Genomic DNA, 72,089 nt, shown 5'->3' on the forward strand with positions numbered 1-72,089 from the left:
AAACGTAACAGGAATAAACTTCCCGTTGACGTTTTTCCTGTTAAGGTAAATTCACTGTAACGTTTCATCAAGAAGGAACAGGATTTAGTTTGTATTAAGGAATTTGAAAGATAGAGTGAAAAGCTTTAGTATCTGGTTAATGAATATGAACATTACACAACAATTGTTTGTCTATGTTCAATGCTTGATGAATTGTGGAACGAATATCACCTTATGTAATATACGCCCAAATGGGTTTAACCGGCAGTACTTTTAAATAATTTCGATTATGATGTATGAAAGGAAACCAATGTTTATGTAAAATATTTTTTTTAGCACGAAAATTTTTGAAAACTTTACCTGCCCATTGATCACACAAACATCTCTTTAGATATACAGCAAAGCGGAGCGTCTCATCCTAATCACAGCAGTTTAATCTATGCATCACTTTGATGCCGGAAAATAAAACTAATTTTGCCTTTTAAGTTGTAATTAGCTTTTGATCGGAAGGGTTACCTTACCTTAACGTTCTGGTGATGTGTGGAAACTATTCATAAACTGTAATGAGGTCATCCGTTAGACTATTGCACACACAATTGTTTATTCTATAAACTTTGAAAAATAAAAAATTAAATATAAATAAACGGGGTAAAAATCGCTTTTCGCTTTTTGTTTTGAATTCAAACAATCATCCTTTTTTCATTTATTGATCAATTTTGGTAAGTAACAAAATAATTTAATTGCGGAAGAATTTCTTTTTACCAACTTTTAAAAATGACTGACGGGACTAACCACACCCCGGTCTTTTGGCTAATCACGTGATTTCTCTATTCCAAGTGTTCATAACGATCTGCCGCTTGTCTTCAGGTTAGCTGTGGATATCGGAGCAAATATTTACTGTGATCAATATACATGTATCATCATTGCATAGAGAATCCTGTTTTTAATGGTCCCCACCTCATGGCTAAAAATATTTGTGAATATAAAATTCAATTCTGATGGCTACACTAAAATCAATTTATACAAGGATTAAAGCGAGAAAGGTGAAAAAAGCGAACAGTAAATTGCAATTTAAAAAAAAAAATCGCCTTTGGTTTTAAAATACACGTATTTACGAAACAGACGCCATTGGCCTGGATTTCCGAGAAAACAAAACCAACCAACTAACAAACAAACAGACAAAAACAAAACCTTAAATCGAAACTTTGACTTAAGTCTGCGAGATTTTACTCCAATTTTGGCTGCTCAAATCAAAGAAAACTCAAACTAAAGTTTGAGAATTTTTCGTGAAATCCAAGCCTGGTCTTCAATGTGAATTATAAGTTTGATTTTAACATGCTAATACCTTACAGAGAAATTAAATTGATAATTACAAAGAACGTCCAAGTAAGAGTATCAATAAAGGAGATGATTTTCGTAAAATCATCACAGGTGTGGCCCACAGTCTCTCCAATATAATAGATGCCCACTGATTGTAGATCAAACATGTCCAGTATTCTAGCTCACATGTGCCATACAATGATTTTATAATCAAACCTTTCCGTCATCTTTGACTGTCGTCGTCTTTAACATTTTTCTACCTCTATTCCAGAACGAATAGACCAAATTCAACCAAATTTAACACACAGTATCCTTGTATGTATGTGTAGAGAACTCCAGCTTGTTCCAACGAAGGACCATGCTCTTTTCTTATGGGGAAGTAACTGGGTAACATTGAAAAAAAGGGGTGTGTGTGTTTAAACAAGTTTCCTTTCAAGAGACAATAAACCAGAAGAGGTAAAAGTTGTTTTAGAAATATTTCTTATATAGTATCGATTCCCCCCCCCCCCCCCCAAATATTGTCCTATACTATATAGGAAAGGTGACTCAGGCGAGCTTTTTGGACAATGAGTTTCTTTAAATTCAATCCTCCACTAGAATGAATTATATCATCATGTAACCTAGTAAAAGAAATATGCATCCTCTTTAGTCATTATTCTTTAATAAAACAACTTTAAATAAATAAAAAATGAAATACTTAAGTAAGTATTCAAAACGTTTGAGGTTTTTATCGCTGAAATATTTCATTAGTGTGGACGTCTCTCGTCCTTGAATTTTTTGAACGAGGAATTTCAAAACAGTGATATACACAGCGGTCTATCTTCTTTAATCTATACCTGACGTAGTAAATTATTAATAATTATGACTAGCTGTCTATTTTGAATGCACTTTTATCGAAATGATTTATTAAAAGTGAGAACAGAAGTGATTAATTTGTATTGGACGCGGTTTCTTATTTGGTTTTTAAATTTAGAAATTTGACAAAGTTATCACATTTGTATTCAATCTGCTTACTTGGAATTGTAAATAATAGAATTTCCGTATTATTCAACATATGTATAGAAATTAATAAAACAGCAATACAATTATAGAAATGAAGAATTTATTCAATCCACTCCAAAAAGTATTTTCAATAAATTACACAAGCAGTTCGCCTGGGGATTGAATCTGCAGAAGAATCTTCTACCTAAGAATTAAGTTTAATCAATAATATTTATATTTCCAATGTGTTACCTTTGACATCTTTACCTGTTGAAATGATAGCCATTTTCTCGTGAATGTTAAACAATGTGCGTATGAATCTTGATAAAAATATTACGACTAGTTTAACGGCTGGGGAGTCCGTTAGAAATGAAAGTAAAATTTAAAGATGAAATTGAAAATACATGCCGGCATGAACAGCGAATTTTCCCGCCAGCATACGTTTCATGAAGCATGTCCTCATACATTTCCAAGCATGAAATTTATTTTTGAATTGAATCCCCATTTCCCCCATGAAATTTACACTACACTATGGTGCAGTATTGTGAAGAAATTTACACTACACTATGGTGCAGTATTGTGAAGAAATTTACACTACACTATGGTGCAGTATTGTGAAGAAATTTACACTACACTATGGTGCAGTATTGTGAGGAAATTTACACTACACTATGGTGCAGTATTGTGAGGAAATTTACACTACACTATGGTGCAGTATTGTGAAGAAATTTACACTACACTATGGTGCAGTATTGTGAAGAAATTTACACTACACTATGGTGCAGTATTGTGAAGAAATTTACACTACACTATGGTGCAGTATTGTGAGGAAATTTACACTACATTATGGTGCAGTATTGTGAAGAAATTTACACTACACTATGGTGCAGTATTGTGAAGAAATTTACACTACACTATGGTGCAGTATTGTGAAGAAATTTACACTACACTATGGTGCAGTATTGTGACCAGGAAACAGGATCACAGTTAGATGTCATACACTCCGCCGGAGAATATAGGACACATCAAAGACCAAAATTTCATTTTGATCTATAAAAAAATACTAATAATAAATCTTCGTACATAATTTTTATGAACGATTTATTACCGTTAGTGCACAGTGTAATGTAGATTTTGTATCCATCTCCAATCACAGTTTTTTAATACGATAGTGTGATGGAATATCTGAATATGATAAAGAAACTATATTTGTCATGGATCTAAGTAAGACCCCGCAGTTGTCTCTTTAAATAGTTTTGAAGCGAAGTTAACTTTGATTTGATAAAAGGTGAGTACATTCTGATATCAATATAAAGTTATGAATGTATGACCTTTCACAGACTATGGAAAGTCTGTTGAAAAAAATTATGTCATTGTACATCGTACATTTCCAAAAATAAAAAGTTACTTCTTGAAAAAAATCTTATTTTCACTATAATGTAAACATTGTATCTTATCTTTACTATAATGTAAACATTGTATCTTATCTTTACTATCATGTAAACATTGTATCTTGTCTTTACTATAATTCAAACATTGCATCTTATCTTTATTATAATGTAAACATTGTATCTTATCTTTACTATAATGTAAACATGGTTTTATCTTTACTATAATGTAAACATTGTACCTTATCTTTACTATAATGTAAACATTGTATCTTATCTTTACTATCATGTAAACATTGTATCTTATCTTTACTATAATGTAAACATGGTTTTATCTTTACTATAATGTAAACATTGTATCTTATCTTTACTATCATGTAAACATTGTATCTTATCTTTACTATCATGTAAACATTGTATCTTATCATTACTATAATGTAAACATTGTTTTATCTTAACTATCATGTAAACATTGTATTTTATCTTTACTATAATTTAAACATTGTATCTTATCTTTACTATCATGTAAACATTGTATCTTATCTTTACTATAATGTAAACATGGTTTTATCTTTACTATCATGTAAACATTGTATCTTATCTTTACTATAATGTAAACATTGTATCTTATCTTTACTATAATGTAAACATTGTATCTTATCTTTACTATCATGTAAACATTGTATTTTATCTTTACTATCATGTAAACATTGTATTGTATCTTATCTTTACTATAATGTAAACATTGTACCTTATCTTTACTATAATGTAAACATTGTACCTTATCTTTACTATAATGTAAACATTGTATCTTATCTTTACTATAATGTAAACATTGTATCTTATCTTTACTATCATGTAAACATTGTATTTTATCTTTACTATCATGTAAACATTGTATTGTATCTTATCTTTACTATCATGTAAACATTGTACCTTATCTTTACTATAATGTAAACATTGTACCTTATCTTTACTATCATGTAAACATTGTATCTTATCTTTACTATCATGTAAACATTGTATTTTATCTTTACTATCATGTAAACATTGTATTGTATCTTATCTTTACTATCATGTAAACATTGTACCTTATCTTTACTATAATGTAAACATTGTACCTTATCTTTACTATCATGTAAACATTGTATCTTATCTTTACTATCATGTAAACATTGTATCTTATCTTTACTATCATGTAAACATTGTATCTTATCTTTACTATAATGTAAACATTGTATTTTATCTTTACTATAATGTAAACATTGTATCTTATCTTTACTATAATGTAAACATTGTACCTTATCTTTACTATAATGTAAACATTGTACCTTATCTTTACTATCATGTAAACATTGTATCTTATCTTTACTATCATGTAAACATTGTATCTTATCTTTACTATAATGTAAACATTGTATTTTATCTTTATTATAATGTAAACATTGTATCTTATCTTTACTATAATGTAAACATTGTTTTATCTTAACTATAATGTAAACATTGACGTAAACGCCGTCCGTCTGTCTGTCTGGACCTAGTAGGCAAATACGAAAAGAACTGTAAGCTCCAGAATCTTACAACTTGGTACATTTCTTCACCATGATGATGCCTATTGTTTCTCGAGGTCGAAGTTGGAAAACCTTGTAGGCAGGAAACAGACCAAACCATAAGGTCCGGGATCTTACAATTTGGGACATTTAATCACAATGATGAGAGAAAGATGTCTCTGGCTTCTCAAGGTCAAAGTCGTAGTGTAACTTTTAAAATAAGAAAACTTTGTAAGCAGACATCTTCGCTAGCCAAGGGTTTACGATCCGCTCTGCTTCTCTACAAACCCTTGGCAGATTTAGTGCGATTTTCGTAACCTCAACTTTCAGCATATGATTGGACACAGGGAGAGTCCAGTGCTCAATCAGAGAACGTGTTACGTTAGATCACGTGCAAACAGAGGAAACTGTCACTCGGCCGTGTATCAAATACATATTCAAACCAATGATGTCACGTGCGCAGTTCAGACCCATATCTGCGTAAAGAAGTGCATTTTATTTACTACTGCACCGTACAATAAGTTTAATATCAAACATCTCTTGTAATTCGTTGTTTTATGTTCTATCTATCCCAGATTTAAACAGTTGCGTCAGAGCTATTTTTCTCAATTTGGAATTCACCATACACGCCTGGGGTTATTTTTAGACGTAGACTCAACGACTACATGTATTTCATGGGTTCACCACATGTTTATTTTCTAAATAATATTCTCACTGATTTCTTTTTCAAGTATGCAATTAAGAGATGGTTAAATTTATTATTGATATTTTGAATGATTTGCATACCACAATGTGTTATTCTCTGAGCGCAGTCATTTCTAAACAACCATTCTTTCACCAGAGGGCGCATTACGCAAGCTTCACATAGTGCGAGGAGCGCACGGAACTCTGGGTAGAGAATGCTAAACAACGAGCGCAGCCATTTCTAAACAACTTTTAAACAGTAGTTGAAACACATTTTCATTGGATAAGCATGATGTAATTCAAACAGGGTTGTTTTCTCCATCCGGTAGAGGGCGCCACTCAAATCTACGAAAATCGCATTAAATCTTAGAGAAGCGAGTGGATCGTAAACCTTGGCTAGCGAAGATGGTAAGCAGAATACAGACCGAATTATTGGGGCTAGAACCGTCAAACTTGGTATAAATACTCCTTGTGTCAATTGGAGGATGTCTATTGTTCTTCAAGGTCAGAGGTCAAGGTCATAGTATCGCTTAGTAGAAAAACCTTTTAGGCAGGATACAGATCCGTTGGAGTTAGGACTGTCAAACGTGGTGCACATATATATCATGCAAAGTGGAGGATGCCTATTGCTTCTCAAGGTCAAGGTATCACTTGGTATGAAAAACCTTGTTTTTGTTGTAGATACAGATATTGTCCTAAAATTTAATCACAAGCTTCCTCTCGGACGGTCTGCCGCGGTGGCCGAGAGGTTAGAGCGATCGCCCCGCATGCGGAAGGCCTGGGGTTCGAAATCCGGCCGCGACAGACCTAAGTCATTTAAACAGGTAGTGACAGTTCCATCACCAAACGCTCGGCATCAGGTGTGAATGTCACGGGTCTTCGGAGATGACCTTAAAAACGGATGTCCCGTGTCACAGTAGGTGTGGCACGCTAAAGAACCTACACTGCTCAATGGCCGTAAGCGCCGAGCATAGGCCTAAATTTGAAGCCCCTCACCGGTCTTGGTAACGTCTCGATATGAGTGAAAAATTCTCGAGCGAGACTTTAAGCAAGATCCAATCAATCAATCCTCTCGGAGGAATATAAGCTCAGGTTGCATTTCAGCTGGGTTGGTGCTCCATGATTTACTTTAGGGGTAAAACGTAGGTAAAACAGTTTTTCAGATTTTTTCCATTATGAATACCGATATTTCCCTGAAATTTTGCCACAATCTCCCTCGTAGAGATATGCGTATTCAGTTAACATTTCAACTTGATTGGTGCACCATGACCTACTTTAGGGCTAAAAGTACGTCAAATAGTTTTCTGGATTTTTCCCTCATCATGGATACAGATATTGCACTGAAGGTCTAGTTAACGGGCGTACGTTGCACCGTTTACGATACTCTTATTAAAAGTAAATGATATGTATACCTTGAACCTCTTCACACCGGTATATTGAATGGGGCGTGTTAGTACACCGGCATATTGAATGGGGCGTGTTAGCACACCGGTATATTGAATGGGGCGTGTTAGCACACCGGCATATTGAATGGGGCGTGTTAGCACACCGGCATATTGAATGGGGCGTGTTAGCACACCGGTATATTGAATGGGGCGTGTTAGCACACCGGTATATTGAATGGGGCGTGTTAGCACACCGGCATATTGAATGGGACGTGTTAGTACACCGGTATATTGAATGGGACGTGTTAGTACACCGGTATATTGAATGGGGCGAGTTAGCTCTTCATGGACGCGCATCATTCTACCTGCCGGTGTGAAGCGGCTTAAGATATATTGTCTGATACACTGGTACTTTAAATCATAAGTCGTAATGTTGACTGCATTTTGTTTTCTTTTTTTATCTAACATTCATCACTTTCGAGTTTTCTATTGTAACACCAAATTCAATAACATTGAATTATGACGGCCCAGTTTGCTAGTATTTCAAATATACCTGCGCAAATCTAAAATTAACTTTCGGTTTGAAAATGCTAAAAACGTTAAAGAAGAAAGAGAATATGCATATATTTACCTGTCAACTAAGTTTCATTTTTGAAAATACATGAGAGTATGAACTGCAACGCTTCGAACACGTTTCATGAAAAGTATGCCGGTGTAACGTTAAATCGTGACCCCGTTGTAAACCGACCACAAGGAATATTTTTAACGGATGTTGATCAATTTTCAACTTTGAAAATTAACCCAGACCGTTCGTTAACTACCCTCCCAAGCGTGAAAGTTTGACCCTTGTTAAGAATGACCCTAGGGGATCATTTCAGGTGGGCCAAGCTTCAACACTGAAAAATGACCCTAAATGTAAAGAAAAAAACACACCGTTATATGTACAGTCCACAGGCGTGTATCTGCTTGTACGCAAGTACGCTACTGAGAGAGAGAGAGAGAGAGAGAGAGAGAGAGAGAGAGAGATTTTGAATTTTGTCATCAAAATATTTGTGCCTCAAAAATAACTTCATCATATAGTCCCGGTTTATAATTCTAATCAGCACTCTGTCCATTCAATGAAATTTAAAGTCCTTTTTGATTCATATCATCAACATCATGTCGAATATCACGGCCACAGACAGAGGCGGATCCAGGAATTGCGGTTGGGGGGGGGCGAAACCCTGGTGGAGGCCCAAGGGGCAAAGCCTCCGGAAGTTCCTGGATTTTATGGGGCAAGAAATATGTCTCCTATGCAGTCATTTCTACTATTTTCCGTCATTCTTGATAAGGTGAAATTTTTGATATGACGCAAATTTTAAGGGTTTTTGGGAAAAAATGTTAAGTTTTTTCAATAAAAGTAATTCAATAGATAAAAAGATTTTGTCATTTATTTTCCGAAAGAGGAAGAAATTATTGCATCTTCTATCGTTTACATTTTTCTAAACATGAGACCTCGATTTACCTCGAAAATTTTAATGGGGGGGGGGGGGGCGCCGGCTGCGTCCCCTCCTTAAATCCGCCACTGACAGACCCCTTGTCATACTTAGCGTACACTTCATTTTCTTTCTGGCTACGCACCTGGTCCATATCTCGGACAAATGGTGGGGTCATATTTCAAAATTGAAAAATAACCCCAAACATATAAAATATTTTCTGTACAGTCCATATTTCAGTCAAGTGGTGGGGTAATATTTGAATATTGAAATATAACCCTAAATATACACAAAGTTTCTTTGCAATCCATATTTCAGTCAGGTGGTGGAGGGTCATATTTCGATATTGATTGATTGTGTATTGTTTAACTCTCGAGAATTTTTCACTCATACAGAGAAGTCGTCATTGCCGGTGAAGGGCTGCAAAATTTAGGCCTATGCTCGGCGCTTACGGCCTTTGGGCAGGGCTAGCTTTATCGCACCACACTTGCTGTGACACGGGGCTTCGGTTTTTGCGATCTCTGTACAACCCATATCTCAATTACGTGATGGGGTCTTATTTAAAGAATGGAAAATGACCCCAAATATATAAAATGGTTTTGTACAATCCAAGGCTCCGTTCAAGATCGTAGCGGCTACGTAGGGCTCGGTAGCGCTACGATCTTGAACGATGTGCTAGGCTAGCTTTACGTAGGGATAACAAGCGTTAATTCATGCAGTGCGTTCAACATGCCTAGTTATTATATACATTCAATTTCATCTCTTCTTTTTTCTTTAAAAGTTTGCGGTCAAATATCACACGATAAATGCCCGGAACATTCCGGCCCGAAACATTACGTCACAATCAATACACAAGCTGGAATTACGCCGTTAATTAATTTTTCGTGTTTTTCATCCTTTACTCAAACCAATAAAGAAATTGTTAAAAATAAAATTGTTGTTAGTTTCTAAATGAAATTGAAAGTATATAATAAAAAAGGTTATAGACTTTGTATGGGAAAATATGACGACCTCGTTTTTTGTCTACGCGCCAAAAAAACTCGGTCGTCATATTTTCCCATACAAAGTCTATAACCTATAAATACCTAGCCTAGCAGCTACGATCTTGAACGCAGCCCTGATCTCAGTCAGGTAGATGGAAAGGGGGGGGGGTCACATTTCAACATAGAAAATTGACTCTAAATGTACAAAGCGCTTTCTGTACTGTCCATATCTCGGTTATATCAACATTAAAAATTACCTTAAGTATACAAGATGTTTCTTTACATCATGTATGTAACATTTAAGTAGCCGTTAAAAATGACCCCGTTACTGATCAAAATTTAACGATCACTTTTCAACGACCGTTTTTTATTATAATTTAACGTTAAATTTATCTGGGCCCAATTTTAACGTTAAGAAATAATCTCTGAGGTCGTTTTTCAACCGGGTCACTATCTAATGTTACACCACCGTGAACCGTAGCAATTTATTCCATGCATTTTAAAGAATGAAATTCATTTTTTATATTTACATTCTATTTCATTCCACCCATTAAAATAGACGTACATGTACTATATGTATTAAGATTCGCATTCGCATTGTTACCAACTGTAACGCATTCATGAGGAAATGGCTATCTCATTACGATATGAAAAGATATAGAGAGCAAAAACATTGAAATGATATTGATGAATAATATGTAAAATAGGATACTGCAAAACACTCATCAGCGATTTGATATCTACATGGTTCTTTAGGAAATATGCCTGTATTTAGGGGCGGATCCAGGAATTGCTGTTACGGGGAGCGCCACTTTATGAAGCAGGGGGTCTGGTAGCTGCAATAATGTAGCCTATCCAATTTTTTTTTTATTCTGACGTTTTCGGGATAGGGCTACAATTCCATAGGATCTCCGTAATGGTGCAAAATAATTTTATGAATAACCGATAATAAACTCTGTGTATTAGTCCCAGATGTTGTTTACACCAAAAGGAGTACCAACTTTGTGCTTGGGCATGTCTAATAAAGGTATTTTTCATTAAATATAATGTATAGCATGCAAAATTCTTCGTCTGCTCCGCCATGCTTGTTATCGCGAGATCTCGTAGGTGGATCTAATGAAAAACCTAAACATTGACAATCAGCACGAAAATGTAGTTACTTGAGCCACTTCGACAAAGAAAGGAAAATCATATTGTTGCAGAAAGAATTTACACTCTGCTGTTCGGTTTTTAACTCGATATTAAATTCAAACCTTTTCAATACCGACGAAATAGCTTTCACCTCCATACTTGTCCATTGATGTAAATACTACCTTATATGGTATATGCAAATGACTTGACAATCGGAAGTTGAAACTTCAGTACATCAAACATGGCGCACAAATATGAATCGAGAAATTGGAATTCATCGAAATTGTTGAAAACGGTAGAATAGAGCCTCATAAATCTAAAGTTGCAGGTTGTAAATTTATATATTGACTAAGAAACATAGAATATCATTTTATTTACGTAAAGAAAGTCAGGAAATGTTTAGAATGAGCGCAAATGTTGCGGGAGTGAATCACTCCTACATTTGCACCATTACGGAGATCCTAAGGAGTTGTAGCCCTCTCCCTAAAAAAAAAAAACAAACATCAGAGAGGGCTACATTATTGCAGCTAGGGGTCTGGTAGCGGCCTTGAGGCCCCCAGTGGATCCAGGGCGAAGCCCTGGTGGGGGTCCAGGGGGTGAAACCCCGGAAGCTCCTGGATTTTACAGGGCCTGAAATGTGTCTCCGATCCTATTTAGTCATTTGTACTATATTCTATCATTTTTAATAAGGTGAAATTAATAAAATGACGCACATTTTAAGGGCTTTGGGAAAAAATGAAGTTCTCCCAATAAATTAATTCAAGAAATCCAAAAAAATTCGTCATTTATTTCTCCGGGAGTGGAAGAAATTATTGCTTCTTTTATCGTTTAGTACATTTTTCAAACAAGATAGATGTACCACGATTTACCTTAAATTTGAAAATTTTAGGGGGGGGGGGGGGGGGCTGATGCGCTCCCCCTTAAATCCGCCACTGGTATTTGCAATTGAGCTAGAATAAATACTTTGTATGAGGAGGAGAGGGTTGTCGTGAACCTAACTGATTAGCACCGGTTTCACAATTTCGGATGTTTTTGACAGCTGTGAACCTAGCTGATGACAGCACCGGTTTCACAATTTCGGATGTCTTTGACAGCCGTTAATTATGAAATCTATCGAAATAATTTTTCTGACAATTTTGAGTGCAAGAATTCACCATCACATAAAGGGTTTATTTTCTAGCAAAAGTATTGGTTGTTTAGAAGATATAAAGTTAACTTTTTACGAAATAAATCGCATACTCGACCTTAATTTTGTCATCTCAATAGAATGAAGGGCGTCGAATAAGAATAATTACATTGTTCCTATGTTTTATTACCAGAATAATTACATGAGAAACATACAGCATTATTGTCAATTCATGCGGATTGTTATCAACACATTCGGTTAGTGACGTTTGGAGTGGGGCGTTTTATAAACTTTTGCCCGATCTCTATGCATCAAAATTTGCACTAAAAATGTTCAAGCCAAATTAATTAACTTCTGGACATACATTGCTTAGTCAAGTAAAGATATGCGTAGATGTAGACTTGTATTTGCAAAAAATGTCATGAATATACAAGGCAAGCTCCTTTTCTTGTGATCGATGAAATGGCTAATCTAGTAATGATAAAAATTCATATCAGGATTGAAAATTATTCTGTTTCATTGTGTGTCCTTCATGAAATGCAGCTCTCTGCAACGTTTTCCTTTTCAAGAAACTAACCCACACAGAATTGATATAAACACATGAATGCATGAAACGTGTGTCTCTAATTCAGTGCATATATATATATATATATATATATATATATATATATAAAAGCACGAAAACCCAACAACACCCTACTTTCTTAAAGTGTCGGATCTGAGAAGATTCAAAAAGCACTGGAAAGGCCACGACACTGTTGGTTATTTAAAACTCAAATTTTCGACGCAACCCGCGTCTTTATCAAGAGATATATAATAGAACCAAAATCTCTATTTTGATGATGAGATCTAAAAATTTGCAATGGCATTCAAAACTATCATAATAGCATGTTTTTACAAGGAAATAAATTTTTGTGATTTAGAACTAATATTACCTTAATATTTAAGACAAATAATGGGAAATTGTATCGGATATATCCTCTGTTCCAGAATGTTATAGAACCGAGTCTTTCATTAAAGCTGAGTTTAGCGGTGTTCAAGACTGGCTTTAAGTCTTTCTAGATACTCGGTTTAAACCCGAATTTGATATGGCCATACTGAATTCTATTCATTTCCGGAGACACGCATTACAAAATGAAATGATTACTCGTTGTTTAGGTCATGAATTGAAATAATTACGACGAAAATTGACTGTGATAATTGTGAAAAAGAATTCGCAGAAAATAATCATAAATCAAATTTTGAAGTTAGAAAAATAACTTGGCCGATGATGCATGTCGTTACTACTTACAGGAAGTATTGCATGATGGCAGATGTTTGAGGATTTTTGAATACATGTCTAGTCCCAACAGTAAATCATATTTTCATTGCATCAGTAATTTGCTTAGAACAAATGAGGCCATTGCCCAAGCACTTCCATAGATCATAGATGTCAAAGGTCATAATGAATTACAAACAGTTCCAAAGTATTAATAGTGTTGAACATTTATTGCTTTAAAAATATTTTAAAATTATGATAAATTATATTCAAGGCATTATATCAAATATTCTTCCCACCTTGTTGGTGTTTTTTACAGAACAAAGTGTGTATCATTTATATTCATCGAATCTTCTCTTCTGTTTATAACGTTTATTTTTAAAACTTGACCTAAAGTAAAGTTTCCTCTCAATTCTACGAAGGCCAATGCCCAGACTTGAAGCACATAAATAACTGTGTATGGAGTTGATGATAACAACCTTTAATTAGAAAGCGTAGAAATATATACTCTATATTATCATAGTTCACAGAACCAAATAAACTACATACTTTTTAACCCTCTTTCAGACAGTTCTGGACGTTTCTTTGACGTACGTGTATATTGATACGTTGATGGGTTATAATATTGATTTAAACTATGTATAATATCTAATTATGATTTATTTATACAATGTATATTCATTTATGTATATTGCATAAAGAAAATCATATGCTAAATGCAGGTTATTGAAATATATTGATGTAGTTTTGGTATTGTAATATCATTATCACCCAGAACACACAATTTTCTTGCTTAAATCACTAATAGGGAGAGAGCATATTGAATTTATCAAAACTTCTGTCAAATTCCATTGCAACAAAATTTATAATTTCAAATAAAAATCGAGGAATTATATAAACTAGTACTTTTTGAAACAGACTATATCTTGTGGCAGAAGTTACCAGGCTGAAAATGTCAAAATCGGCACAATTTTTCTTTTCTTCATAATTTCTCCCCCGTTTTTCTGCAGAGGTAAACGATGAACAACTTTCAAAAATGATATTTGAAAGGTTCATTGCAAAATTTTAGCAAGTCCAGTATTTAGTATTAGAAATGACATTAAAGAGCGTCTTTTAAAACACACGGTCTTGCATGTACAACCATTCTCATGTTTTCTTTTGTTTCTTAAATCACGATATAAAACTAAGCAAATCTTAGATTCGTCAAATTCTGAATATCGTGATAAAGAAAAGTTCCAAAATTATCAGTCATTTTGTATAGATTTTTATCGTGCTCATTTTTAAGTGCCAATATGTCTCATTCATATCAAAAGAGTGAAAATCTGTATTTACTTTATTTAGGTGTAGAAGATGTCTACAAATAGTAAACGGGGGTGTGATAATGATATGCAAATTGAGCGATAAGTCCTCCCTTCAAATTGTTACACCCTGAATTAAAAAGCGCACCCCCATCTTTTACTGCGAATATAGCTACTTATCAGTATTCTGGATGCAGCAGCATAGAATTTTTAAAGCAGATTTCTGTATTAATTTTCATCACCTTTCATTATCTACCACTGTGTATACATGGCGTGAGGAATATTTTCATTTCGAGGTTATGTAGTATTTTGAGGTATCAATTCTACCAAATGTCGCTTTTCATATATTTTTTTCTATCGACGGAAAGTCGTGTCTGCAGAGTGTCAGGTCGACCATCCATCAGGGAAAATGGCATGCACCGACTTTGTAGTGTTAAAATGTTCGCCTTCTCTTCAGCGAGACAGAGCTGACACAGTTGTTACGGTCCAAGATCTGTAATATTGAAAACAAATGGAGCAGCTTTACAAACTTTTAATATAGAGAAAACACACCAACGTCAGATATATTGTAGAACAACATATGCCAGAAGAGGTGTAAATCAAACGTGCATTCTAAATATTCCAAAGAACGTTTAGTAAATTTGAAATCATCAAACTTATCCCAAATAAACAGCATCAAAACGCATGACTTTTCACTCTACACGACCATTCTTCTCACGAAAAAAATATTTAAAACCAGGCCTTTCACATTCATTGACAGCTGCTTCTTCAGACAAAACTGGAACACTGAAATATTCATTTCTTGTGAACAGTCATCCAAAATTTTTGCTAAACACCATCTTGATTCTACGCACAAGTATTCTGAAGTTGATATCAAAAAGATGATGGAGTTCACCATTGACAATATCTACGTGGTGTTTGGTGATCATGTCTTCCAACCGCGTGTTGGACTTCCCATGGGCACGATTGTGCTCCTTTATTAGCTGATTTTTAAAAATATTCTTTTGAATTTAATCAGAAGCTACTACATATGTACATGAACAGAAAAAATCAACCTCTTGGCCTTCAACTCGACGTTTAGATATATCGAAGACATTTCATCTCTAAACAATATTCATTTTCATTCATATGTAGATTCGATATATTCCAATGAATTCAAAATAAAAATCAGCATAGAATCTTCCACATTTGCTTCATACTTTAGATATTTTATTAAACACAGACATTAACGGCAAACTAACAACTCAACTTTATGCTAAACGACATTACTTCAGCTTTTCCACCGTCAATTCCCCCGATGTATGCAACAGTATTCCTTTATTCCATAATTATATGTAGATGTACCTGTATGTGATGTATTTGTCTCGCAACTGATTCGATACGCGAGATCATGGTCTGCCTATGATGAATTTTAAAATCTAGACACATAACTGACAAATAAGTTGATGTTACAGGGGTTTCAATAGTCTCGTTTGAAGGCAACATTTCGCAAATTCTATGATCGTTACAATGACCTTATTTGCGAATACAACCTGTCATTGGGTCAAATGCAGTTTGACGTGTTTCAAACGAATTGTAGAACGTTCTTTCCATACTGAATTTGACTAGGGATTACTCAGTTTATCTGATTAAGATATGGAGCTCACAGCGGGTGTGACCGGTGAACAGGGGATGCTTACTCCTCCTAGGCACCTGATCCCACCTCTGATGTGTCCAGGGGTCCGTGTTTGCACTATTTTTAATTTTGTATTCTTTATGAGATTGATGATTGTTCGTTATTTTTGCATTTTCATGAAAGAACGCAAACATCAAGAAAATATTTTTTCTGTAGCTGAAACAAATCGATGTTTTGATTGCGGCTTTACGCTGTTTTGGCAATATTTCAGCCATTTTACGGCGGGTCGGTGTTTTGAAATGAAATTAGGTAGGGATATTACAATTTTAGAATATGTAAAAATAGTGCTCAAAGGAAGACGAACTTTATAGATATGATACACAGGGTGAAAACTTGGTCTAGAAATTTATTGGATTTTTACTTAACCGGAGCTTTAAGGTATCCTTTACCTCAAAAAGAATAAGTAATTTAGAATTTTAAACCAATACTCATCAGAACACCTGTCCAATCCGTTAAGTTTCGTTGTTTTTATTCTCCAAATTTTGTTTATATTCTCCATATTTTAGAAAAACTCTGAGAAAAAGATTTAGGTAACAGATCAGAGATGTACCGAATATTTGTATTCAGAGGATGGTCCAGATACAAGGCTTAGCTGCCTATATGCATTCAAATTGTGCATATTATATAGGAAATGATATGTCCCACATGATTTTCCAATTTACTGTACGATTTCATCAAAATTCTGAGGGAAATTCATTTCATCTGTAGCAATGAAGCAATTACCCAAGCGCTTCTAGTCAAAGGTATCAAAGATGAGCTGTGATAGTTTCCAAGAATCATGCCCCCTTCATCTTGTCTAAGGTTTCGTCGTTTTTATCATTTACCCTTCTACATGATTCCCTGCCGAACTTTGACAACTGAGACAATGTGCAAACCATAAACGAACATTCCAACTACTTACCTGTATATAGCCTACTATCCGCCATTCATCTCTGGTAATCTATTCCTTATGTCGGTCCTTCGGATGAGATCGCAAAACCCCTGGTCCCGTGTCACAGCAGGTGTACGATAAAGAACCCTCCCTGCTCACAGGCCATGCCGAGCATAGGCCTAAATTTGCAGCCCTTCACCGGCAATGGTGAAGTCTCCATATGAGTGAAATATTCTCGAGAGGGACGTAATATTCAATCAATCAATCATTCCACATGTCGATTGTGGCTTTCTGTTTCATATCACAGACATTTGATCTCTGACTCTCCTGATTTAACTCTGGGGACTTGAATATTACATATCGTGTTAATTATGAAACTCCCCTCTGACAAATTATCGTCTTTAAAACCATTTAAGATCATATCCGAAAGACATGTGACTCGCACTTTTAATGCCGAGCGTTTGGCAAAGAAGCGGGCTCAAACCCGCGACCACCCAACACGAATGGAACGCTTTCACCACTGAGACACCGCAACTGGTCAGATGAAATAGTGGTATGAATTATATACGTATACAGTAATTAACAACATGTGCAAAAACTACAGTTATATGTAAGTCACTTATATCGAACTATCTGTTGTATTGAATTTAAAAAGTAATCCCCAGTACCATTATCAATATACGAGTGGTTTAATATTGGTTATATTGAACTTTGGATACAATGAACAACAATCCAGGCATGTCACATTAATTTCAGTGTATCTGAGGTAGACTGTAGTTTCAAAATGGATTTTAAAAAAATCCAATGGTACATGTATATCTAATTCTAAATGACTATGCTAATAAATTAAAAATCAATATTCACTAAGTCCAGCAGCATTGACCCAGATTTGAGACCGGGAATGTAGCATAGAGTTCCTCATTGACAATATCTTCGTGGTATTTGGTGATCAGGTCTTCCAACAGTCTGTTGGAATCCCCATGGGCACGAATTGTGTTCCTTTGTTAGCTGACCTGTGTTTATATTGTTATGAAACAGAATTTATTCAAAAACTTTTACGTGAGAAGAAAAATCTCTTGCTGTGGCCTTCAATTCGACATTTAAGTATATCGACGACGTATTATTGATTAACAATAATGATTTTCATTCATATGCCCATTCGATATATCCCAGTGAACTCGAAATAAAAGACACCACAGAGTCGTCAATATCTGCTTCATACTTAGATATTTTATTGAAAGAAAATGTCAACGGCAAACTAACAACTCAACTTCATGACAAACGGGATGATCTCAGCTTCTCCATCGTCAACTTCCCTTATCTATGTAGCAATATTCCATCATCACCTGCATATGGGTTTATATCTATGAACTGATTCGATACGCAAGAGCTTGTTCTGTGTATGGTCAGTTTTTAAATCGAAGTAGGCTACTGACTAGCTGCAATAATGTAGCCCTATCCGCCTTTTTTTATTCTGACGTTTTCGGGATAGGGCTACAATTCCATGGGATCTCCGTAATGGTGCAAAATAATTTTATGAATAACCGATAATAAGCTCCGTGAATTAGTCCCAAATGTTTTTTATACCAAAAGGAGTACCAACTTTGTGCTGGGGCATGTCTAATAAATGTGTTTAATTAAACATCATGTACAGAATGCAAAATTCTTCGTCTGCTCCGCCATGCTTGTTATCGCGAGATCTCGTAGATGGATCTACTGAAAAACCTAAACATTGACAATCTGTTCGAAAATGTGGTTACTCGAGCCATTTCGACAAAGAAAGGAAAATCATATGGTTGCAGAAAGAATTTACACTCTGTTGTTCGTTTTTTAACTTCATATTAAATCTAAACCTTTTTAATACCGACGAAATAGTTTCGCCTCCGTACTTGTCCATTGATGTAAACACTACCTTATATGGCATATGCAAATAACTTGACAATCGGTAGTTGAAACTTCAGTGCATCAAACATGACGCACAAATATGAATCGAGAAATTGGAATATAACGAAAGTGTTGAAAACGGTAGAATAGAGCCTCACCAATTGTAAGTTGCAGGTTGTAAATTTATATATTGACTAAGAAACATAGAATATCATTTTATTTACGTAAAGAAAGTCAGGAAATGTTTAGAATGATTGAAAATGTTGCGGGAGTGAATCACTCCCGTATTTGCACCATTACGGAGATCCTAAGGAGTTGTAGCCCCCCCCCCCCCCCAAAAAAAAATCGGAGAGGACTACATTATTGCAGCTAGCTACTGACATACAAGTTGATGGTGCAGGGATTACAACAGTCTCGTCTAAAGTCAGCATTTCACAAATTCTATGGTCTGACGTGTTGCAGAATGCCAAAGCTTGTAAGGGAATTTTAATCCTAACCATTGTCTTGCCTATCATGCTCTGTTTACTAATTTTGATGCTAGTTAACCTTATGAAAGGTGAAGATAACGAACAGTGATTACTCTCATAAGCAATACAAAATAGAGAGATGGGGAAACAGGGACCACTGGACAAACCAGAGGTGGGATCAGGTGCCTAGGAGGAGTAAACATCCCCTGTCGACCGGTCACACCCGCCATGAGCCCTATATCCTGACCAGGTAAATGGAGTTATCCGTAGTCAAAATCAGTGTGCCAAGAACGATCTAACAATCGGTATGAAACACGTCAGACAGCATTGAACCCAATGATAGGTTGTATTGACGAACTAGATCGTTATAACAACCATAGAATTATAACGATGTTTTAAGTTTACCAATAAAATAATGTAAGCAAATGGCGTAGGGCAAACGGATATTGACGGAAGTTTGCAGCTGAGACAATTTGTAAATGAGAATCTTCAAGTTATTAACGAAGTTACCTATGATAACCTCTTTTTATGACACGTCCTAAATCAGTTTCGGTACGATTAACCGGACAGACCAATTATGTATAATTAGGGTTCCTGATCCCTGGTCATTGGCATTGTTATCGGGGTACATATAAAGGCAATTTGACTTTTTGCACCTGAAAACGGGTGACGAGATATATATATATATATATATATATATATATCCAAGGGTACGAACAACAGTGACTTTTCAAATTTTCTGGACGACCTGTTTCTTCTTCAGGACGATAGAATATTTACATAGAAAAGTAAATAGATAAGTAAGGAAACTAAAACTACAACTAAACTACAAAAGCTTATAACAAAGAAAACGTCTACATATTAAAAGTATCGAGTGTAATATGTGGCCATAAATAAGTTTGTTCCCATTGAGCGTCAAGACTAAACTGAACTCTCATAGTTCATAGCGTTCATTCTATGCCTGTGCTGTTCATCTTTAAAGCTCTGGGATATTGGACAAATGAAAGGCGAAGATAACGAACAGTGATCAGTCTCATAACTCCTATAGGCAATACAAAATAGAGAGTTGGGTAAACACGGATCCCTGGACACACCAGAGGTGGGATTAGGTGTTTAGGAGGAGTAAGCATCCCCTGTCGACCGGTCACACGCGCCGTGAGCCCAATATCTTGATCAGGTAAACGGAGTTACCCGTTGTTGGCATGTATCCCAATACGCTATACATGTTTGTTTCGGTGTTCTGACTTGGATCTGTATCTCATATCTTTCATTCATATCAAAAAGCATGAAACAACATAAATACCGCATTTAGTAATGTTCAAACTGGTATATTGAAATATAAAATGCAACATACATGCATACATTCAACAACATCTAAAGATTATTCCAATCATAGTTCGGAGGGGATTTTATGAACATTTAAATAATCAAATCATTCTTTTGATTTTGGCCCACTTATAGAGAAAAGGTTGCCTTCAAATTCGTCTCATATCAAGGTTCTAATACATCAAACGGTGACAATGGGAACCAAATCTATTCAAACAAAAAATTATTATATGTGCATTTGATTGATAGTCGTAGTTTAGATTAATATGCTGTTATTTTACCAGCATAGAATGGTAACCTGCAGCTGTCTATAAGAGTTTCTTTCTCATTATTTACAGAATATTCATTCTTTGTCTGGAGTCTAATCAAGGTCAATAAAAGTTAAACAAATATCAAATCGATTGAAATACAATTATTCATGATTTAAGCAATACAGATTTAATTGAAATTAGACTTCAGTTATTTGTCAAGATGTAAATGTTGACAGATGGTACACCAATTTTAGATATAAAACACAATATTTGCATGAATTTTCATAAAGCAAAATGACTTTTCATGACGAGGCATTAATATCATTGAAAGGAAGAGTCGCGATTTTTCTTCAATAAATGTTATATTCTTAGGTATAGATATGAATAGGTACTCTCGTAGCCGAATATCAAATAAAAGATATGGATATTTGATGCAATTTGAATTCGTGATGCAAAATTCAGTATGTGCTCTTTTATATGCAAGAAGTGGAGTAAATCAAATCAAATTCTCAACAATTCTGTTTTTGAAATCACAAAACTTTCCCCAAATTAACAGTATCAAATGTACGATTTTTAACACTATAACAATTAGTTCTCACGATACATTTAAGACCAGGCTTTTCATATCATAGGCTGTTTCTTCAATGAAAATGAAACACGGAAATGTTCATGTGTAGTGTTCATTTATATTAAAAAAAATTCGTTAAACACTATTCTGATTCTACTCACAAGTACTCTGAAGTTAAGCTGGACTTCCTCTTTAACAATACACGTTCTTGTATATACATTTTGTACGTAGTATTTGGTGTTCAGATCTTCCAAGCACAAATTGCACTCCATTATTAGCTGACCTGTTTCTATTAAGTTTATTCAAATACTTTTATACGAGAAGAAAAGATCTCTTATACGTTGTGGCTTAGGTGAAAGGTGAAGATAACGAACAGTGATCAATCTCGTATAAGTTTTACATTATGACCCCTGGGTCGAGGCTTCTGCTGGTGGACTGTTAGTCCCCGATGGTCTCTACAGCACAGTAGCCAAGTACTTCGTCACTAGCTTGAAAATATGAAAGTCGATTTAATTGCTGTGATGAAATGTATAAATTCATTTCAAAATTAAGGATTATCTCCCTCATGCATAGCTCTGATCCTTAGACGAATTCGACTCCAGTCTTTGGCACTCTGTTTTTTTTTTTTAATTCTTACAACTTTATTGTTATTTTGAATTTCCAATATCGGCTTGAGCATCACTGAAGAGACATCATTTGTCGAAATGCGCGTCTGGTGCATCAAAATTGGTACCATATAAGTTTTACATAACTCCTATAAGCAATACAAAGTAGAGAGTTGGACAAACACGGACCCCTGGAGATATATATCGATAATATCTACTAACAATATTCATTTTCATTCATATGTTGATTCGATATATCCCAGGGAACTCGAAATAAAGAGTCTTCCATATTTTCTTCATATCTGAAAATTTGAACTTAAATGTTAATGTAAAACTTATACGGTACCAATTTTGATGCACCAGATGCGCATTTCGACAAATAATGTCTCTTCAGTGATGCTCAACCGAAATGTTTGAAATCCGAAATAACTATGAAGTTTTAGATCTAAATATAGCCAAAAACAGCGTGCCAAAAAAGTGGAGCCAAATTCGTCCAAGGATAAGAGCTATGCATGAGGGAGATAATTCTTAATTTTGAAATAAATTTCTAAATTTTATAACAGCAATTAAATATACATCCGTATTTTCAAACTAGTAACGAAGTACTTGGCTACTGGGCTGTAGAGACCCTCGGGGACTAACAGTCCACCAGCAGAGGCCTCGACCCAGGGGTCATAATGTAAAACTTATAAGGTACCAATTTGGATGCACCAGATGCGCATTTCGACAAATAATGTCTCTTAATATCAGTTAACAATGCAACTTTGTAACAAACGAAATGAAATATATCTAACTATCTCCATCGTCAATTTCCCACACTTGTATAACATTATCACCTACATATGGTATTATGTCGCTCAACTGATTCGATACACAAGAGCATGTTCTGCATCTGATCAATTTCGAATTGAGGCAGGCAACTGACAAATAAGTTGATGTTTCAGGGTTTTCAACAGTTTTGTTTGAATTCAAGATTTCGCAAATTCTATAATGACCTCACTTGCAGATACAAGCTATCATCGTATCGAATGTGGTCTGACTTGTTTCATACCAATTTTTAAGCTGTTCTTTACATACTCATAGTTTCAGTGTTGTGAATTTGCTTCCATAGAGCAATCAATTCCAAGAAAAAAAATAAATATGGAATAAGAATTAAATTTTCTTTCATTTCCTTTGTAATTAACTGTATCATCAATTTAAAGTTCATCGTGACATTTTATCTGCAGAAAAAGGAAACTCTCAACAAATGATCTAGATTTATTGGCATAATTTCATCGTCTGGTGGCGATGGATTACTTATTGAGAATAAACGATGAATACAAATAGTCACACTATTAAAAATAAATCAGACCAAAGGCAGCATCTGCCATATCTTCAAAGGATGTTTGAAATGCATGATGAACATCATGTATTCCTATAATATATTTTTATTTTATTCAGGGCGTGGAAAATATTTAAAAAATTCTAGGAAAGGTAAGTCTACAAAACTTTAATTAAGTCTGGTGTTAAAATATGGCAGTCAATATCTGATGCCATGATCTCGCTTTAGGCAAAGCAGGTGTCACTGGAATTATGAATACGTTTCACGATGTAAACCAGAAATAGTATGTAAATCTTGTACTTTAATTTTAAATAAGACTTTGATTTGAATAAGAATACTAATAAAGTTTGATATTAAAAGCCTTGAATTTAGAAACTGGTTTTAATATTTGATTAGAAGGGAATATTTCTTCAAAGGAATTTGCTGTGGTTGCAAGGTATATTTTGCAATATATGAAGATAGCCATAAAAACTACAAGGTACATGCATATTACAATTGTTTTGGACTGAAATACTTATCAAAAACACACATCAAAAATAAATACCTGATATCACATACCATATTTCTTAAATGCAAAATAAAAACATCCACTCAACTTTATAGGAAAGTGGGAAAATTTCGCATCCTCGAACACAGAAACGAACAACTTGTCGCTTCACTACACGTACATGCGCTAAGATGATATATATTAGTTCAAAATCGATAGAAAAACGAATCCATTAAAACATAATGGTGCTGATCACTGAGGCGATTTGCAGAATTCTTATATCACATTTTCTTCATTTTAGATAATTGTTTGAACAGAAAACATTAATATTATCGCCTGTGGAAACTGAATTAGTGAAATGTAACCATATCCTGAGAAACTTCATTACTAGAGGTTGACAATTCATGCGTTCTCTCTTGTACGAAGTTTCCTGTGGCATATGCGAATGTTAATGATTAATTTGGAAGTAAAAAAATGAGAATTAGTAATAAATTGCAGAAATAGGATTGACTACTAACGTATACAAGAAAATAATTTTAAGATGATGATCACGGATGGTGATGACTCTCTCAAAGGTTTAGAAAGAGGACCTTTGTTGTAACTAATACGATTCAGCAAAATGAAACCTTGGAGTTCACAAGATCATTTTCATATTTCAGGATGACTTGAAGAAATGAAAATCCTGTCATTTCTAAATTTACGTGATCGATAGTATTTAATGTCATGAATATGTAATAAAAATGTCATTGAAAGATATGAATTCTTAAAAATATATTTGATGTATGTGACATATAATAGAAAGACTAGTAAAATTCTATTAGGAATATATATATATATATATATATATATATATATATATATAATATGTCTTTATGTAAAAACATGACCCGTTCCTTTTTCAGGACAAACGAAAAAGTTTAGATAAAAGGGCTAACAGTATAACCCCCCCCCCCCCCAAAGCAGTAAAACTACCCTAAATTCACAAACGAATTTACACTGCAAACTATAATTTTATTGTTTTTGGTTTCCTAATCAATATGTTTTGTACGGAGCGAATTAAGTCACGTTCTATTCGTCCAAATGGCTGATACACAATGCACGAAGTAATGATAGACTAATTGATCTCCGGTAGGACGAGTTAAATAATTATGTTAATGATTGCAAAAACACCTCGTACCCGATGATATTTTATTGCCATCGTGCACTAAGAATGAATATATAAATAATATTTTTATAATAACAAAATATTTAAAAAAAAAATTAATAAACGATGAATAAAAGAAACATAAAAAAAAGTATTATCAAAAACTAATATTTTTGTTAATGAAAAGAACAAAATACTGAAGAATTTGGACCAACTCAAGAAAGAGAGAATAAACAGCCTAGGAAATCAAATAATCATCAGATATTTTTGTACTAATCATGTGTAGGTTAGATGAGTAACAGAAACAAAACAGAAACACCACAGAATCACAGAAAACGATTTTAAATGACGGTTGCAGGTAGCCAATCGGTTATTTTAGATAATGATCAAACTAGATGAAGCTCATAATGTGGTGAAGATTTACCCGTGTTCATGATGGTGAAGTCGGTAGGTTTGTTGATACCTTGAATCTCGAATAATTTCAGTCTGTGCATCCAGAATTTTTCTTTTTCCTTTGTTTTGGTATTTGACCACTATTGTCATGTCCTCCCATTAATGATGACTACCATTAAATGTATAGTTACTGGCAAACCTCTCTTGGTTTTGACAGAGGACCAGTGGTTTGTTGACCCGTTTGCAAAGGTATTTTGTTTCTCCTACGTACTATTTCTGGCAGACATCGCAAATGACGTGATAGATGCAGTTATTAGTTTTGCAGGGAAAGTTTCTCAATATTTTATAACTGCGACCTGTGACAGGACTGCTAAAACCCTCAGTGTCTGAGCTATATTTGCATAGTTGACATCTAAGTTCTGAGTATGTTTTGAAACTTCCATAGGGTCAAGGATTATCCAGTCTAGTCCTTATTTAGCGTTAATGATTATGGAATATCTGAGGGATGGCATAGCGGTTCCTTGAAAACATAAGCCATTCGTTTAATGGCATATATGTGGTCATTGCAAAAGTCAACTCGCATCCGGTGATATTCTATTGTTATTGTGCACTAAGATTGATTCTACGTCCCTTCGAGAATTTTTTCACTTTTAAGTATGCTCCCTGAGATCAATTAATCTATTTTTAGTCTATCATTTCTGTGAAAGGTGAAGAAAACGAACAGTGATCAATGCCATGACTCCTATAAGGAATACAAAATAGAGGGTTGGAAAAACACGGAACCCCTGGATATATCAGAAGTGGGATCAGGTACCTAGTAGGAGTAAGCATTACTACTTCGTGCATTCTGTATCAATCCTTTGGACAAATTGAACGTGCCTTAAATCGCTCGTACAAAACATTGATTAGAAAGCTAAAACAATAAACATGTCATTTGCAGCCAAAACACGTTTGTAGATTTGGTATAGTTTTCGCGCTAGTTTTTTCCGTATACTTTTAGCCCTTTTATTTAAACCTTTTCGTCTTTCCTGGAGAAGGGACGATCCCTCTCGAAAATTTGACAATGTAAAACATATACGGTATCAATTTTGACGCACCAGATGCGCATTTCGACAAATAATGTCTCTTCAGTGATGCTGAACCGAAATGTTTGAAATCCGTAATGTAATTGTTGGTCATTTTAGTGCGTTGTAGCATTCTTATTCATTTGACCTCGTATCTACTATGAAAGGCGAAGATAACGAACAGTGACCAATCTCATAACTCCCACAAGCAATACAAAAAAGAGAGTTGGGCAAACACGGACCCCTGGAAATATCAGAGGTGGGATTAGGTGCCCAGGAGGAGTAGCATCCCCTGTCGACTGGTCACACCCGCCATAAACCCTATATCTTAATCAGGTAAACGAGGCACGAAACACGTCAGACAGCATTTGACCCAATGATAGGTTGTATTGGCAAACTAGAATTTGTAAAATGCTAAATTTAAACGTGAATGTTGAAACCCCTGCACCATCCACTAGTTTGTCAGTAGGCTGTCTCGATTTAAAAACTGACCATACGCAGAACAAGCTCTTGCATATCCATCCCCAGACAAACGAAAAAAAGTTTAAAGAAGTGAGCAAAAGATAGAAAGAGACGTACAGAAAAGCTAGCACTAAATGTACCAACGTATTTACACAGCAAATCATATGTTTACTGCTTTTGACTTGTTTTCAAGGAGACGAATCAAGACAAGTCATATTCGTCCAATGAATGATACACAATCGCTAACGTGCTTTTATTATCAAATGTTCGTAAGCAAAAACCATGACTGAAGGATGAGAAGAGAAAAAATAGTTCGCCTTCAAGTCGACAATTGGATATATTGACGTTGTACCTATTAACAATACCCATTTTCATTCATGTGTTGATTAGATATATTCCTATGAACTCAAAATAAGAGATACTACAGTCTTCCTTGTCTTCATAATTGGATATTTCATTGAACGTAAATGTTAACGGCAAACTAACAACACAACTTTATGACAAACAAGATTTCAGTTTCTCCATAGTTCTATGTAGCAAAATTCAATTATCACCTTGTATAGAGATTATGTCTCTCAACTGATTCGATACACAAGAGCATGTTCTGCGTATGATGAGTTTTTAAATTGAAGCGGGTTACTTAAAAATAATCTGATGTCACAGGGTGCACAACAATCTCGCTTAAAGTCAGCATTTCGCAAATTCTATGGTCGTTATAACGATCTAATTTACCAACACAACCTGTCATTGAGTCAAATGCTGTCTGACATATTTCATACCTATTGTTAGGCCGTTCTTAGCACACTGATTTTGACTATGGATAACTCTGTTTACCTGATCAAGATGTAGGGCTCACGGCGGGTGTGACCGGTCGACAGGGGATGCTTACTCCTCCTAGGCACCTGATGTATCCAGGAATCTGTGTTTGCCCAACTCTCTATTTGTATTGCTTATAGGAGTTATGAGATTGATCATTGTTCGTTATTTTCACCTTTCATGCATTAGTGATAATGACAAAGATTACATTTATGATAATACACGTTCTAGAAAAGAATCATGTATTTGAAAAACTCGCTTTTATTAGATAATACTTATACCAACATTTATTGGCACGAGAGAAATATTCGAGAGAATCGGAAATATTCCAATCTCGCGAATATTTGTCTTGAAACTGCAGGCGGTATATTGTCCTACTAGCAAATCATGTCGACATGATATGCGTACTTCCGGACAGCGCTTTTACGAATAAGAATAGTCGCAAATAAAAGATGGTGTGTCGTGCATCCTCTACACTGTTAATACATTGACAATGATTCGCCATCTTCCCCAGCTTTTCCACGAGCTAATGATACACTTGTCCGTACAACAGAATCGTCCAGCCATGCTATATGTAACTACATCCCGGTCTAGCTGATAAAGGGGATTGCTACAGCCCAACCCTACAGTGTGTCTTAACTGCAATTTAGTTATGTCGAGTGTAGATCAAGTATAGTAGAAGATGAAAGTAGTTTTGATGACGACGCTCATGAATTTATAATTGATCAATAGCATATTCATAACTTTTACAATAATTAGATTTAGCAACATTTAATTGTATTGTATGGTTAATTCAATTATTTATTCATATGTAATTGAAAGGAGATCCATAGATCTACAGGTCGTCATATTAACAGTTAGCAAGAAGGGTTGACAGTTCTAAACCCAAATTCAATTCCTAACTCTAAACATGAACTATTACCCAAATCCTTACCGATAAACAAATCCTTAACCTATTCGCTAAGCCTTAATTTTATCAACCCTTTGTAGAACTGTCAGTCTGTTGACCAGGAACATTAACAATATTTTATCGAATCATCTAAAAAATATATTTTAAAAAGCATTAATCAATTCAGTTGAACCATTTTAAGAATTCTTCATCAACCTTTGGATATTTTTGCATTTTTGAAAAATTATATGTATCGATCAGATCGATTAACTCAATACCTGATTACAGGGACTATTTACAGTCTTCTTCCGGACTTGACTCAAGCCTCCCCCCCCCCGAGTTTTTATTCATCCGATCATCGTCCTTTGTGTGAAGGATGCAAGCTTAAAAGTGCGGTACCAAAATGAATTAGCACATTATAATTTCATCAAGAAACTCACCGTTTCACATTAAATGTACATAAAAGAAAAACCTCGGGGACCGAAACATACATGCTGTACATCGGCAAAATATACATGTTCATGAGCAATATCTTCTGTGATCAATAGGTACACTGTAGGTAATTAAGAAATGCCTTTCAGTTTTTTTAAGTATCTGATATGATAGTCCTTGAGCCTCTTCACACATAAAACATACGCCAGTGTGAAGAGGCATGACATATATCATATCATCTACTTTCAAAAACTGAAAGATTTTAATCATTTTAAGTGAATTATTGTAATAAACCCGCGATGGACTTTTTTCCAGGTCAAATGTATTCATACGCAACTTGATTAGCCCATTTCAAAAGTTGAAAGTTTATGAAATATTGACCTGATAAGAATGTGAAGGGGAAAACAGAGTTAATGTAAATATTTGTTGATAAGATCATTTCTGATATTCTATGAAGCAACTAAAAGTTTTAAAAATTGATTGTTTTCCATCCTGTTCTGGTGCACCATTCCTGACATAATTAAGAAAGCAACATCATACACAGGATTCATCAGTGGATGACCCCGTGCTCTTGTTCATTGCTACATTATATTGACAGCGAGTTTAGGGATTTTTGTTCTGATTAATCCATTGATAAATCTTCAAGTAACCTTTAATTTTCAATCACAATTCATGTACTTCACTTTAGTTGGCCAGGCATTGATTCCATTCGCATTCTCTTGAGAACATTCGGAAATAATCATGCAGTTATTATATAGACAGGAATTTCCCATGGTATAACCGGAAGACGTTCTTGTCGAAAGACTATTAAGTATTGCCAGGACTAGAGTAATGCCACCATTTGCAATTTAGTTCAATATTGCGATATCTCGTGACAGATGTAAAATTTGGCGAATTTAAAAGGCAAAGGTATGTCAATCATTTTGACGGTTGTAAATTTGGAAATGTAAATAAAATCTTCTTTAAAAACATCATACAACTATTGACATTTTAAGGTCTATACAATCATTTATACTGCAGTTACCGGAGAAATACACTATTTATCAAGTCCAGAGGGGTAAGGTGAATATTGTACATCAAGAGTTGCTAAAACATCGTATTGACGGGTGAAATGTCAATAATCCTTTTATTATATGAATAATTTAGAACTCCAAAACTGGTTACTAGAGCCTACGAAACGATACATGTACCTGGTCGGCCATTTTGTAAACAGATATATTCCAAGACCTCTTTGAAAGTGATTAGAAATATGTGGTTTTGTTTATTTTTTTTATCAAATAATTTAAAACATTGAAACCAGCTACCAGATTTTAGCAAACGAAACAGTCATCTTTAGATCGGATACGATGTTACTATAAGTCAGCATTGTTACTCTACTTCATGGTAGGACTTCATTGCAATTACACTGATCTGACCGACAAAATGAGTAGAGACGCGAATTTTCATTGAACGACTGAAACAATCCGGAAATTATCAATTTAGATTTTGGTCCGATGTTGGAAAAATCATATGTTTTCATTACCTCGTAGGCTCATGCGTTTGACTTATAACGTTCTATTACTTCTAGTTTGTCGAATCTCAATCAATCAGAAAGATTGGAACTATTTAATCATATGATTAAAAAAGGTATATTTTTTTCATCATTATTTTGACAATTTTGACCCGATTGCCAAAATTAGCACTCCGCCAAAAAAATTTATAAAGTGAAATAAAGAATATTAAATCTGGTATTCTGTATTCAGAAGCCCATGATGGTATGTTGTCAGATAAAAAGGGGCCTTGCAAGATTTTTCTGAACATACACGTTGCTTGTCAGTGCATTAATCACCAGTTGAGGTCAAATGTAAGTTGGGTTTCATATTTAGTATTTCTGGTGTACAGCATCTTCGTTTGTCATTTTATCTTATCTACTGCATAAATACGAAAAGTTTTTAAACTAGAAAAATGTATCACGTTCTTTGAAATTTTCGATCCATTAGTTTTATCTTATTGGGTGATCATAACCCGATTTTGTCCCAACAAATTCTTATGAAGGTTCTGGGGTTTCTGTTTTTTGTTTTGTATCTTCATATCTTTCATCGAATGTATCAATATGTCATGGTAAATGTGTCTACAAATCCTATAGTTTACGTTATGTATTTTCACTGGAGAATTAAAAACCAATTTGAGAATTCATGAATCACTAAAGTTTGTAGCATTGTTGATAATGCGATAATTTTACAATCATTGTGACAGTTAATTATACAATTTCTGTTTTATGTATAGTATGTATAAGTATGCAAAATGCGGAGTGAAGTGCGCAACTTGCTGTAAACTGTGAAAAAAAATCAATAAAAGATGTCACAGTATATGGCTGCTTCGATTCAGTATGTTGGTGTTCTTGAAACAGTTTGAATCTTGTGCAATAAATATCACACTGAATGCTTACTAGGCCGACTAAAGATCAACGTTCGTTGCCACCTCTAAAACAACATCCTACTCATAAAATCTATATTTTGTTTTCACAACAGACATGAAGGTTTCAGATTTTAAAATATTTGAGAAAATTTATTCGTTATATAATCTGATTAAAATGAAAACAATTTCCTTAATAGTGATAGTGAGTTCAGTTAGATTTTTATAGGCATTGTAGCTAACTCAAAACAGGTCACGCCGATATCATGAGAATGCTTTGTTGACAGTGAATACAATTAAATATTGATTTATCATTTCATTGGAATGAGAAATAATAAAATGAAAATGCTGTTTTCATAGAATATATCTCACTGTCTTGGTTGATATAAGGTTAATTTTGAATTAAAGTATTTTAAAACGGCAATAACCTACATAAATTCTCGAAGGGACGTAAAAAAAATAATCAATTAATCAAACAATATACTTCTATAGCAATTGGAGAACCTCGCTATTGATAGATATTATTTCAACACCTTTGAAGAATTGTAACATTTTACCATCTTATTATTTTTTATAATGCTTCTCCCATCTTATTTTGATAAAATATGAATAATTTAGCAACGGATAATGAAACAATTTTCTGAAAAGCAAGCTGAAATTCATTCATCAACATTAAACTTCATCATCAATTACGTCCTAGAAGTGTAGGTAAACAAATAAAAATTCACAATTTGCTAAATTGCTTTAGTTTTATTTCAGTAATGATGAAAATAACCAAAAATTGTTTTAAACCTCAACTTGTAGGAAATTTAATTCTTAAATTAAAATACCGTTATCCACTAACATGCCCTATAAATTCAAAACTTTATTAAAAATTTACTTTCATCTCATGGAAATTCTCTTTTAATTTGGATGTATTTCAATGGAAGACTAGCCCAAAATATCTGAAGTTCAAATCGTTACCTTAAGCCGTATCAATACCGTAATTTACCGTTCGTGTATACAGCAAAATCCATAAAAAAAATCCACTTTCTTTTACAAAAAGTAAAACCCTTCGATAGCCGAAAACAATTCTTACACCTTCATCCTGAAAAAAGAAATGTCAGAAGCTGAAAATTAAACCGCTGTTCTTTATTTGATTTTATTGAAAAATGCAAACGAAAACAGTAAAAAAGGAAGAAACTGCATTGTATCTTGTGATCCTTTATTGCAGCCATTAAACTATAACATTGGCTGTCAGAGTTACAGATGAGAGGTTTGATTAGCCAATGAAACCTTTTAATGCTGCCTGTGCCACGCCCTCTTTTCTCTAACGGTCGATATATTGTTCATTGAATATTACAATGATCTCGTGGGTTATCACAATTGACAGTAACAACGTTTGCCATATGCTTGGTTAAATTAAACCAGTCTCTTTATTGATTCCACTCGATAGTGGAGGTATAAATATTCTTCACTTTTGTCAATCGCCGTGACTTCTACCAAATAAGTTTGTCGTGTCGCTGTATCTGAATTTTTCTTACGAATTCTATGCAAATATTTTGATATGAGTAATGCTTCTTGGACGATAAAAACTGATAACATAGAATGTTGGTAAGTCAATTATTATTCAAATCATTTTATCTTTTCTTAAAATTCATGAACATGAACTTCGTTAATGATAAATTAAAAAAAAAATACCTTAGATTTAATGTATTGTTATTTGACCCTATAAATTATACCAATTTTAACGATAATACTTAATCAAAATTTATTTATATTGTTTACCTTTATTTAGTTTCCGTTAGCTAATTTTAAAGGATATATTCTATTTTGATATTCTATTCTGTCTCCTAAAAATAAAAGTATCATTTTCAATTTTAATATATTAACAAAACATTTTATGAAGCATTGTACATGAAGTTCAACATGATGTTATATAATTTATTACCTTTCTCTTACTCCTACTTTTTATTTTACAGAATGATACAAGTAAATCTTTCGTTGAATCTTCGCCTCTTATTAGCGATGTCCCAAAAGATCTGACAACTTCAAGTCCAATGGAACTGAGCAAACCCACTTCCTCAGACAGACACCCCACCTACGCAACATCCGGGTCATATGTTGCCAGACCAAACCAAGTATCCACCGTCCTTCTGCATGGAGTACCCATCGTCAGCCTGTACATTGACGGCAGAGAACGACTATGTCTTGCTCAGATCTCAAATACACTGCTGAAACAATACAGTTACAACGAAATTCATAATAGAAGGGTAGCCCTCGGGATAACATGCGTGCAGTGTACCCCGGTACAATTAGAAATCTTGCGACGCGCAGGAGCGATGCCCATTTCCTCCCGTCGTTGTGGAATGATAACAATGAGAGAAGCTGAGAGATTAGTCAAGTCGTTCCTAGAAGAGAACATCCCCCCTAAGCTACCAGATAACTTCTCTTTTCATGTCAAACATGAGTGTGGATGGGGATGTGAAGGTTACTTCGAACCGTCTCGTTACAATAGCTCCAGAGCAAAATGCATTAAATGCAAAATCTGTAACATGTACTTTTCCCCAAATAAATTTATATTCCATTTTCATCGCACACAAGAGGCAAAATATAGCCATCCTGACGCCGCTAATTTTAATTCTTGGAGACGACATTTGAAGCTCTACAGTACCTCGGACGAAGCCATTGTCCATGCGTGGGAAGATGTAAAAGCCATGTTTAATGGCGGGAGTAGGAAAAGAATTCTATCTTCTGAATCCAGTTCATCCTATAGCTCGCATCGAAATGACCATCCAAAGAAACAGAAGCTTTCCTCTGTTGATTTAGACGTCCCAAAAGAGGTTTTCCAGTCCTCGTACTCACCCTTCAGCTTGCTATCTCAGCAGAGAAAACCATTCCAATTCTCACCAGTAAATCATTCCCAACCCAACCCGCCCACTACATTTGCTCTACCATTTGCAAAAGAATGCATGACCGATGCAAGCAAAACTTCTCCCATGCACCCTCCATCCTGGCCAGCTCTTCACAGCATGTTCCCTACGTATAACCTCCTGTGGAATAATCCCTTTGTACAAAGTTTTCGCAATGACTTCCGAGAATCAATGATGGCTTTCAAAGGAAACATGACCAAGAGAAAGGAAGACAATTGCAATGATGAGGAGTCGTCGTCATCGGCTGATAATAGTCCCTGTTACGATGACTCTAATGAAAGATTCTCAGCTTTTCGATTGGTTAATCAGAATACAAGAAAAGATTCGATGAACTCCTCAAAGACTTTCTCAAATGATTCCGAGGATGAAAATGAAGAAATTAACATAACAGATATAGTCAATGGCGAGTCCATGTCGGAGCAGAAGGATCTTGTGAACAAAGTGGATGACAAAGTTACTGAAGTTTTTGAGGAAAGGGACATTTCAAACTCGCTTAGAGAAAAAGAAATCATGAATATAGAGGAGGAGAACGTCGTTAAAACCGAAACAGAAAAAGTAAGAATATTAAGTTTTATTAATATGTAATTTTTTTTAAATAAATGTTAAAATTCACTTCGAATATTTATTGAAATCCCATATATTTCATTAGTCATTATTTATGATCAGCAATGCAGAAAACCAATTAAAGTTTAGCATAAATTTAGCATTCACGTTTCATTCATGTTTCATGATAAACTGTTCAAAGTCACGCGTCGTCTGTACTTCTTTCTCTCAATTTTTTCTCTACCCCTTATTACTATTTAGGACACTTTTGTTTTTGTTGAGGACCATAAATAATTCAGATCGTTCAAAGTACATCAAAAGCCGAAAACGAGTCTTGCTCCTAGTTGTAATTCAGCCACATGCTATTCGAACGTCCTTAATACATAATGCACTAATTTTCGTCTTTGATTTAACAACCGGTGCATAACAGATTTGCGCACAGGTTTTAGTAGCACAATATCAATCAGTTGTCCAATCTAATGATATTCACACACAAAAAAAACCGAGGGTCCTATTTATTCTGTGTCATTTGCCTGCCGTGGTGTTAAACGTCGCGTGGCAGTTTATTAAAAGATTAAAGGCGTCTGCTTGTTTCCTTTACAACAGAGGGAACAAATGTCAAAATTCGCGCCTTGTTAAATACATAAACTATAGCGCCTGTGAAACAGTCATAACATTTCTCCATACCAACGTGTCAACGTGTGTGGTATTTCTAATTTATTTGTAAAGGTAAAATAATATGTGTGATTATCTGAATTTCAGAAACCAGTCGTTGAAGAACCAGCCATCAGTACATTCAGCTTGGATACGAGTGAGTACATTGTACCACATCAAATAAAAAGTCCTTTTTTACTGTATGGATATTATTTTTCACGATAATGATTCGATGGTTCGTTTTAGGTATGTCCAAGAGCAATAGAAAATCGACACCACCCATATCTTCCCCAACAGAAATGACTAAAGGTAAATATATTTCGATTCATTGTTATTTTACAAATACCTATATAATAAATATATTGTTTATTTCATTTTTATCATTTCTTGTATTTCATTTTTTATAATTTCTTCTTTATCAATACTTTTATTATCAATTTCGATCTTTAAAAAATAACATGCATTTCTTAACGTGTCAACCTTATATCATGGTTATATCAATTTTCGTGGGGGTCAAATTTCGTCCATTTGTTTTTTTTAAAGTACCGATTCGTTAATACGGAAATCTTTTTTATTGTATTTCACTGATCATTTTCTATTAAGATCTGCGTCAACTATATGCATGATATAAACGAAAATTGACAATAGACGAAAATATGATTATATCAAAACATATAGAATATACGTATTTTACAGAAGAAATTCAAAGAGAAGTTCAAGCTGAAATGGAAATTAGAAGACAAATGGAGAAAGAAATCCAAGCCCTAAAAGGTGAATAAAAAGATTTTTGCAATAAGATGATGAATGTTTATATTTTCTTTCATATCATCGCTTTCTATAAATTCCCAATAATGTTTGATTTGAGATGAAAGGAAATTGTCAGCTTTGTTTTAACTTCTTAATGACGTTATATAAATCGATTCTAGTAGAAATTCATAATTAAATGCATTTATCTCATGAACTCCATTGATACTATTCTGCTTTGTTATTTCATTAATTAGAGGCCTTGACGAATGAACTCGAGCAAGAAAGACAAGTGAGATTTTCCTTACAACAAAAGTTAAAAGGTAATTCAAAGCGCTAATATGGCGCATCATTACTCGTGCAGTAGGTAATTCTCGTCGTCCCTATGGACATATTGTTCAGTGTACATCGTTACATTTAGACAAAATGCATGTTGTTAATCATTATTTCATAATGCACATGCACGGCCTTTCAATTGAAGGTTATTCATTATTAATTTTTATTCGACAGAAAAAAAATATTTATCATGAACTTGTAATTTATAGATGCTTATTTCGTTTCAGAAGCTCATGATGCGCTACACAACTTCTCCTGTAAAATGTTAGCATCTCGGAAATGTGACGAATGTGAAATCAAAGATGGCGAGAATGCGTGAGACTATAAGAAGGACTCATCAATACTGAACCATGATGTCCGGATCCGCCGGAATGTTTTCTATGAAATCCTTGATTACCTGTTAATCACCATGTTCAACAGGGTTAATTGGTTGATATATATGTTGCATGTATCAATATAATTTTTTTTCTTCTTCTTCAATCAATGGCATTTGATGATCTGGCAAGTGTAAAAGTTAAACTGTGTATGAAAAGGACCGCCCAGTGGGCCAATATGGAAAATACTGTACGCTTCAGTAAATGTATCAATTTATAATATACATAACCATACATATTCCAACATATGTAGTTTTTAACTAATTAAAACGGTCTTCTTCTTTTTTCTTTTATGTAAATTTGATAAATGAAAAGCAATTTGAAAATCCTGTAATTCATTTTCTTTGAGTTAAGCATGTTTGGTATATATATTATTTTCTTTTAATTTGTTTTATCATTACATTTATCAAAGGGTTTGAATTTAATTTACTCTAGATAATTGATGGAATCATAAATTAAAATATGTTTCACATTTTTAGACACAAATTTTACAACTTAGAACTTTGAATTTGGTAATGGTTGGTGCATGCAATACGTATGGTCTTATGATTCAGAAATGGCTTATCTTACAATCCTTTGAATGTTGTGTATGTTATATTTCATTGTTTCATTAAATAAATTTTGTTCGATTTAAAACTTATTTTATAATGTGTCGTAAATATGAATTGATTGTCAAGATTCGCACTCAAATTAACACGAGTATGACTATACAGGATTTTTTACGAATGGAAATAGTATTCTAAATTAAGATGAAGTGAAATTCAAGGTTTTGAATGTGTATTTTATTGTACTTAATTTTCATTCTGTCAATATCTTTGTGTTACCTGATCCGTAACTGATTTGACAAAAGAAATCAAAAGTGAATAATTCATTTCCGTGATGCGGTGTCGTTTACACAATGAAATCTTTAAAATGAATCAACCTTTGGTTTTTATTTACTTATGATTTCCGTGATTCTTGAAAGTGAAATATTAAAGTTTAACTATTTTGCCTTTTCTCGATTACTGAATCCTTCTCCTGAGAATAAATTACATGTACACATTCAATGTGAAATGTATTCATAAATATTAGATGTGCGAGGCAACAAATTAAAGCGCTTACAGCGTAACTCCAAAGAATTACTTATGAGAGTTAATCCCTTTCAATGACATTGGAATTAAAATTGTCACATTTGATTTCATCGTGGAGAGCTCTATTGCTTTTTTCCCAAATGACCACCTGATATGAAAGATACGAAACTGACTTCAATATGATCTCCAAAGACCGTGTACATTTCATCACAGGTAGATGATAACTGATACTGGTAAAATCGGTCACGGTTTGTTGGAGAGCAGGTACACAGATGGCTGACACGAGCCAGGTTGTGTGTCGGCACGTGGCGCGTGCGGTGCCGTCGGCGGCAGACGAGCAAATCGTCCGCTAACCACGGCGATAAAAATCAGATTCCACATCACTCCTGAAATGATAATACTTTTCAATTGTAAAAGCAAAATAGTTAATGCCGATTATTTCTAGTGATTCCTGTGTTTCAAAATGAAAGATGGGATTGAATTATATCTACGCGTGAGGTAAAGATTTTCTCCGGGAGCCATAGATGACGAATGATTCCGAAGAGCTTTGTGTCACTGTGCTATAATTTTTCAACAGATCTTGATTACGATGCAATTATTGTATTGCAAACATAATAACATTAGACTCACTGTTACAAAATATTATGGATAATTACAATAATGATAGAATATGCGATAACAATATACCCATGTATTGCCGTATTTGAAGTTCTGTAGATACACTACAATTCACTGTCCTCTTTACTGTGCTATTACTCCAGATGAAACATCTAACTTGATACATGAAGAGGTATCTATGAAACATGACGTTTTGTGTTAAAATCTATCTCGATAGACATGATTTATTTAAAGCTACAGGTATGACATTGGATGATTTATGGTACTCTTAGATTTTTTGATAAACTTTCAATGAAAGTGTTATATATCATGGAAAAAAATCTCGTAATATTAATATTAAACTATCATAAAAACAAATACATATACACACATTTGATTGAAATCCCCATCAAATGTGTATCCCCTAAAGAGCAGGCCTTACATTTTGTTTATTACTTGCCTTTGGGCTTTTCTTCGCATTTGGCTGCAATATTGAAATTTAAAATATAAAACATCAAAGATATCATTTTTTAATGCGAAGATGGGATTGACATTTGAGAAGTAATTACTCAAATACAATTTGAATTAAATCGGGAAAGGCAAGAGATAAAAGGACCTAAGCAATTTTTAACCCGTCGGGCTGGTCTCAGACGGTAGAGTGACGAGGAATCAAAGAGAATAAACAATAGCTTGATAATTAATTCATACTTCATAATGCAAAGCCCAGTGCTCGAGGTAAGTAGAATTTTAAAGCAATCACGTCTAATCACAAGATATAGCATTCACATGAATAACAACACGAGGCTAATCGATTAAATAGTATTAATGTTTATAAACCATACATCCCCGCTAATGTCTGATAGAGATGCAAGCACTTCAATATATAAACCAATAATATACCTAAAAGATTTGTTTCATTCTATAAAATACTTTTCTTTTTGAATTACTTTCCCAGGGTTTTGGATATATTAGAAACCAAAGATTATCCATAGGAAAAAAATCAACGAAGATTATCAATGTTAATTTTTAGGTCACCCGAGCTGAAAATTCAAGTGAACTTTTCCGATTACATTTTGTCTGTCGTCCCTCCGTCCGCCCGTCCGTAAACTTTCAATCATTTTCAGCTTCGTCTCCAAAACCACACGGCCTATTTCCACCAAACTCGCTACAAAGCAGCCTTGAATAAAGAGAATTTAAGCGTGCTGAAATGAATCAAACCCTTTTCAAAGGGGAGATGATTGAAAAATACTGAAAATATGGCAGCATCATTTAAAGAACCACTGGACCAGAAAAGAAAAGAAAAACTTATGTGAAAGCTTCCTTAATGAGTGGTAATTCAAAATTCTTCAAACCACGTCCCCCTCCCACCGGAAAGGCGGAAGAGAGGTGGGGGAGACATAATAGCGGATCAAAGTTTTATACATAGGGATATATAGGAAATATCTTTAAAAATGTTCTCAAGAACAGCAGGACCATAACTAGTCATATCAACATGCTAACATCCAAAGGTAGTGTAGAAAATGTGGAGCGTTAGATGGGGCCACAGTAGGGGGTCAAAGTTTACATGGGAATATACGAGCAAAATATTCTCAATACCAGCAAGACTATGGTTAGTCATATATCATTATACAAAGCATCATTAGGTAGATTCCAGTGACCCTGGAGGCTAGGATGGGGCCTACATGTAGGGAATTAAAAAAAATTTGCATGGCAATATAAATGTATGAATTTTTGAAAACCTTTTCGTCACCAGCAGTTCCATGATTAGTCATTTTAACAAGCAAGTATTCTCAAGTATACTGCAGATTGAAGTTTCTTCAAATCATGACCCGGGGGGTGGGGGGGGGGTCATAATAATGGATCAAAATTTGACATTGCAATATATAGAATCTTTGAATTTTTTTTTGCAATCAACAAACCACTAGCCATGATTATTTATATTAATATGCAAACATTCCAATGTGGTCCAAATTCATATTTGACCAAAGTTGGGCTTCCCTTGACTTGTGAAGATGGGCTTCAATAGAGATTCAAAGTTTTACACGAAAATATAGGTAATTTAAAAAAATCCAGAGTATCAGGACCACCCTAACTCATACCAATATACATGTATAAACGTCTCCTAGTTACGTTTTTTCTAGTTTATTTCTGCATGAACCTTTGGGTTAGTTAGGGCTAAAATCGAGGATTAAAGTTTACATAATACATAAGAAACTTTAAAATCTTTATGAGAATCTTCTGCAGAACAACAAGGCCGTGCGAGTCATATTGATATTGGAATTTCCTCATGTTGTGGATTTACGTTTGTTAAAATCATAAGAGCGGGTGACCTAGGGGGCTAGGTTGGAATAATATGGAGTCAAAATTTGGCACGCGATGAAGAGGGTAAAAATCTCCTGGTGAAGAACAGCAGGGCCAAAGTGACTCAGGTGAGCGTCGTGGCCCATCAGCGTTTTGTTTTCCTGTTGTAGAGGATAAACTATATATATCTAAAGATTTTGTTTATATCTTCCTATGCTAAGATAACTAGATTGTGCTTCCATAAGCAATGTTTAATCTGCACTATCTCAACAACAACTCCCCTCCACCACACCCCCTATGTATTCTAAATGATAATCGGAAAATAGACATACGATTTGTTTTCTAGATGACAGATTGTTGTAATTCTGATAAATACGGATATATGATGCGATAATATCTAATAAAGAGAATTTCCATTGAAATTCTCTGTATAATAAAAATTAATTATTGAGAGATCGGTGTTCTAAAATTCATAGGTCATTTGTATTTTGCAAACTACAATTACATTGAGAAATATCGATTTACACGCACTAACGAAAGTATACAATATCATATATATAATTAAAATAACGTGAGAATTTTCAGGTTTTTAAAAAAAATGAATTCAAATGTTATAGAAATTGAACAATTAAAACATAATTAATGGATGGAAACTTTTGTGTTAAAGTCAATGATACCTGTCTTTAACTAACGGAGTAAATACACTATCTCGTGAATGGATTTTATATATACAGTATATATATATATATATATATATATATATATAAAAGAAATAATGATCGCGTTTTCGATATATTGCAGGATAAGGTCGAGAAATGTTGTTTTGAAATATTAAAGCTGAGGCTTTTATATTTATAACAACATTTCGAGACCAAGGAGATTATCCTGCAACATTTATACGAAAATTCTATTTCTATTCCACTACGGCTCAGAAATATAGAGCCGATCGTTTTCCTATATAGCTACGAATTTGGTCACCGTGACGTCAAGGCAGTTTCCAAAACTTTTTGGTGACGAAAAAGGTTAGATAGTAGGGGTATTATAAATCCATTTTGAAAAAATATTTTAAGTATTTAGTTTGGTGTTAACGAATTATATCAACTGCTTTAAAAAAAACAAACAACTTGTCTGTACAACGCCATGTTTACATGCGTATCGCGTTCTCGGAATGCAGACGATTGGTTTATACTGAATGACAAATGTTCTTCAGTCTTTTATGAATTTGTTTTACAACATATATTGATTGATTTTCATGATAATAAGATAAAATTGAATAATATATTAATATATATATATATATATATATATATATATATATATATATATATATATATAATGAAACGTACAGTGAACATGACCTCAGGTGTTCGAAGGACACGAATGACAGTCTCGGGTGTTCATATTATGAGAGGGCAGAAGACAATAGGAGTTCCAATGAGGATAGACTGTCCCAGTGTTCCAATGAAAGGTCGCAAGGCTTCAGGTCTTCGAATAAGAAGGCGGAAGGCGTTAGGTGTTTGGATGAGAGGATTGATTGAATATTGTTTAACGTCCTTCTCGAGAATATTTCACTCAAATGGAGACGTCACCACTGCCGGTGAAGGGCTGCAAAATTTAGGCCTTGGATTAGAGGAAGACCAGCCTCAGATGTTCGAATGAGATAATGGAAGGCTTCGTGTGTTCGAATGAGAGGACGGAAATCCTCAAGTGTTTGATCAAGAGGTCGTGACGACTTAAGGCGTTCAAATGAGAGGAAGACCAGCCTCAGGTGTTTCAATGAGAGGACGGAAGCCATCAGGTGTTCGGATGAGAGGTAGAACAGCCTCGGGTGTTTCAATGAGAGGAAGAACAGCCTCAGGTGTTTCAATGAGAGGATGGAAGCCATCAGGTGTTCGGATGAGAGGAAGAACAGCCTCAGGTGTTTTAATGAGATGACGGAATGCTTTAGTTTTTGAATGAGAGGACGGAACGCCTCAGGTGTTTCAATGAGAGGAAGAACAGCCTCAGGTGTTCGGATGAGAGGTAGAACAGCTTCAGGTGTTCGGATGAGAGGAAGAACAGCCTCAGGTGTTTTAATGGGATGACGGAATGCTTTAGTTTTTGAATGAGAGGACGGAACGCCTCAGGTGTATGAATGAGAAGACGGAAGGGGTTGGATATTCGAATAAAAGAAAGGACGGCCTCTCATGTGTTCCAATGAGAAGATGGTATGCCTCAAGTGTTTGAATAAGAGGGCGAAATTAGAAACAGTATTCATATTATAGTTGAGTTATTGCCTCAGAAGATCACATGGTTTTATTTTAACCTAATATCAAAAGCGAGCAATGCTAACATTCGGATCACATTGCTCTCGTTAATGTGATATAGATTCAATGGATCGTATTTTTTGTATGTGAGACTGATCACTGTTCGTTATCTTTTTCATTGATTAACTGATGTCTGAAGAAATTATCATCAATCAATTAATTGATAAACATTCAGTCGTCAAAGATCGTTTTCATTACATTCCAAATTATCAGATGAGTTCATGTAATAGGCCTATCAATGAAAGCTGAATGCACTGACGAAAAGAACAGAGACTTTTTGGCAATCACGTGGGATAATATGTGAGTCTTATTTTTCAAATGAATAAAATAATGAAATATCTACTTCTATATAATGTAGGCAGCCAAATAATTGTTTTTCTTCAGCATTTAGAATTTAAGATATTAATAAATCTGACTAATATCGTCTGTTCAAACTATGCATCTTTATTTCTTTAAATTAGTAAAATTGTCCATATGATAGGTTCGGTCCCAATCTAAGCACGGTATAATGAGAGGGTATTAAGAAGAAAATGGATATTATATTTGGATTTATCCCTCGGTGGACAATAATTAGAGAAAATATATAGATCACTTTACGTTCTCGATTTCCCCTTAATCGTGTTTACATTTTGAGTTTTAAGGTTCTATGTAAAAGTTCTGTTTTGAAATCTAATCCCCGGAAAAATTCTTTTGTTACAGGTAGGAAATTGACGTAAAGTATTCCAGGAAAATATTAATTAAAGTGACTTTAAATAAGCAGTCATTTCAAGCTTTTGTAATTACAGCGGTAATGTATGTTTTGCACGTGTTTGAAATTCAATCCAATTTACAAATTGAATTCTGTAAAACCCATCAAAAGACCGCTATGAAATATGCATTTTAACTAAAAGCTTTCCATATCATGTGAGTTAATTACGTCGGTAGATTATGTTTGGTTTAATGAGGCTTTAAGCGTCCCTCTTTTCTCACTTGATCTGTTAGTAATTACACAAATTGAATGAAATCGTAAATACGTATATGTAAATGAGACTAAAAGCACGATAATACAAATTTTATGAATCAGCTCTCGCGGGAAATTATCGTCAATGTTTTGCGTTGGTCCCATATTGTAATATTCTTGTTGACATTTTGGGAGGAAAAAATTCTCCTTCAAACTTGTAGGATCGATGCAGACAAATGTACAAATTGAACAAAAACGCCACACTAAGCATGCAAACGTAATACAGAGTGTCCATGCTTCTTTGAAATCGCAAAAAATGTGTCTAGGCACCATTTAATAATTGGTGATGTTTTGTAAAATCCCTGATCAACTATTACTACGGTATAGTCATAACTTTAAATTCACATGGTTGAGCTTAGTTTTTTATGCCATTTTTACATCAACATTTATTTTCAGTGAATAAATGACATTATCTCAGTGTGCTGTATTTTTCCATAAACTAGCGGAATTAATGGCACAGTTATTGGTTCATTATGGTTTCGTTTGCCGAAAATGATTTGATTTAAACAATATCTTATTAAATGTATAAAACATAAATTTGTTTAATGAGAGGGTAATAAGAAGAAATTGGATATAATATTTGGATTTATTCCTCGGTTTGCCCAAAATCGTTGTGATTATAAATGTATATGTATATAATGATGGTCCTAAAATACACACCAAAAATGTGATCATATATTTCAATAGTAGTCAATTAAAAAAAGATAATGACAGACACTTATAAAAAATTACAAGTAAAATGATGAATATTTGACAGTTAAATATCGGTCCAACTTTTGGTTTATTTCTGTGTCGATTAAGGTTGTTGGACTTTGTTTATGATGATAATAATAAAAAAAACCAACCTTATATATATATATATATATATATATATATATATATATATATATATATATATTAAATACATGTAGTAATTGTTTAGAGTTTAAAACAAAAATGCTCCACTATTTCATACATGAATCTTAATTGTCATTATATTAATGACATTGCAAGGGGAAATTATTAGCCGTATTGCGTTATGAAGTAAGTTCTTTTAAAGATTGTACGTTGAATATTTAGTAGAATAATGTCAAAATATCCAGTTAAAATGATTACCTTCCCTTCACTTCTCATTAAACTATGAATGCCCCCTTTAAATTCCAACGACAATGAATAATAAATGTTGGTATTGGTTCAAATGGCATGAAGTAATTAAGTCTATCTTCAAAGTTTAGCTATTGAACACCCAATAATAACGATATACAATTAATCATTGCTCATGATAAATTCATCGTTTAAGGTCATTTGCGTATCGTATTTGGTCATAAATAGCCGAACAGTAAGGGTCGCTAGGTTTCCTATACTCATTTAATTCTTCTATATATATTAGAGAATTTTCGTTTGTCCTGAAGGGATGGGTCGTCCCTAGGACTTTTATCAAATTCTTCGTGCCGTTGGTTATATCGGTGCTTTTATATATATATATATATGGTTATATCGGTGCTTATAACTGTCTGAAGGGGCATTAAAGCCGAAAGCGTTAACAGTGAAATGTTATTCGATTTTTGTGTTTCTTGACTTTTATTATTGGATGTATTTACTGTATCAAATACCGAATTCTTTATTTACAAACTATCTCTCTCTCTCTCTCTCTCTCTCTCTCTCTCTCTCTCTCTCTCTATATATATATATATATATATAAAGCACTAAATATTCACAACTAGGTACTGAAAATGTTCACCCCAGCCCGGGGTCGAACCAGCGACCTACGGCACCCACCGCTTAGTATATATATATATATATATATATATATATATATATATATATAAAGTCTCTTTTTCCGAAGTAAAATATAAGTGATTTGAAAGAAATATTTCATAATTTAGAGTTAGACTATTATTTTGAGTCAAAGCTAATGGTAGATATAATATGGTTCAATCAAAAATACACTTTTATTATTCAAACCTTTGGGGCAATAAAATTTTCAATATTCCCAAATTGCATACTTACGTATCTTTCAAAACGACTTTTGGTAAGGAAAATTACGTAGTTCTGGATATGCCTAAATAATATACGTTCAGTTTAGGCGCAATTTAGATGTGGAATTTTACCATTACGAAGAGAGACTAATAGATATCATGGATAATCTGTTGAAGAACGAATTTGTAACTTTGTCCAAAAATAGTGTAGAAGACGAAATTCATTTTCTATTGCACTGTCCTCTGTACTACGATTATCGATCAACACTTTTTGAAAATACTGGATTTAACCAAATGTTATTAAGGTCAGATATGGATGTATTGTGCATGCTAATTTCAAATTACCCTCGCCAGGTTGGAAAGTATTTGTATTCTTCATTAATGCGTAGACAATCAGTTATTTTCAAAAATTAAGAATGTAAATTATGTGTATATGTATCAACGTCTACATACATAGGGTTTTATACTTTTCCCATTATCTCATAAAACACATTGATGTACTGCAGGTATTTACTTACAACATGTATGTATGTTTTCATGTTTGTTTTTCCTTTCTTTCTTAACGCTGTGCTTCTTCCTTTTTTTTCTTTATGTACTGCATTTAAGTTTTGTGTTTAAATTGGCGTATAGGCCCGATGGGTCGGGTGTTTGATTTATTTTTACACTGTCTGTTAACATAAAGTTTGTGAATATACACATGTCACTATAAATAAATAAACTACTACTACTACTACTACTATTATAAGTGTTTAGCTTAAGGAAATAAAGAATCTGTAATAAGCATAGGCTGGGACCAGTGATGAAAAAAAAGATGTGTTATATATATATATATATATATATATATATATATATATATATATATAAGCACTGAAAAGGCCACGACACTGTTGATTAGTTGATTATTTAAAACTAAAATTTTCGACACAACCCGCGTCTTTATCAAGAGACATATATTACATAAACAAATATCACACACACACACACACACATTCAAAAAACATCAAATATTAATAATCTACATTGTTGACAAGAATGATACACTGTTGTACTGATTACTTATTGAATAGACGACGTTATCCAATGAAATTCCAAGGATTTATCATGTGATGCACTAAAATTTATTAGTTGAGAGTCAATTAGAAACCAATTTCTATTCAGGGGTGGATGTCATTCTGTCAAACAAGTGTATATAAACCATGGGTGTGGCAAACTCGATGTATCTGTATCGGAAAGATGGAGAGGAATAATTTTAGCTCAACCGAAGTAGCTGCAAATATTTCACAACCACTTCTTACTGATGGCATGACCATTTCCACAGGGGGAGTAATCGTTCTTGAAAACCTAGTTGCAATGTTTATCTTATACCGTTGCAGGAAATTTAATTTTCAAATCAAGATCCTCTCAATGAATTTGGTGTTATCCGATATTTCCACAGGAGTCATATTGTGTTTTCCGCTTTCCGTCTACCAGTATGGAGATATCTGCGAATTCAAGAAGTATTTGGGATTCTCCTTCCTCAATGTGTCTTTGTTCACAGTGACAATGTATAACCTGGATCGCTGTCTTGTCTTTGCATTAGGAACGAAATACTACAAGTACGTGGCTAAATTCAGATTGACTTTTCTTTGTTCTCTGTTTTAGATAACTGGGGTAATCACTTCAAATCTCATGTTTTACAGCGAAGAGTTACCTTTCAAAATTGGTTGTGGGTTTATGTACGAGTTGAAGAGGAATTCTGTGAGCCAAAGCACAAAATATTTACTTTTATCTACCATACTTTCAAATATGTTCATGTACATTTATTTATTGCATTACATTCACAAACGTATTCGTCGAACTGGAGATGTACAAGCTGAAAGTTCCTCTGTCGTCACACACCAACAAACTAAAATCGCCAAGAAAATCTCGGTCATCACCGGTACCTTTCTTCTTATTGCCACTCCATTCTATACCACACTAACATTCCCCATACTCGATTACAGTACACCGTGGGGTAAAACCACTCACAGTGTATGTGGAATGTTGTTAGGCCTAAACAGTGCTATGAATCCAGTGTTTTATATTTGGAGGATGAATAAACCACGTTATCATTTAAAACTGTTAATCATGCAGTGGAATACGGCATATTGCGAGAAGCTAAAACAAGAATACAACCAAACTGTTGCCTCATACAATATGACTGCCACATCGAATCCGACTGCAAGCACCAATACTCGTAAACTGTAGTTGTATCGTTCAGCTTCGCCGAGATTATTTTGATGTCGTTTAATATTTTGACATTTATTTTGTGACGTAAGCATTATTGCACAAGTCAATAAATCTGTCTTCAGCTTGTTTGTTTCTTGTAGTATTTTCTCGTCAGTTCTTAGATTTTTCCAGAAAATCATTGAAATCATATAACGTTGGAGAAAATTTTGAGAAGTGTCAGAGTCTGATCTTTTGTCAGAATATATATTGCAATAGTCCCGTGGGGATCCGGGTTAGAATATGTCCTCAGTATCCTCTTGCTTTTCGTATGGGGCGATGATCCTTCGGATTGCAACGGCTTCAAATTAGCCAACTTTATTTACTATGGGATTTACACTATGTAAAGGCAAGAAATGCATATTTCATTGTGATAGGGAGTTAATAGGATGTCTAAGGCAAAAAATTGAAGCGGGCAAGAAATTCAACATTTCTTGACTCAAATTTACAAATTTTAATTCATGGGAGGGGGAGGAGCGGTCGTCCTTCACGATTCATGAAATCACCAGTTCTAACTTAAGTTCTTATCAATTAGGCCTAATACTACATGTACTATCATAAAAAGTGGAGGGGGGAGGGGGAGGTCACTCAATATATCTTACTTTTCCTCCCCACTTCCCTTCTGCTTCTGAACTGGATATGCAGAAATATTGGATACTTCCGATAGGGCGTGTCACACACACAATGAGGATAACGTGTTCTATCGATTAAATAGAGGGTAATGTTTACAGCAAGGTGAAGATAACGAACAGTGATCAATCTCATAACTCCTATAAGCAATAAAAATAGATAGTTGGGCAAACACGGACCCCTGGACACACCAGAGGTGGGGTCAGGTGCCTAGGAGGAGTAAGCATCCCCTGTTGACCGGTCACACCCGCCGTGAGCCCTATATCCTGATCAGGTAAACGGAGTTATCCGCAGTCAAAATTAGTGTGCCAAGAACGGCTTAACAATCGGTATGAAACACATCAGACAGCATTTGACCCGGCCCGGTGTAGAGAGATTGTACATTGTACCATGGTCGGGTCTGGATGAAAATAGAATTATTTTTCAAAATTATAGAAATCAGATAGATTTAGAGAAAAAACTTCCAAAATAATGTGATTGTGAAATAAAATGGTGGGAAGATAATGATTTGGAGTGATTAAGTTTTAAAAAAAATATTTGGTGGTCCGTACCAATGTGGATTCGGATATGGTAAACAGTGCCGACAACGTAAAGTAATATGATTGCTACAAGAACACGATTAAACCACAAAATCAACAAAACCAATTAATAAACTAATAAATCTCGCATTAAAATCAACAATCCAAAAGGTGAGTGGGAAAGAAGTCCAAGGAAAAGATACTGTATTAGTTTTCAAGCTAATACATATGTATATTTTTCAAGGTCAAACAAATTAAAGCCGTAATCTTGAAACATAAAGAGCTATGCAAATGTTTAGGAGTCTAATGATGATATATTGATGATATTCCCCCCCCCCCCCCTTTATTAAACGAATTAAAGCCGCAAACTCGAGACCAGAATATGGAAAAGAAAGAGTTATATAAATTCATAATTGTAATGATTTCTAATTTTGTTTTAACATAATTTGTAAGTATTGAAGGTCAAACAATTATGAATAGTCGCAATTTTCGGAATCCTCATTATGGCTAAATTAAGGAATTCAAGGTCAGAGCCTTGCAACGAGGGAAACGAATAGTATTTCTATCAATCACACAAAAGAAAATATCTTATCGGATGAATATTGGCGATTAGGCTGTGGAAACTGTTAAACTAAGGATTTATCCTAGATTCATGCGCGTGAAATCATTCAAATTAGTCATTCCATCTGAACGGAATGACTCCAAACGATGCACCCAGGTTTTTTCTGTGCTCTTTCTCTCCGCACCGGTCCGTGTTGGGTTATGATCAATAACGACCACTTGCATGTCTTGCCAAATGTGACCTTTGTTGAAGTTCTCCTACGGGTTCGGTCACGCGTTTGGTTTTGATGGTTAATCGATGGTTGTTGGTTCTAAGTCAGATATTTGTAGTTTCCCCAACGTAATGGTGTCCACATTTGATGAGGTATATGCAGTTGTGTTTGTGTGTGTGTGTGTGTGTGTATATATATATATATATATATATATATATGTGGGAATCCGGGTTAGAATTAGTAAGAGGTGACTAAAGACGATACTTTGGATGTGAGATTGTAATCTCGAAATAATGCCTTCTCTGATATTTATGAAATTCTATCTGAAAATCAAGCTGGATTTAGAGCAAATTACTCTACTCTTGAGAAACTTTATTGTGCTCTTATAGATTTTAAGGTAGCATTTGACAATGTATGGAGGATTTAACAGTGGAAGAAAATGTTAAAAGTATGGAATCTCAGGGAAATGTTTCAAAGTTATTTTTAACAAGTACAATGAAAGTAAATCTCGGATCAAATCTAATAATGTATGTTCAAACCTTTTTGTATGTAATGTTGGCGTGAGACAGGGTGAAAACCGCTCACCTATTCTCTTTGCACTATTCTTAAATGATTTAGAATTATTCCTTTCTTAAAATGACGTCAATCGACTTCCATACATTACACATGAAATGGAAAACGAATTGAACTTATATATCAAAATACTTGTAATATTGTATGCAGACGACACGGTACTTGTTACTAAATCAAAAAATGAATTACAAACATATCTTGATACTTTTTTATTATATTGTAATACCTGGAAACTCCAGTTATACATTGAAAGAACTAAAATCATGATTTTTTTTCAAGAGGTCGCACTCACTGTCATGATAGTGAACAGGTTGGACAAAACAAGATGGCAGACGGCAGTTCCAAACAAAGGTAGGCTCTTAAAACTCTTCATTTTACCGACTTACTAGATGACGAATTTATAAATTCAAAACATTGCCTGGCCAGGGAGGCATCATTAAGTTGATTGTTTGTTGGAATTCTTACTCATGTACACGTACAACTGTAAATTCATTGATCGAAGTTGACGTTTTCTCGACACAACTTGAAGGGGGCGACGATGTTTCTAGTCACGTTTTAATGCGTTTTAAGAAAGATAATTTATGCAAAATAGACTCTGCACATATCTTTTGATGAAAACTTAATCCAGTGTATGACATTCAAATTACTGACCATTAGAAATACATTAGTTATGCATTGTAAACAATTAAAATTTTCAACTCAAATCGCGTCCATGCTCCTTTGAAGTTTTCTTATATAAATATTGCATGTATTTGAGGGTAACACTGAAAATTTTCACCCCGAGAAAACCATTGTCAACCGAGGCGTAGCCGAGGTTGACAATGGTTTCTCGAGGGGTAAAAATTTCAATGTTACCCTCAAATACATGCAATATTTGTTTTATTATACTGAATGTTATGTAAACTGGAAAGCAGAAAAACTTACGTCTGTTGACATTTGATCAATCACTGTCGTGCGATATTTCGTATTTCGAAGCGGTTACTCGCGTTTATTACAAACGCTCAAACGACGTCGTCTCGCAATCTACGGCGAACCGTACGCGCATAAATTTGACGCATGTGATAATTTTTTATAACATCACCTGTTGTCAAGTACTGTTACCCGTTGCTAGATACTATCACCCTGGGTCGCGTGTTTTCTGTTCTCAGAGGGTAACAATATGTTTTTTAAAATGCTTCTCGACCAATCAGGTTCGAGTATTTTACATGAAAGTATAATAAAAATTATTATCACATGTTAACTCATCCACTCCAAATTATATGATTTATGGTGAGCTAGGTCGACCACCATTATATTTACATATAAATCAAGAATTGTTAGTTTTTGGTGCCGGATGATGATTGGGAAAAATGAAAAAAAATATGTTATATATTATATAAATTTCTTGTACACAAATTTCACCAGGGATGTCAACCAAAATGGTTTTTTGAATTTAAAGAAAATGTTAGTTGACTGTGGGATGTCTAATGTATTGTATAATATTGACAAAATGAATACTAACTGGATTATCTGTCATGTTAAACAAAGATTGAAAGATCAGTTTATTCAAGACTGGGTATCTAAATGTACAACGAATCTTCTAAAGGCATAACTTACAGACGTTTTACAAATCTTACTTTTAAATGTCAAGAATATATATTGTCAAATATTTGAATACATAAACAACGTATACTAAACAGGTTTAGAGCCACAAAACGGGAAGGTGGCTAGATATAGATCGAAATCAAAGAAAATGTAATATTTGCAGTTCTGATATTGGAGATGAGATGCATTACATTTTTATTTGTCCTGCTTTAAATGATATTAGGTGACATTATATAACAGAAATATTTCATACTAAACCTAATGTTATAAAATTTCATAATCTATTTGCAACCAAATATGAAAAAATTACTTTTTAAATTGTGTAAATACATACAATTAATTACAGAGAGAGTAAACCCTCCGGGTTAAAGGTATATATATTCTATTATTATACATATCATCAAGATTGTGATATATATTTATATGAATTACTTGTGCATGGGTGAATATTGTTTTTGAATGCTTGTTTAATATGTTCTCTATGTTGTGTTAACAGTGAATGAGAAAAAATAAAACTTGAATCTTAAAAAAAGGTATTTTCCTTCATCAAACTAAAGATACATATGAATCCGTACTGCCAATATTTTGTTTATCTCGTAATTGTCTTTCAAACACAGGGTGACTGAGAATGTTGTCCTTGTGGTGTTTCTAGTTTGGAAAAAAATCTTCTTTATCTCTTTTTCGGTATACATTGTATGTATCAGATGTTTGATATACCAGTAAAGATAGATCGTTGTCTGATCCAATGTATTATAAAATGAATGTTTACTCAGAAACGTATCGTGTGCTGAACAGAAAGATTTGTTGACCACAACACGGTCCCGAGGCGTTGAATTTAAAGCTCGACTGTTCAATAAAGTTTATATTGACTAGTCCATCGGGCTATATTGATATAGTTTATTTTTCTAACCACAAAATGTATGCCAAATAAAATCTTAATATTCGTTCCACGTATGACCTAAATAAGCAAAATATATGCCAAAGGAGAGTGTGGAATGCGTTACAACGATGCATTGTTTAATGACCTTTTAACCTTGGCATTGACCTTAGTTAACATAGCGCTTGCATACGTGAGAGACCTATGATATTTAGTGGGTATCGTGGATGTTTTCCAATAGTACATGCAATAGGAATAGGCAATACATATGGTTATCCTCAGGAGCATTTGCATTCTTTGAGAAATTTTCAACCCATTATGAAACAACTTTTATCAGGATTAATGATAATAAAAAAAATTTTGCTATCACCAAATCGGACACGAAATATTAAATGTATTGTCAATTATTTATATGAAGCAGATTGATGTAAGTGCTCAAATCCTTTGAAATGCAAAAAATACACAATCATTTTCATACCAAAGAATTCTACAGATCTTTATGCGATATAGATGAATATAAATGGATTGATTTTCTTCTGAGCAAATACATTAAAGTATAAATTTATCAAACACAAACATTGCTGCAAACATCCAGTTAATCAACGATAATTCAGAACCGGAAGTTACGACATAAAATCATCGGATATAATAGAATAACGATATATCTTTATTAATGACAAAAATTTAGAATTGATAGATTTCTCTAAACAAAATTTGAGTGGAGTTTATAGGAAGGAACAATTAAAATAGTAGAAAGTCTTCCCCTAAATTGAATACACCTAAAGTCCACCATTTTAATATGCAACAGGAATCGTATTGATAAAGTTATATATGTAGGCCTACACGTAATTAGTAATGGTCTGATTTCATAAGGACAAAATTACGCATACTTTATTTAGTGATAATCACTGTCTTCTCAAATATTTCAAATCATTGCAAAAAAAGTCTTAACCGGAATATACAGAAGGGGAAATTTCATAGTAGGTTTCCTTTGGAGGGTAATCTGGCTATGATATGGGGAAATCCCAATATTGGATAATAATCTGGCTATAATATGGGAAAATCCTACTATTGGAGGATAATCTGCCTATGATTCTCTCACGTACAATTCAATGGGGAAATCCCACTATTGGAGGGTAATCCGATTATAATATGGGGAAATCCTACTATTGGAGGATAATTTGCCTATAATATGGGGAAATCCCACTATTGGAGGGTAATATGGCTATAATATGGGGAAATCCCACTATTGAAGGGTAATCTGACTATGATATGAGGAAATCCCACTATTGGAGGATAATATGGGGAAATCCCACTATTGGAGGGTAACATGGCTGTAATAGGAAATCCCACTATTGGAGGGTAATCTGACTACAATATGAGAAAATTCCACTATTGGAGGATAATATGGGGAAATCCCACTATTGAAGGGTAATATGGCTGTAATAGGAAATCCCATTATTGGAGGGTAATACGGCTATAATATGGGACAATCTCACTATTGGAGGGTAATATGGCTTTAATATGGGGGAAATCCCACTATTGGAGGGTAATCTGGCGATAATATGGGAAAATCCCACTATTAGAGGGTAATGTGGCTGTAATATGAGGAAATCCCACTATTGGAGAGTAATATGGCTATAATATGGGGAAATCCCAATATTAGAGGGTAATATGGCTGTAATATGAGGAAATCCCACTATTGGAGAGTAGTATGGCTATAATATGGGGAACTCCTACTATTGGAGGGTAATCTGGCTATAATATGAGGAAATCGCACTATATATGGAGGAACCAGCTTTTTATCCATAGCCATTTTTACGGGGGAGGGGCGTTAGTATACAGCCAGTTTGATGTTAGGGGAAACGGTTGGTCTACAACACAGAGACAAAAGATAAATTTTATCAAATAAATCTTTAAAATAGCTTTCCTGTGAAAAACAATTCTCGGTTGTTGTTGTTGTTGTTGGGTGTTTTTTTAACCATTATGTGTAAATTATTTCTGGGTTCTATCTTTCTAGCTGTTGCATTACTTTTCAGTAAATGAAATATTACAAAATCCAACATTTCCTTAACACCGCTATTAAAGATTTTTTTTTTAAACAGTAAGATTTGAACATTCCATGCCATGATTGCAGTCTCCCACTACATTTCAGGTCGGTAGAATTCACGTGTACATTTGTGTAAATGTAAGGTTCCGTTGAATTATCGTCTTAGCGAGGGGATTACGCTCGATCATAGACATAAGATATCGGTTTTAATGTCTGTTACATACATGTGATAAGCCATATTAAGTTTTCAAGCATTACTTTAATTTGAATCATTTCCAAGTGAAATATTTGTTGTATTTTTACACTTTGATCAAAACCCCCACCTGTCGATCATAAATCGGGGAGATTGGGTGAAATTAGGAAGAGTTGCTAGTTTATTATTCCCCAAACACCCTTAGGCCTCTAATCTTATTTACCGCGCCAATGTTGACGGAGCATAATTTGATCATTGAAAATTGATTTGTTCCATTAACTAAACATCGGCGATGACAGTTTTGTTAAAACAAACTTATCTGTGCAAACACCGAATTGCCAATAACTAGTCTGATGAAAGTCAGATTAGGTATTTTCCGCTGAAATTATACAGAAGCAAATTGTATCTGCATAAATCCGCCATTTTTGTTCAAATGGCGTTGTGCGTTTAATTAAGGGTGAGTGATAGACCGAATTAATATGGAAACTTGCTAATAATCTTAATCATCTCGGCGCTGTGATGTAAACATTACCCACCTATGGTATACGGTAATGGACTATGACGGAATCAGACATTAAGAATTCCAGTGGCAAGCACATTGGAGCCGACTTCAAACAAAATCCAAAGCAAAACTGAACCAAAATTCCGTAATGACTTTATAGGGTTTTCCCCCCAGAAAAGTGGACCGTTACATGATTGTCTCTAATTAAGTAAATTATCTTTATCTTGAGTATCAATCTGATTTAAATTGACGCAATTGCGTCAAGTATATGGTATCCGGTGATTCATTTAACATTTCAAAAGCATAAACGAAAGCCTCGGTTTCAATCTTCTTTATTCTCTTTCCGGGAAATCTCAACCCAAACATTACCAGATTACCACATATGACGGAGTAAGATTCATGTATTCACCGTTATCACTATCCCTCCATCAGATTAGGGATTTTCTGGCCTTGTTTTGTGTTTGGCATCCCTAGTATGAAATACTTAAATCTAATTACTTATTACATCATTTGAAAATATATACAATTGAAACTTCAATCCTCCTCCCAAGCAACGCATACCTCCATGTTTTTAAATTAAGAAATTGTATTTTTTTTTTTGTTTAAAAGAAATGTATCGAATTAATGAATTCATTCATAAGCGCGTTAAATTTCATGAGAGTGAAGTATAAACCAGATGACCAAAAATTATGCAGAAAGCATGGGACTATTAAATATTCAATTAGAATATTTAGTACTCCCAACTAAAAAGTTTATAATATCATCAAGTTAATGGGAAAAAATATTTCAACATTTGACTCTATTTTTTATCAAAATAATTTTAAACTATGTAATCGTCATACAATAATCAAATTTTCCTTTAAATTTTCAATTTTTTTTTATTTTGGGGAGATACTTTCTTCTTTCGAAGCGTCTTATTTTAGATCAGTTAACGTTGTGGTAATTTCATAGAAATCAAAAAGACAAAGATTAAATCTGGAACTACACTAAAATAATAATGAAATGATAAATACTGCATCAACTGTTGCATTGTTATTTTCGCTAGCAATCATGTAACATATAACATCAAATTTATTGTGTGACGGAACATGCAATATATTATACCTAAAACCTACACTTAAAAAAGTCAGACAGCGTTCTGACCCTTTACCACCACCCCCTCACATTCCTCCACACCTAGACTAGAACTTAACAACTCTTGGAAAAAGGTAATTGGTTTTTGTGGAGATTAGAAATGAGAGCCATTCTGGGAATTGGAAGAAGGGCTGTGAAAAATAGTAAAGGGAATTCTATGGAATTGAAAAATGCTTTTACAAATGTCATTTAGGGGACTGAAGCGGGTCTTTATACATTCTGCAAATACCGAGAAGACAGATATGACGAACTGGAAGCAGCGGGTCTTTGTGGTGACAAGAACTAAATAATCAGAGGAATTTGAAAGTGAGTTTTGGTTAGGACAAAAAGTAAACAAATCTAAGAATTGGAGGCGGGTCTATGTGGGGGATAAGAAAGTAATAACTTTGAGGAAGTAGAGTTGAGGGTATTTGTGGGGACGAGGAAAAGACAACCCCGGGGAACTGGTAATAGTTCTTTGATGAGACAGGGAAACTGGAAGCAGGTTTCAGTTGAAACAAGAAAGTGATAACGCTTAAGAACTAGAGGAAGCATGTCTTTTGTTGAGGCAAGGCATAGATAAATTAGAACTATGAAACATGTCTTTATGAAGCGGAATTTTTCTTCTTGGGGTGGGTGGACAAAAAATAAACAAATCTATTGACTGGACGCGGGTCTTTATAGGGGCAAGGAATAGATAACTCAGAATAGAGTCATTTGGACGCTAAAGACAGATATGGGAAACCGGAAGCTTGGTCTTTGGGTAAGCAAAAAATGAGTATAACTCTGAGAAGCTGGAAGTGAGTCTTTGTGGAGACAAGAGAAAAATTCATTTCAAATATTTTGAAACAGTTATCTAAAGCATTTAGTTCTCACGTTTTAACTATTGCATTTTCATCCCCAGTAAATTCAAAAGTCAAGAGATGACAATATCGAGATTGAACAATACTTAACTTGTTAACATTCACGAGCCAAATAGGCTCAGTTAAGTTGTGTTTTTTTTTACCAAACTTTTTCTGATATCTGACCTTGTCGTCTGCGTTATAGTTGTGAATTTCAGCCTCTGAGAACACCAGTTACGTATGAACAAAACTTTGCACAAGGCAATATTTTGTTTGGTTATATTTATTTTCAGATGAAGAGTCAAACCCTGTCCCAAGGGTATTCAATCAAGAAATCATAGAAATGTGATGTTACTTGAAAATATCGTTTCTAGAATCACAAACCAGAGATGTCAAACTAAACGTGTAGCTACAATGTAGATTGGCCAAAGGCGAGAATGGGACACAATATAAGGTATGGCTCGGGGTCATGGAATAGCGACATGAGGCATGACCCGGACCATGGTCTGCTCATTCCGAGGTCACTGGGGGTTACTATTGGGGAGATGAAGTTTTACCTGGGGATTTATACTTGTGGAATTTTTTTTGGTAAAGAATGGAATATTTTTTTTTTCAAAATATGCAAGCTGTTATGTAAAAAGGTCGTGACCTGTGTGGGGTGGGTCTGTAATTCAGCTCCAAAGCTTGTATGCGCACTGTTTTTTAAACAACGCTGTGAATCAAGTGAACCTATCTGCTACTTGTCCTATAAATCCCCGATCAGAGTATTCTTTAGGGTATATACTCTTATAACATGAGAAAAGTCATGATCAAAAATTATTCCCAAAGCTTTTGTAATCCGGAGTCCCTAATACATTTATCGTTATGCAACGACCTGTAGATACGCACGTAAATTTCTTTGACAGTGTTTTATAAACATCCAAGTCTCCAAAAATGCTATGTTTTCAAGTCAACACTAGTTTACCCCGAGGAAGAATTGTTGTTTGGTTCCAATTTATGTCTGTCAGGTCGCGAGTCCAAAATTATTCAGATCTCATCGCATTGCCCACAGCTAATGAATAAATAACTATCAGTTCAGACTCATTTCCGTTAACTTTATCAAATTGTTTATTAAATGCACTAGCTATTTATTGTACCCTCAAGTCAAAATGAAGACTGCCAATGAACTAAGGGTAATTCCAGGCAATTATGCCACTGTTTGATTAAAGCAGAGAATTGTTGAAAATGCAACTAGATCGATTGCGTAAATACCTTTTATTGAAACAATGCCCATCTTCACTTGTCTAGGCTCAGCCCAAAAAAGAAAAAAAAAAAAAAAAAAAGAACTATCAAACATTTTCTGGGTCTGATATTTGTTAATAAAAGTAAGACAGGGAACTCTTTTTTTTTTTATTACAGCGTGTTTATCCACCGTGAACTGTCAGCCTAATCCTGTGAAGACGATGTGTTAACGCTACCGGAATCACGATGAACCAGAGTCCGACATTTAATCTCTTTTGATAATTGAATGTCCATCTTTAATGAAGTTTGAACAAAAATCTGGAATACTAATTGGTATTTTAACATGCAATTTACATTTTTCTTGACTTTACATTTTCAAATCGTAATCTCCCGTTGTCAGGTTTACTATTGTATTTTTCTCATTCAATGTTGGACTAGTTGCTTTTTTAAGATTCCAATCTCGAAAAGCTGCATTTCTTTGAATTAAGAAACTCATAATCTATCTCAATATCTGTACACAACATGTATTCTTTAAATTCATTCAGTTCATTGTATTCGTTCTAGCTAACCATGTTTATACAATTGTACATAAATATTGTGAAAAAATATATCGATAACTACACTAAGCGATATGATTATTATATGTATTTGAGCCAGGGATGTTATATAGCGTGTGTAGAATGTAAAGAGAGAGGGGACCCCCCCCCCCCCCCAAAAAAAAACAACCCCAAAACATAAACAATCTTTATTTATGTTTCTTTACAGATATGTTTCATTGGTGGAAAAAACTACAAAAGCCACGAAAACCTTTGCATGTTTACTTTGTAAATACACAGGTAATATTGCAACATATGTTTGGATTTTTATATACTACAAATATACTTCTACTATTGCATCCAAACTTTTCAATTATAAACCAACTTTGCAGTGTCTAGATATAGACCACCTTATACTTAATCCACCTACATGTTCTTGTTCTTCTTTCAACTATAGTCCAGCTGGACATGTCATTACTGGTGATGTTGATATAGTTGAAAATGAGGATCTCACATCACATATTCTAAAAGGTCCTAAATACAGAGAACCTCAGTCCTTCAATTGGCGACAGAACTTCATTTCTATTATGAATTCTGTCGAAAATTATGCCAGACGATGGGCTAAATATGAAAAAGAAGAACTTGATACATTGTCAGAATGGATTAAAAGTATAAGAGGAGTGTCAAAATCTCGCATTAAACATATGAAAACAAAGTACCATCTATCCTCCTGTGTTTAGTAAACCAGAAGTGATAAAAGAATTAGATAGGTTACGTGAGGAATATGTTTTGGTTCCAGCTGGCAAAGCTTGTAACAACATTGTCTTTGTTTGTACGGCTCATTATTACAACTGTATTTTAAAAGAACTTGGCATTACTTCCACTTTTGGTAATCGTACCCATACTCCAACTGCCCTTTCAAAAGACGAAATTCTTCAAAATCATACTTCAGTTTTAGAAACATTTAATATCCCAGTCAATGGGTCGGATGAATATGAGTTACCGTACCTATACTGGATTCCTAAATTTCATAAAAACCCTTACAAACAGAGATACGTTGTTGGGTCCAGTAAATGTTCTACCAAGCCCCTATCTTTGCTCCTCACGAAAATATTAACAGCTGTGAAGGAGAAACTTCAAACTTACTGTGCGACTACACATGCCAGAAGTGGTGTTAATCAAATGTGAATTCTAAAAAATTCTAAAGAACTTTTAGTAATCTTGAAATCACAAAACTTTGCTCAAATCAGTAACATCAAAACGTATGCCTTTTCAACTCTTTACACGACCATTCCTCACGATAAATTAAAGACTAGACTTTTTGACATCATAGACAGTTGTTTCTTCAACAAAAATGGAAAACGCAAATATTCCTATCTAGTGATCAGTCATCCAAAAAATTACTTTGTTAAATGCCGCTCTGATTCCACGCACAAGTACTTTGAAGTTGAAATAAAAAATATGTTGGAGTTCCTCTTTGACAATATCTTCGTGGTCATTGGTGATCAAGTCTTTCAACAGTCTGTTGGAATCCCCCAAGGAGACAAATTGTGCCCCTTTGTTATCTGGTCTGTTTTTATATACAAAAACTTCTACATGAGAACAATCTCTTGCTGTGGCCTTCAACTCGACATTTAGATATATCGACGATGTATTATCTATTAACAATAATAATTTTCATTCATATGTCGATTCAATATATCCCAGTGAACTCGAAATAAAAGACATCACAGCGTCGCCCACTTCAGCTTCATACTGGACTTTTGCGAGATGGGCTGACGTTTACAGTCAACGGCTGACTTTGACACGAGCATATAATACGGAAACCTTTTCGTGACATATCTGTATACATGAATAAGTGATGTACAGAAATGGTCAAGTTGTCCAAACATTATAGAGTTGTTCCGGTTCATTTCCATACTCGTACTGTTTCTGAAACAGTAAAGACTATGTGACCTAATATCCCCATAAATATTTTTGTCACCTGACCTAATGCAATTGGTCAGCATCTGTCGTCGTGCGCCGTACGTGAACACTTGACCATTCTTAACTTCTTCCTGACACTGTAACTGCAATTTAATTTTTTTTTTCAAATCTGGTATGAAGCATCTTTGGGACAAGGGGGTATAAAGTATAAATTTCAGGACTTCTGCACCCCCGGGGCCTTAAGGATGGAGCAAAAATTGACCAATGTTAAAAATCTTCCTTACATTTGTAAGAAAATCTGGTCATGTAGAGCTGGAGGGCCTCTACCGAAATTGTAAATTTCATGATATCCGGGGTAGACGTTCTGACTCCAGGTCGGGGCCAAACTAGGTACTAGTATTTAGTGTTTATGTGTAAACCATTTAAAAATAGCATAGATCTTCTTCAATGCTATGCCGTGGGCCTCTTGTTAGTTAAATATTTTAGATGAAACAGTTCCAGTTCCATCCCCGCCAAGTTCTGTTTTTATATGTCAGTATTGGAAAGATTAATTGGAGAAAGAGGACCAGACTCATGGCTTTCATAACGCACTAGGATTTCTTTTCAATATTTACGTACTTCAAATTGGATAGAATGAATAGATATAAGAATCAACGGGGTTCAAATTGACTACTGTCTAACATGGCTACCTCTACAAACAGATGCGTTTTTGGTTCACATGCGGCTTTAATAAATGTTTGGACAGAAATACGGTATCTGGGAAAATATGTAAGGAATTTTTTTATATTATGATGCGACCTACGCCGTATATTGAAGGTTTTCATAATGGGTGGATTTGTAGCTCTCTGGTATGTCCAAATATTTCCCCAGAGAGCTCCGAATTAGGAAGAGGGCTGAAATAGGCTATGCCTGCTGCCCAATCCCATTCACTATTCAGTGAATAGAATATTGTTCAAATAAAAATTCCTAATTGTAGGTACGTTTATCATGTTCTGTGTTGTACCTTTGTGTTTGATTGAATAAAGTTGTATAACAACGTCATATATTTTCACGATAAAGTAAAATGCAAAACTCTTGCATGTTAAACTTGCATTTAATTTATTAATGATGCAATGACTTTTTGTAAAGTTTTAACAAGGTATCTGTGTGAGTTAAAATCTTACACCCAGGTATGCATGCAAAAAATGAAATGAATCAATAGCCTTGTGTGAAATATGTTTTGATAATTGTCAGATAAATAAAAGAAGTCCAAATGGTTTGAAATGTAACAGGCCTACCGTAATAATATTGTAACGTGCAGTGATCTGAACACGCTCGCCGTTGCTTAGAGAGAGACTCTACCATATCACTAGAAAAACTACCTCACTAGCGAGGCCGTAGAAAATCCCTACATACTGTCTGCTACACTTCCCCCGCTCAGGGAGGCTTTGTCCCGAAGCTTAGCATGGGTCTTCTCTGATTTTTGGCACCTCTTTAGCAAAAGCATCTGTCGTTCACGACAACAACCACCGTCGCCCCAGGACGAAACAACGTGCGAACATGGACACACAGTCCCAGAGCTCCAAACATACTCTACCTGAAGCAAGCCTCTGGACAGCCAAACACCAGAGTCACTACACTGTCACCATTTTGTAACGTGCAGCGGTTTGAACACGCTCGTCTTTGCTTAATTTGCGTGATCAAGAGAAATCACTATATAGGAGTTATGAGATTGATCACTGTTTGTTATCTTCACCTTGCATATAGCTAGCTCAAGAGCGAGGTAGAAGTTCCCTATATTCTGTTCAACAAATCGACATTGCGTATATTTAACGATTCCGTGCTTCCATACAATACGCAGGTTTAAATGTCCAAGTCAGCCATTGACTGTGAAAGTCAGTCGTGCTCGCAAAAGTCCGCTTAGATATTTCATTGAAAGTAGATATCAACGACAAATTAACAACTTACCTTTATAACAAACGAGATAATTTCAACTTCTCCATCGTCAACTTCCTATATTTATATAGCAATATTCCATTATCACCTGCATATGGTGTTTACATCTCTCAACTGATTCGATACACAAGAGCTTGTTCTGCGTATGGTCAGTTTTTAAATCGAAGCAGGCTGCTGACAAACAAGTTGATGGTGCAGGGGTTCCTCCAACAGTCTCGTTTAAAATCAGCATTTCGCAAATTCTTTGGCCGTCATAACGATCTAGTTTGTCAATACAACCTATCATTGGGTCAAATGCTGTCTGACGTGTTTCATGCCGATTGTTAGGCCGTTCTTGGCACACTGATTTTGACTACGGATAACTCCGTTTACTTGATCAAGATATAGGGCTCACGGGAGTGTGACCGGTCGACAGGGGATGCTTACTCCTTCTAGGCACCTGATCCCACCTCTGGTGTGTCCAGGGGGCCGTGTTTACCCAACTATCTATTTTGTATTGCTTATAGGAATTATGTGATTGATCACTGTTCGTTATCTTCGCCTTTCATATGTTAAACATATGTTGGAATTTACCCGTGTACGGTAACTGAGTTTTTCAGCCTCGATGTATGTCAACGACTTTCTATCTTATATAAATTTATCCAACTCATGTTGAAGACAAGAGGATATTATAATAATCTGACGATGAGTGAACGAAGTGGTGCCTGTGTAAATGTGTGCTTTTTCTCCATGCCACATTAATACCTAGCTTGCACAAAATCCATGCCTACATGTACGAGAGACATTAAAATAAAGGGTGGAACATGCCTGTTATTTATCAACATCCTCTTATTACATGACATGAATATTCCATGTCTCTATCGCTCCCGGTTCTAAAGTAATGCAGGTTTTATTATCAAGGTCAAAGGAGTCATTTGACCTTGATACTAGTTTGTATCCTCGTATCATTTCTGAAGATCTCATGTCTCTCCCGGTTCTAAAGTTACCAGTTTTTGTGTTCAAAGTCACTGGAGTCACTTGACCTTGATACCAGTTTGTAGTTCCCATGATCCTCTCTGTTATATATTATGCCTCTCTCAGATCTGGTTCTGAAATAATACCAGTTTTATGTTCAAGGTCAGAGGTCGGGGTCACTAGAGTCACTCAACTTGATACTTATTTGTTTGACCTTTCATCCTCTTATCATTTCTGAAGAGCCCATGTCGCCACCAGTCCCAGTTCTAAAGTTATACCATTTTTATGTTTAAGGTCAGACGTTAATGTCATTGGAGTCACTAAACTTTGATTTTAGTTTGTAGGTCCTATCATCCTTTCTGAAAATACTATATGTCTATCAGATCTGGTTCTGAAGTAATACCAGTTTTCATGTTCATGGTCAGAGGTCAATGTCACCGAGGTCTCCTGACTTTGATACTACTTCATAGGCCCTGTCATTCTCTTATCACTTCCGAAAGTTCCAGAGCACTATCAATCATATTTGTCAAATTATATGTTGAATTTTAGAAATATTTTCCCCACAGAGTTCTATGTTAGACCCCACCCCCATTTGATTCCCCAAAATATAGCCTAACCCCCTTCAATCCGAAAGCAAAACATTTCTGCACTAGATGCATTGATATCTTTGAGTACCCAATATATAATTCTAATATTTTCATCAACGGGTTACATAGAACGGCTGCGGACATTTTAGGCGCAAGAAAGAAGATTGATTGTTTTCACGTCCCGTTGAGAATTTATCACTCACATTGAGACGTCACCAGCTGTAGATGAAGTACCAAAAATTTAGACCTACACTGTACACTTAGTGTTCAGGGTCGTAGCAATGAAGGTTTTTTTTTATCGTGTCAATGTCTGCCGCGACAAGACCTCCAATTTTAAGGTAATATCCGAAAAACCCAATATTCTCACTTCTAAATGCCGAGTGTTTGGCGAAGGAGCCTTCACTACCTGTTTCATCGTCTTAGGTTTGACGTGGCAATGGCACGAGTGGGACTCGAACTCACGACCTCCCGGTTACAAAGCGAACGCTCTACCACTGAGCTACCAGAAAGAACAAGGCGTGGAAGAAAAAATAAGAATGAGCTATAACTGTGTTGGGATGTCGAACATCTCTTCGTGTCGAAAATGGACCCAGGTCAAAATTGTGATGCAAAGAAAATGGACTCGGGATCCCCAATTAACCCTAGAAAATAAATTTGGTTAAAATCTGATAAACTTGATTTTTTGAAGCCAGTTTGAAATGGGTGCTATTTTGAAACATTTGAAAATTCAATGAAAAGAAATATTGATACTAGAAATGAACTGTTGACCCTCAATTGACTCCCTAATGTGGTAGAGATTTTTACACTTTGAAATATTTCTGTATATGGCGGCCATTTTGAAAATGGCGTCATAAAAATTATGTTGGAAATGGACTCGGGGTCGTCAAATAATCCTAAAAATAAAATTTAGTTGAAATACGACAATCTTGATTTTTTGACCATTTTGAATTGGCGGGCATTTTGATAATTTTGGAAAGTCCTATCGGCCCCAAAAGTTTGAATTTGATTTGTAGAAGCAGATAAGTGCAGCACTAAAGAAGAGGAATAATAATGATACGAAGAAAATAATTATAATAATGATAAGAAACGGTGTATTCCCGAAAATAAAGACACTCCAGATTGTTTCGCGCAAGTATTAACACGACATAATCTCGAGTTGTCACATGGGGATCCGGGTTATAATAGGTCCTCAGTACCCCCTTGCTTGTCGTAAGAGGCGACTAAATGGGGCGGTCCTTCGGATGAGACAGCAAAAACCGAGGTCCCATGTCACAGCAGGTGTGGCACGATAAAGATCCCTCCCTGCTCAATGGCCTTAAGCGCCGATCATTGGCTTAAATATTGCAACCCTTCACCGGCAGTGGTGACGTTTCGATATGAGTTAAATATTCTTGAGAGGGATGTTAAACAATATTCAATCAATCGAGTGAAGTTAAATTAGTAACTTTGGGGAGTAATATAAAGTATACGAACGTATCTTATGAGATTGATCAATGTTCGCTATCTTCACCTTTCATAAAAAGGATTTGATATTTGCTTTAGCCCACTCTTTATATAGTGCATATATTTCTTCGGCAAAACCAAACAAATATAGCAAACCTTGGACATCAGCTTTTTTATGGGATCTTGGAAATTTGAGCGTTATATATTCCTTGTTGTTAGTCTAAACTAACTTTCTGTTTTACACAATGATTTTTTCATGAGTATTTAATAACATTTTTAACGTATTTTGCAGACATTGTAAACACAGTTAACGTTTTATTTCAAGAATGTATCAAAAGACGTTTACTTCGTTTTACAGATATTTTACCTTTGTCCTGTAATATACACACTTTCAGGTACGGTTAAGTCTACATTTGACATTGATATAAAAAAAAAGTAGTATTTCATAGAATTGACTGCGTATTTCGTCACATGGAACAATTTCCCCCTCATCTTCTTCGTCAGAATCGCCCTGGTCCTCGTCCTTTTCTTCGCCATGTCGTTTACAATCTCGTCAATCATGCGTACACATGCCAGATAATTATGGGACGCGTCTTCAAACGAACGGTCAATGAGATCTATTCACCCCTTTGACTACCGAGCGAGTATTTCAATTGACTTAATGGTGTGATGACTGTATCGATTTCGAAGGGCACCTGCTCTAACTAATACACACATGTAGCATAAAAACGATGAAACCTACGTTTATAAGATTCTATTCAATCACCTGTCATTATTAAGCACTAAGAAATGTTATATTCAGTTTGCTACTTATCTCTACTGAAAGGTTATATCGATAGGGTTACTTTATAAACGATTTTTACGTTAAAAGGAAAAACCGTATTTTTGGGGTATAATCAGGCGGGAATATTTTTCATTCCAACGTTACAAACAATAGCACGTTATCACCGTACTTTTTTTTTTTTTTACTGTATACCATAAAGCCGGGTTGTTGGAGGGGGGGGGGGGGGGGGTTGGCGAAACACAGGCGGATTTGAGTCTACATGGGATACCATTAATTTTGGTGGATAACATTTTGGGGAACTCATTTTTATTTATTCACACAATGTGTAGGTTTACTGATGCATTGCAATTTAGCGATTTTTTTTTATGCCAACATTATATCACCATTATTAAAAAACAGCTAAACAGTGCATGTATACAGTATACAATTTCAGCGCGTTGGGAAAAGTAAATATCATGCTATATAGATATCCTCTATATTCTGCATGTGTATATACCCTCTTCATTTCTTTTCTCCCTTAATATCTGTATACCCATTATGGCTTAGTAAAATTGTAAATCGCTATTTATTGCTCATGTACCAATATATTTACGGCCTGGTATAAATAAACTGAACTTGATCTAAAATAAGCGCACTAATTATAATGTATTCTTTGTAGTATTATCACTTATGTTTACTTAGGATTGTTTCCCCTCCTGGAGTCTTTAACAACTTATCTCCAACGTCCCCGGGCCTGTACGGTATTCTCCAGTCCCCCCCCCCCCAAGTATGCTCCATCTGTTTGGTGTCAGTCTCCAGGTTCCTTCTCTAAATGCTCCTGGGTCTTCCATTTTCACTTCCCCTGGGAATTCCAGGACTTGGCCTGTCCAGTGATATTATTAGTTGGTTTTTGCAGCGTGCGCCCAATTCTTCCCCTGATCTCAACTTCGGAAGGTAGTTGGTTGATTCTCTGCCATGGATCTATCTTGCTCATGGTATCCAGTCAGTGAATCCGGAGGGGTTTTGTAAACTGGTGATGCTGAGTGTCTGAATTATTTTGGATGATTGTTTTTGTCGTTCTCCATGTTCTGAGCCATAGAACAGGATCGATTTAACATTTGAGTTAAGCATGTGGAGTTTGGTGAGATTTCCAGATATTCTTAAGGATTCTGAAAGCCGCTCTTGCCTTTGCAATATGGGTCTTCATATCTTCATCAGTTCCTCCTTACTGTCCAGGTAGGCGAATGTTTCTACTATCTTTAACTCATTCGCTCCTAGTTTAACAGGTTCTGAGCTGGATGTGATGCCTTTCAGTACTTGGGGTCTTCTGTGGATGTCTGTCAAGGCCCACTGAGGAGGAGATGAATGTCAGTCTTAATGTCCTGTCTTAGATCTGTTAATGACAGTAGGAAAACAGGGCGAAGTCAAAGGCCAATTCCTCCATTTATTTATCCACAGGCTTCTATGGCGGCATTGCTAGTATCTAATTAATTGCATGCAAGAAGAGAAACGCAACATTAACGAACGCCGGTTTTCACATCGAATCATCGTCTCAGCTTATCGCCACAGACAACCTGGCACGTCATTTCTGATCAAGAAATACGACTCATGGCCGGTGGAACCGGTCGCCAAGGGATGCTTACTCCTCCTAGGCACCTAATCACCCCTCTGGTGTCCAGGGGTCCGTGTTTGTCCAACTATCTATTTTGTATTGCTTATAGGAGTTTTGAGATTGATCACTGCTCTTTATCTTCACCGTTCTTCATGGTGTCACGATAGAGGCTGTCAAATGCCTTGCAAAGTTTATGTTTAGCGTGGTGTTCGATTCCAGCAATTGTTCAAGGATAATCCGCAGACTGGTGATCTGGTCCGTGTGGGATATGTTGCGTCAAAAGCCCGCCTTCGTTGCCTCGGACTACATTTCTCACATGCTCCAGGAGAAACCCGTTAACATTTCCCCGGTATCGCTAGGAACGTAATGCCTCGGTAGTTTTCACACTTACAGAGGTTCCCTTTCTTTTGCAACTTTATGATGCGTCACTCGTTTTAGTCTGTAGGTATTTTCTCCATATCCCACAACTTCTCGCACAAGAAACAGCATCTCTGCTACATGTAATAGGGTTCCCGCTGGGATTCCCTCTGGTCCTGCTGCCTTGCCGTTCTTCATCCCCTTGATGTAACCTTCCTGATCCTGAAGCTTGCTGTTACGTGCATCATATTCGACCTGTGCATTTCCCATCCTCTCTGTGCTTCCATAGATGACACTCTCCATGTCTGGAGTAGAACAGCAGTCTCCTGCAGCAGCTCTTGCCTGACCGGTTTGCAGGCATCTTCTCTCACACAGTCCAAGCAGTGTGATGATATAGCTGCCACTAACCGACAGAAGGGTAGTCGGTACTGGAGCCTTCTTTTGGCTTTGACCCCAGCACAGTGCTTCGTACTAGCACGGGTTCCTCTTCCAGTGATGGAGTGTATTTTACAACTGTTCATGCTTTTATAACTGGTTATATTTTTCTAGGATTAGGTAGTCAGCCCCATGCCAAACATCCACTCTGTTAGGCTAGGTTTTCTCTCTTCGTTGCCTTCTCATGAGTATCATTTCCCCAGATTTTCTGTTATGTTTTACTTCCTTAGCCCTTGACATTTCCAAGCCAGTCCAGAAGCAGTGATGCTATTAACCCATAACTGGGAGTAGATCTGCTGGTACCAGGACATGTCCACATACCAGTTGGACGCCGTGTATTTAGGGGCCTAGTCTCCTCCAAGACCTTTTGGTTCTACTTGGGACAGTAAGGTACCGAATTACCATCTGATACTTCGACAAGGATCCCACATATGGGCTACATAGCTCCCGCTGTAGAGTAGCTATACCTGGCAGAGAAGACTTGCACATTCTGCTTCATTTTCACAGCAATATGCTGACCATGAGTGAGCTGAAAGCGAGACAAGCACAGACAACAACAACAACACACACACATGAACATTTAACAAACACGTAATGTTATGGGGCTATTCAATTTAGCGAAATTTGTAAAATGAATAGGCGATAAAAAAAAATCAAACTGATGACGGGAATTGGAATTTTAACGTTGTTTTGGCCATGGAAATCATATACCGGTAGCGCTTTATGGAATTAGCGCTGTAAAATACTATCATGATTGCAGTTTGGCGTTGACTGCCTAAGGCGACAAATTAATATATACCGCTGAAATCGGCGCACATAAAATATAAAGGTCTACATTGTTATTAACGGTCTTATCTATCTTGTTTATACAGTTGTAATGCAAAATAGGTGCTTTCCTTACGTAATTAATATTGCGTGTGGTGTATGTTAGAAATTAAATCAGACAGAAACTATGGGCAAACAGATGATAACATGAATAGGACTTATTAGAATTTCAGCAAATTGGGGATTGTTTACAAATGGAATTCAAATTGCTATGTTAAAATTTAATGAAATTTCTGACGAATTCTAATCAGGATTTCTGTTTTCTTTTCTTTTTTTTAATTGAGAATTAAGTATATAGTCCGGGGCACAATGAATCATACCAAAATCAGCTAAATTTAAATTACGAAGCAATTTTACATAATTGAAATGTACAAAACTTCCTAATTTACCTGAATTATGAATGTGATCAATGAAGATATGGTTTCTTTCATTACCAATGAATGATATTAGCTTATCTTTTTATATCTTGCTGTGATTTATGTTCGAAAAGGACAAATACAATACTAGTTACTAAAATGCTGTTGAATTTTTAAAGCTTTCGCTCCGTTTTTTATCATCTAAAATATCTTAACAATGGATCGAAAATAAATAGTCGTTGCTTGATTTCGAGGGTACAGGTGATACAGGACTCTCGCCGAAACATCTTACTGATACCCTCAACATACCATTCTATTCCTTAAAACATTTTTCTTACTGATACCCTCAACATACCATTCTATTCCTTAAAACATTTTTCTTTAAAAAACATTGTGAATAACTGATTAAGGGATTTTTTGAAATTCTATCTTATATCAAAATAGCAATAGAATTCATGTACAAAATACTCGGGGATGAAATTCATGGCTATATTGTACATAAATTTTGTACTTGTGTATGATCCTTTCAGAAAGGTCCTCCCGTGATCTCAAGAATTTCGATAAGGCTGTTGAATGTCTGAGGATGAGATACTGTCACTGCTTATTCAATCTTTGATCGTCCAGAAGGTCCCACATTGTTATTAGATCTTTAAATCAAAACTATTGACAGATATCTCCTGACATTATTTTAATAGCATACTGGGCATACCGTGCAAGGCGACTCCTCATTCGTCAGGTAACACAGTCTGACATCGAGATTTCGCTCAGCATGAGAAATTTGATGACGTTGGTCAGATCGCCATAATATTCCGTGTTTATTTACATTGTATACCGTAAA

General features: G+C 35.0%; 1 protein-coding gene across 1 annotated transcript; it reads left to right on the forward strand.

The window, feature by feature from the left end:
* The first annotated feature begins 33,078 nt into the window (after nt 1–33,078).
* Nucleotides 33,079–37,799, forward strand: LOC125650562 (SKI family transcriptional corepressor 1 homolog-B-like). The gene is made up of 7 exons (XM_048878956.2): nt 33,079–33,200; nt 33,569–35,074; nt 35,825–35,873; nt 35,963–36,025; nt 36,413–36,487; nt 36,718–36,783; nt 37,024–37,799. The coding sequence occupies exons 1-7, from the start codon at nt 33,195–33,197 to the stop codon at nt 37,113–37,115; spliced, it is 1,857 nt and encodes a 618-aa protein (XP_048734913.1). The 5' UTR covers nt 33,079–33,194; the 3' UTR covers nt 37,116–37,799.
* The last annotated feature ends 34,290 nt before the right edge of the window (nt 37,800–72,089 follow it).

This window comes from Ostrea edulis, chromosome 5 (assembly GCF_947568905.1).
Source record: "Ostrea edulis chromosome 5, xbOstEdul1.1, whole genome shotgun sequence".
Classification (NCBI taxonomy): Eukaryota; Metazoa; Mollusca; class Bivalvia; order Ostreida; family Ostreidae; genus Ostrea; species Ostrea edulis.

Bases quoted from the DNA above. Each gene is read 5' to 3' on its own strand.
- LOC125650562 (XM_048878956.2), top strand. The intron at 35,075-35,824 runs GTAAGAATATTA...TCTGAATTTCAG, and splicing joins TTAAAACCGAAACAGAAAAA to AAACCAGTCGTTGAAGAACC. The intron at 35,874-35,962 runs GTGAGTACATTG...GGTTCGTTTTAG, and splicing joins TACATTCAGCTTGGATACGA to GTATGTCCAAGAGCAATAGA.